Consider the following 72,089-nt stretch of genomic DNA (forward strand, 5'->3'; position numbering starts at 1 on the left):
GGTGGCGTAGCGGTTAGCGCGCTGGGCAACGAACGCGAGGACTCAAGTTTGAGTCCCGCTCAAGGCCAACATCAGTGACGATTATCTAAAGCAGTCTTGGGCTTCCCCTAGGTCGACTCAGCCTCAAACGAGTACCTAGTGCGGTGTGTTAATATCGCCACTAGGGAGACAAAGGCGGCCGGGCGTAGTGCTGGACAACTACCCCCTCGTGTGCCGTGACGGCCTTCATAGGTGCTAATCGCTAGCTGCACTTGACCCGAAAGTATGTGAAGGCTAGACGGGGAATCTTTGTCTTTGTGTGAGTTTCTATGGCGGTGCAATCGTTAAGTGCTGCGTGATCGTGAGAGATGAAATCTGGGTTCTATTCCCGGCAACGGTTAACATCAATGAGTGTGGTGTGTGTGCGTGTGATATGTAACATGTTTCTGGATCTCCCCTAGGTTGACTCAGCCTAATAGTAAATACCGGGTACGGTGTGTAAACCATCAGCACCTGTCTTCTTGTTTCTTTCGGTAAAGTCACGTAGAAGGGAAGTAATAAAATAATAAAAATAAAACATAATAAAACAATTCTCACGACGTTTCGGCTACAACGCAAGCAGCCGTCTTCAGGTGAAGAATGAGACACTACCAAACTAGGAGCTTATATATAAGCTGCATTGGGGGTTGAAGAGCGCCTTAACAAAAAGAATGTGCATGTGAAGAGGGATTTAGCATATTCATGGAAAATGCGTAGGCGTTGGGCGGGGGGGTGTCAAAGTCATATTATGCCCATGCATTATGCAGGATCAGCAGCAACCAAGGGGGGTGCAGGGATTAGCAGTAACAAAGGAAAGGAATGTTAATGATATGTAGCTGCAGTTACTCAACAACCACGTAGAAAACTAAAGTATAAACTACATAAAAAACTAAAGTATAAACTGCATCGCACCATCAGTATACTTACTATACTCTATAATAAGCTGAGTTACTAACAGCAAGTAATACATTACAATTTTACCTCGTAAAAATTCTATAATATGCTTCCATCTAAACCTTATTCTCTTACATCACACGAGCATATACCGTACTATATACTGCCATAGATAAACCCAACATTAAATTATATACTGTATTGCTGTAAACCAACCTATATCTTATACATTTATCAGCACCTGGTGAGACAAAGGCGGCCGGGCGTGGTGCTGACCTCCCACCAGAGGTCGCAACCGGGTACCCGTTACCCGTACCCTACCCGATACCCGGCTACCAGTACACGGCTGGGTACGGGTACAGGTAGCCGTTTGCGACCCTGGTGCAGCCGGGTACGGGTAGGCCGTGAGTCACTGGTGAATAGCCGTTTGTCACTCATTTCGGGTAGGGTACGGGTACGGGTAGGAACGGGTACCTGTACCCGGCCGGGTACGGGTACGGGTACCCGTTTGCGACCCTGGTGCGGCCGGGTACGGGTACGGTAAGGAATCAAAACCTGTTTGCGACCTCTGCCTCCCACCCCCCCCCCTCCCCTGTGTGCCGTGCCAGCCTTAAATAAGTGAAAGGATCAATTGGTTTAACCAGGTGATCATTATTCCATAGTTTTTCTGCTCTATATTTCGACGTGAAGAGTAATAAGCCCTTTGTTGAGCTATCATATGTGGCCAGGTCGCTTCTGAATAGGAAGCTAATAGCTTGGTTGACTTAACCTGGTATGATAAAAAAAAGTTTAGTAAGTATTTGTATATTTGTTTAACTTTTCCGTTATTTTGCAACTCCTACCGGGTTGGGTTTTTTTTACATTGTTTTCTTGTTGTAACGCTCTGACAGCTCCTGGGATTCCTCCAGCAATACATAATAATTCTGACTCGGATAACTCAAGACGCCAGGGCAGCCTTGCTCACAGCACTAACCCCAACAGCCTATTTCGTATATCGCTATACGGGGGCGGAAAAAAACCACTTTTGCTTGAAGCATAGTTAAACTTAGCTCCGTCGTCGGTATAATAACCATGGCATAGGCCCACACATTGCTATCGGTAATTTTAGCACTACGCGTTCCGACCTAGGGATATTTGCAGCCGGGCAGATTATTTTTAATGTTGGAAGCTCTTTCCACCACCGTCACTTGCACGCCTGTAGCGGCATCGCTGTGTTTGCTGCTGCTGCTGCTCAATAATTCGAAGGCTGAGTCGACCTACAGCCAGGGGGTTGTGGTGGTGCGGATGGGATTCTGAATCCGTGTAGTGTTTTGTTTGGAACTTCCCGCCGATGGACGATGAACACGATGGCTGTGGGGCGAGGTGATCCCCTACAGAGACGGCGGCGTTGGCGGTCGTGGCGGTGGTGCCTTGCCAACATGCACGCGAAGCCGTTCCGCGGGCAGTGTTACTCCAAACTCCGGCGGGAATGCCTCTCGGCGGGACGGCCTTTCGAAGACCCGCTCTTCCCGGCGTCCGACTCGTCCCTGTACCACACCAAGCCGCCTCCCGCGCACGTGGAGTGGAGGAGACCCACGGTGGGTTGGGATTGGGGTTGGGAGTTGCGCCTCTGTCTGTGCAAAGCGTGCGAACAACCGATGCAGCGGCGTTGCGTGGCACCGCGGCGATGAATCGCGGAACGTACGGAACCAGCGGCGGTTCCGATCGCGCGCCAACGTCGGAACAACGTTGGCACCAACGTTGCGTGGCACCGCCGCGATAAATCGTGGAACGTTGGAACCAACAACGCTTCCGATCGCATGCCAACGTCGGAACAACGTTGGCACCAACGTTGCGTGGCACTGCGCGATAAATCGTGGAAAGTTGGAACCGACAACGTCTCCGATCGCATGCCAACGTCGGAACAACGTTGGCACCAACGTTGCGTGGCACTGCGCGATAAATCGTGGAAAGTTGGAACCGACAACGCCTCCGATCGCATGCCAACGTCGGAACAACGTTGGCACCAACGTTGCGTGGCACTGCGCGATAAATCGTGGAACGTTGGAACCGACAATGATTATGATCACGTGCTAACGTCGGAGTAACGTGGGCAGCTTTACTGACGGTGATTTATGCCACCCAAACAATCTTATCAGTTTAACACGTAGGCTTTCGCGACCAATATTATTCATAATAAACGTTTTTGCCCGATGATGCTGGATGTAATTACCAGCGAAACGTCGTGCTCAAAAATTGTAAATGTTGTGGTTTCCCTCTTCGACACACCGGTGGGCTAAAGTAGTGAACTATTTAGTCTTTTGTCAACGTGACACTTTTTTGCTGATTGGCCGTGTCGGGTGGTGGAGGGTTACGACACATTTATAAATAACGCGATCGAACCCAAAAACGTTGATTATGAAACAATCTTATGTCGAGGGCAAGTTATTTTGGGGCACTCATTGAAGGCTGAGTTGACCTAGGGGAAACCCACGACTGGTTTCACACGTGACTTCATTGCTATGTTGCTTGGCCGTGAGTGAGAATTGAAATCGGCTCTTAAGGGGCATTGCATCACCGCTTGTCTCGAAAGCAAAGACTAAAACCGATCCCCGGTACAGCCTTCGCCAGACTGGTGGGGAAATACTCTTAGTTCTTTCGGTAAAGTCACGTAGGTAAAAAATAAAATTGAAATTAATAAAAAATAAAATAATGGGGAAAGCCCTCTCGGTGGGCATCTGTGAAGGGCGGCACGGCGCGCGAGTGGATGGTGGGTGACCACCACAGCACCCGGACACGCCTTTCGATCTCCCGTGCTGATCTTTTTAAATCCTTTATATTAAGTTCACTTGCTTGCTTGCTTGCGCGCTTACGACCGTGCAAATTTTTCGGTCGTTTTTTAACCCACTTGCCGTGATCCAATCGAGCTGACATTTTCCACACAGACTCGTTGTGCGTGACAATTTATTTTCGTGAACATTTTGTTCAAAATTTTTATACTTTTTAGGAAAAAAAAGTTATATTTAATTACCAATTGCTTAATGGTGCCAGGCAATCATCTGACCCATAGGTGGCAGCCATCTCAAGCAAGAAGACGAGAGGACTCTAGCCGCCACGCATATAAAGGATTTATAGTGAAAAACTTTGTTTTTACGGGTTAATTTAGATTTCTGTTGATATGATTGTGGTTATGGTTGTACTTTATTAATCCCTAATCTCTGCCATTACATACAATGAAACAAGAAAAGGTAAAAAAGTAAAAACAGAGCAATGTAATACAATACACTATTAGACATTATTGTTAAAAAGAAATAAAAAGTCCATCCCACGTGTTAGTGATTTATTTAATATTTTAGGCAGGAAATGGCAGGAAATTAGTTTTCAAATTTAGACTTTTCTGGGGGGGCGGGCGGGGGGGGGGACGACGACCCCTAGACCCCCTGGAAGATTTGGTCCCCCCCAATGTTGACTCCATGGCTATGGCCTTGCACTGCACGAGGTGGGGACTCATTTTAGGCTGACTGGACCTTGGGGAAGCCCAGGACCCATTCATAAATTCGGTCGCGAACGGGAATTGAACCCTGTTGACTGGGTTGGTTATGCTGTGCGCTAACCACTACATTGTACATACACAGACAAGCTGTAGTAATTGGGTTGAGTGATAACCACTACACTACTGCTCTCCGTGAAGGCAAATATCCTCCGTATAGTGCTGTTAGCGAGCTGAGAAACTACGAGCCGAAGTGTGTGTGGGGTGGTGTGTGTGTGGGGTGTGTGGTGTGTGTGGGGTGGTGTGTGTGGTGTGTGTGTGGTGTGTGTATGTGGTGTGTGTGGTGTGTGTGTGTTTGGTGTGTGTGTGTTGTGTGTGGGGTGTGTGTGGTGTGTGTGTGTTTGGTGTGTTTGGTGTGTGTGTGTTGTGTGTGGGGTGTGTGTGTGTGAGGTGTGTGTGGTGTGTGTGTGGTGTGTGTGTGTTTGGTGTGTTTGGTGTATGTGTGTTGTGTGTGGGGTGTGTGTGTGTGAGGTGTGTGTGGTGTGTGTGTTGTGTGTGTTGTTGTGTGTGTGGTGTGTGTGTGAATTGTGAGGGCCGAAACCCACCTCCCCGCGAGCGGCCTGGGCGCAACGTCCACCCCCTCCACTCCCCCCCTCGTCAGCCGCCTCTCGCCGGGCCCCCGCTGATGGGGTGATCGCCCCCCCCCCCTCTCTGAGGGACATCGCTGATTGGCTGGCTAACCACCGCCCGGGGTTATCCCGCACACGCCCACGTACACCACCACCACCACGCAAAGCGAACGCGGAGGCGTGCACGCGCGCGCCCCTGCAGGCGCGTATTTCGCGCAAAGGTCAGCGCTCAAGTTGGAGACAACTCCCCCAATTGTCCCGGGGCAGGCCTCTTTTATTCTCTAAACTTCAAAGGCCCGGGGGTGGGGGGTGGGTGGGGACGTCGTGCCGCGCAGCCATTCATGCGCCAACCTTTAGAGTTTCAACTGATGCTCCGCCCTCACCTGGAGCGTTATCTTCCGTTACGCCTCGACCCATTGTCTACGTGCCCGCCCTCGATCCCCTACCCCCGAGTGGGGGCGACCCCCGTTGCCCCTTCATCTGGAAGCGCTCCCGTGCTGTTTGCCGACTTCATGAGCCACCCTCTGCTAGGCGGCGGCTGTGGCCAACCATTGTCCCTTTGTTTCTTGTGTCCTTCCTGCGAAATGTCCCGTCCTCCATTCTCCCCTCCGAGTTGTACCTCATTGCGGTTGGCCCAGGGAATCTTTTTCTTCCTGCGCCCGTACAATTTTTAAGCCAATTTAGGGGCACCGCCAATCTCCTGGCACCGGGAAACCGTGGGACTCTCCATCTAGGGGCCCTCCGGATTAAACCCCGATGTGCCAGGCAACTCCCCATCAGGACACTACTCTGTGGGTGCGCTGAGTGCGGGGGCCGGGAGGGGATAGCGGCGCTTGTGGACTTGCTCCATGGTCGTGGCACCACAAGTGTGTTTGTTGGGTTTGTGGTGTGTGTGGTGCGTGTTGTGTGTGTTGTGGTGTGTGTGGTGTATATTGTGTGCGTTGTGGTGTGTGGTGTGTGTTGTGTGTGTGGGCGTGTGTATTGTGTGTGTGTTGTGTGTGGTGTGTTGTGGTGTGTCTGTGTGTGTTGTGTGTGTGTGTGGTGTATGTGGTGTATGTGGTGTGTGGGGTCGGGTGGCTAAAGCACAGCAAGTTGGCACAGTAGGGGGCACAGGTGGTGCATCAGCCAGTCATCTCGGTCGTCTCAGTCAGTCGCCCCGTGACCTCCTGCCAGCGGGCGTTCGACACTTCACGTGGCCTAAAGGTGCACATGGCCTAGCATAAGCGTCGTGGTGACGTCACCGCCACTTAGTGGCGAATGGCGGTTGTTGTGTGTGGGGAGTGTGTGTGTATTGTGTTCTCCCCCGCTCTGCAGCCCCCCCCCCCCATCCTGCACCCGTCCTCCTTGGCTCCTCCCACTCCTCTTACCCTCCTTGTCAATCACTTTCCTGGCTCCGCCCACACCCCAACCCCCCCTCCCCCATCATGCACCTGTCCTCCTTAGCTCCTCCCCCTTCACCTTCCTGGCTCCGCCCACACCCCCCCCCCCCCATTCTGTACCGGTCCCCCTTGGCTCCCCCCCTCCTCTGACCCTAAGTAACAATGTCTCATCACAAATAACTCTCGCTACAGTTATTTTGCTGTGCCTTTGTATTACACCTGATGAAGGAGGCTTGTGTTGCCTCCGAAACGTCGTGATTTAATTTAGTTGTTTTCGTTTACTTTATTTTATTAATTGTTTTACCTACGTGATTCTTAGGTTTTTTCGGTAAAGTCACATAGGTAAAAAATCAAAATTCATTAAAGTAAAATAAAAATAATATTTTACTTTTAGTAATTTTTATGTTTTACCTACGTGACTTTACCGAAACAACCTAAGAATATGAATACTTTCAGTCACGAAAGCTTCAAATCTAGAATTACCTACGTGACTTTACCGAAAAAACCGAAGAGTATAATGTGGGTGTGTTGGGCGTGTGTGTGTGTGTGGTGCGTGTATGGCGCGCGCGTGCGTGCGTGTGCGTGTGTGTGTGCTTAAGATCAGTTGCAATACGTTGAGGAATGCACAAGAAGCGTCACATGTGCATGTGGAAGGGATTGATACGTGCGCGACCTTCATCGTTCGCCGCAGCCACAGACACCAGAGCCGATGGGAAGCTGTAAAAGCCTTTCGCGTAAACGTGGCCCCTTTGACAAGGGCTGTACAAGTTGTGGCTGCTATTACCCTCCCCTTTTCATGCACGATATAAACAGGGACTTTTCGATTTAAAGCTTTCGTGACTGCAGGGATTCATCTTCTTGGTTCTTTCGGTAAAGTCACGTAGAAGGGAAGTAATAAAATAATAAAAATAAAACATAATAAAACAATTCTCACGACGTTTCGGCCACAACGCAAGCAGCCGTCCTCAGGTGAAAACCAGGTCCGTCGAGGCGACAGAGTCTGTGCTGTTTCATTCAGACTCTGTCGCCTCGACGGACCTGGTTTTCACCTGAGGACGGCTGCTTGCGTTGTGGCCGAAACGTCGTGAGAATTGTTTTATTATGTTTTATTTTTATTATTTTATTACTTCCCTTCTACGTGACTTTACCGAAAGAACCAAGAAGATGAAACAGGGACTTCTTTGTGGCGAGGAGGGAGGGTGGCGGTGGAGGGGGTGGGTCGTGGTGAGGCATGAGCAATACCTCCTCTTCACACTTTTACGACAACACAAAACGGCTTTTCGCAACGTGAAATCTCTGGAGAAAATGTGAACGAGTAGGGTAGAGCGTGACGGTGATTCATACCACAAATTTGAGATGATTATTTTAGTTTGGGAGGCTCCCAAGGGTTGACACACTTTAAAACATGTTTTATTTTCACTTGGTCGGATGAAGTTTGTATATTTGTGCATGACCCTATAACTCCCCATGGTGACGCATAACGAGTGCGAACTTCCTGGCACGAGGTGGTTCGTGATCCAGTAGTAGTGGAGTGGCGAATCGTCGATGTGATGATGCCTCTCCTTCATGTAGATCTCCGTGTGAGTCTATGGGTCTCTATGTGAGTTTATGGGGCTCTGTGTGGGTCTATGGGTCTCTATGTGAGTCTATGGGTCTCTACGTGAGGCTATGGGTCTATGTGTGAGTCTATGGGTCTCTGTGTGAGTCTATGGGTCTCTATGTGAGGCTATGGGGCTCTGTGTGGGTCTATGGGTCTCTATGTGAGTCTATGGGTCTCTACGTGAGGCTATGGGTCTATGTGTGAGTCTATGGGTCTCTGTGTGAGTCTATGGGTCTCTATGTGAGGCTATGGGTCTATGTGTGAGTCTATGGGTCTCTATGTGAGTCTATGGGTCTCTGTGTGAGTCTATGGGTCTCTGTGTGAGTCTATGGGTCTCTGTGTGAGTCTGTGGGTCTCTGTGTGAGTCTGTGGGTCTCTGTGTGAGTCTACGGGTCTCTGTGTGAGTCTATGGGTCTCTATGTGAGTCTATGGGTCTCTATGTGAGTCTATGGGGCTCTGTGTGAGTCTATGGGGCACTGTGAATCCATATATCTGCTTGAGGCTCTGAGTTTTGGACGTGAGTCTATGGGTCTCTTTGCCAATCTATAAATCTCTGTGTGAGTCTATGGGTCTCTATGTGACCCTATGGAGCTCTGAGTCTGCACCTCCGATTACAACGGTTAGCTACGTACGGTGCGAAAGAAGTTCAACATACGTACGACCGGAGAGAGTTTAATTTCTCAATGGGTGCATCACGATTATCACCATCATCAAAATCATCAAGTAGATGCGCAACTGCTGGTGCCATGCTTTGTGTGTGGACGAATGTGGTTCAGGGGTCGTGGGCGATGATCTTCAGGGTTGCAGACCCAAGGCAGAGGGGTCATCTGAGCCGTTTTGGTCTCTCGCCAGGAGGAGTTTGTTCGTGACCTCTTGACAACTCCAGGGTCAACGAAGCATCGTCGCACCGAACGAGCCCGACTCGTGTTCATAGAGGGCACCTGTCCAATATCGTTGTTGTGTACGTTGAACTTCTTTTACACCCTACCTAGCCAACCGTGCTAATTGGAGGTATGCGAAACACGACGATTCTAGATTTGAAGCTTTCGTGACTGCAAGGATTCATATTCTTAGGTTTTTTCGGTACAGTCACGTAGACAGAAGCTTGTGTTGCCTCCGAAACGTCGTGATTTTTATTTAATTTTTTATTTATTTTACTTTTATTAATTTTAATTTATTTTTTACCTACGTGGCTTTACCGAAAAAACCTAAGAATATGAAACACGACGATATTTTCTTAACGGGTCACAACCCCGGCTAATGGACGAATTTATTTATTTTGATAACTTTTCGTTGTTTGTTGTTCTTTGTGATTTTTTTTAGGTGCCATTTCTCCATTTGTTTAGTCATTCTGATTTTGCTTGGTAGTCGTAGTGGTGATGATTTTCATTTACTTGGTGCGCGTGTATGCTCGTGTGTGTGCGTGTGTGTATGCGTGCGTGTGTGTGCGTGTGTGTGCGTGTGTGTGTGCGTGTGTGTGTGCGTGTGTGTATGCGTGCGTGTGTGCCCGTGTGTGTGCGTGTGTGTGCGCGTGTTCGATTCCCGCTCACGGCCAACACCTGTGACGATTATCTGAACCGGTCCTGGACCTCCCCTAGGTCGACTCAGCCTGAAATGAGTACCTGGTGCGGTGTGTAAAAATCGCCACTGGGGAGACAAAGGCGGTCGGGCGTGGTGCTGGCCACCCACCCCCTCGTGTACCGTTCCGGCCTTCATAGGTGCTCGCTAACAGCACTTGCCCCTACAGTCTGTTAAGGCTATAGGGGGATCTTTATCTTTGTCTTTGTGTGCGCGTGTGTGTGCTGCGCCGTGCATATAGCAAACCGCGTATATGGGATTTGGTCCCTATACATAACTCATGGGCATCGTTGTTGGCATGAATGACGCCGCTATATGAGGTGTGCTGTAGTATTATAATCATGAGACTGAGCAATAGAATCCGGTCCACCCACTGACTCACTCACCCAGCCAACCACTCATTCGCCCATTGACCCACCTACTAGGGCCGTAGTATCCAATAGGCCACAGTAGGCACCTAGGGGCCTACTCACTCACCCACTCAACCAGCCACTCACTCATTCACTCATTCACCCAGCCACTCACTTACTCATTCACCCACCCACCCACTGACTCACTCGCCCAGCCACCCACTCACCCACTCATTCACCCACTCCCTCACCTACTCACTCATTCACCCACTGACTCACTCAGCCACCCACCAACTCACTCATTCACCCAGCCTCTCACTCACTCATTCACCCACCCTCCCACCCACTAACTCACTCGCCCAGACACCCATTCACTCACTCATTCACCCACTCACTCACCTACTCACTCATTCACCCACTCACTCACTCAGCCACCCACCAACTCACTCATTCACCCATCCTCTCACTCACTCATTCACCCACCCACCCACTGACTTACTCGCCCAGCCACCCACTCACCCACTCACTCACCTACTCACTCATTCACCCACTCACTCACTCAGCCACCCACCAACTCACTCATTGACTCAGCCTCTCACTCACTCATTCACCCACCCACTGAGTCACTCGCCCAGCCACCCACTCAATCACCCATTCACCCACTCACTCACCCAGCCACTCCTTCACTCACTCATTCACCCACTCACCCAGCCACTCACTCATTCACCCAGCGACTAACTCACTCATTCACCCACCCACTGAGTCACTCGCCCAGCCACCCACTCACTCACTCATTCACCCACTCACTCACCCAGCCACTCCTTCACTCACTCATTCACCCACTCACTCAGCCACTCACCCACTCACTCATCCACTCACCCAGCCACCAGGTCCGTATATCGAAGAGGCCATAGTAGTCACCATGCTTAGGGACTACAAGAACCTCAATCCGGGCCTGGTCTTGGGACTTCCAGGTTTCTTTTTGCCAAGGTGGTGGCCATTGCATGGCATTTTTTAGAACGTGTTTAAAGTTCGGGGTCAATACCTGATCTGCAGACATGTAGCGTCGAGGCATTGAAAAGTGGAAGCACATGGTGTGATTATATTCTGCTTTGTTGCAACAGATGTTTAACTTAATGAGATTTTTACAAAAATAAACAGTGCTTGGAGCCGTACGCTACGGCAATGCAAATTTAATTCTACTGATTTCAGTGGCTGATTGTGAATGTAAATATAATTTGGCGTGTTTAAATATCATAATAACAATAACATCGATGGCTCATAGTTTGCAAATCGAATAACGTCGTGTTGTGACTGAAACGGCTTTCATTAAAATTAATAGCGGCGATCGAGATCTTGTATCGTAGTTCACGCCACATCAATTCCGCGCGAGTGCTTCGCTCGGGGCCGAATGCCTCCACCGCTGGGACGCCGAGGCAATGTGAGAGTGTGCTGGCGAAAACTCGGGGGGGAGCGGTGGTGCAGCGGTTAGCGCGCTGCGCGACGAATTCCTCCACCGCTGGGACGCCGAGGCAATGTAAGAGTGTGCTGGTGAAAACTCGGGGGAGCGGTGGTGCAGCGGTTAGCGCGCTGCGCGACGAATTCCTCCACCGCTTGGACGCCGAGGCAATGTGAGAGTGTGCTGGCGAAAACTCGGGGGGGGGAGCGGTGGTGCAGCGGTTAGCGCGCTGCGCGACGAACCCGGCTGGGACCCGCGTACGATTAACCGGTGGCGATTATCCGAAAGGGTCCCGGGCCTCCTCCCCCTAGGTCGACTCAGACTCGAATGAGTACCTGGTGCGGTGTGTAAACATCGCCACTGGGGAGACAAAGGCGGGCGGGCGTGTGGCTGGCCACGCATATTTTGCTGTCTTTTCTTCGATGTTTTGTTTGCACATAGTCACTTTAAGATGTTTTCTTGTTCATGTTTTTGTTTCATGTTTTTGTTTGTTGCGGTTGCACCCGATTCAAGAGCCGAATGGCTCACAGTGCTATACCTAATCAATGAAACTGAAAAACTGAAAAACTGAAACGCACCCCCTCGTGTACTGTTCAGGCCTTCACATGTGCTCGCTAACAGCACTTGCCCCAACAGTCTGTTAAGGCTATACGCAGGGGGGGTCTTTGTATTTGTTAGGTTAAGCTGTTAAGTTTCGTGGGCAGGGGTCAAGAATATCACCTCGGGTTTGCTCTTCTACGAAGCTGCTCATGGTCCACCCTGAGCCGCATCCACTGCACAAACCAAGGCAGTGGATACCTGTTGATGCACAAATGGAGGATGCAAAAACAACTCTCCAGTAGCTCGCGTGTGACTGCGGTCATCCAGAACCGCCTGCATAACAGGTAACGACTAAATGCCCCGATCCACTAATACGATGGATACATAGTAGTAGGTTTTTACCCTTTCAACTGGTACAAAAACTGACACCTTTATACAAGGCATCATGTTTACAATAACCATAACACACGCAGTCAACTGGTGTAAAATGAAATTCAAAGTTTTAAGTATAGTAATAGTTTTTACCCTTTCAACTGGTACAAAAACTGACACCTTTATACAAGGCATCATGTTTGCAATAACCACAACACAAGCAGTCAAAATGCAAACAAACAGAAACAACTCTGATGATGATAATAATATGCACTGTCCTTGAAGTTGATTGGTCCACACCCGAGACAGCTTTTCTTAGAGCCTAGTCTCCATTGGTGTTGGACCAGATGCCAATCAACTTCAAGGACAGTGCATATAATTATCATCATCAGAGTTGTTTCTTTTTGTTTGCATTTTGACTGCTTGTGTTGTGGTTATTGCAAAAATGATGCCTTGTATAAAGGTGTCAGTTTTTGTACCAGTTGAAAGGGTAAAAACTATTACTATGTTTTGCCACTGGTAAAGGAGATGTCTCATAGCACGAAGGAGACGTCGCAGCGATGATGATGATGATGCACCACTCCGCTCTTCGCGACTCGGTTATCCGGGATTGATAACTTGATTGCGAGGTCGCGGTTGTCGTATCTCTGCATCTTCGTCGGCCGTAGGAGAGAAGATGGCATGGTCAAGGGCCAAGAGATCCGAGTTTAATCTCCAGCCACGGCTAACGTCGTTGGCAAGCGATGTCACCTCGGTAATGTTGCCCCAAGTTAGTGTGCCGATTGTGCTACTCAAGTTTTAATAGTTTTAATGTTGCGTTTAACAAGGCCAAGGGGCCAAGAATGAGTGAATGAGTGCGTGGGTGGGCAAGTGAATCGGTTAGTGAGTGCGTGAGCGAGGGGGAAAATGAGTGGGTGAGAGAGTCAAACGAGTGAGTGGGTGCGTAAATTGATGAGTGGGCGAGTGAGCACGTGCGTGAGTGAGTGAGCGAATGAGTGAGTGAGCGAATGAGTGAGTGAGCGAATGAGTGAGTGAGCGAATGAGTGAGTGAGCGAATGAGTGAGTGAGCGAATGAGTGAGTGAGTGAGCGAATGAGTGAGTGAGTGAGCGAATGAGTGAGTGAGTGAGCGAATGAGTGAGTGAGTGAGCGAAATGAGTGAGTGAGTGAGCGAATGAGTGAGTGAGTGAGCGAATGAGTGAGTGAGTGAGCGAATGAGTGAGTGAGTGAGCGAATGAGTGAGTGAGTGAGCGAATGAGTGAGTGAGTGAGCGAATGAGTGAGTGAGTGAGCGAATGAGTGAGTGAGTGAGCGAATGAGTGAGTGAGTGAGCGAATGAGTGAGTGAGTGAGCGAATGAGTGAGTGAGTGAGCGAATGAGTGAGTGAGTGAGCGAATGAGTGAGTGAGTGAGCGAATGAGTGAGTGAGTGAGCGATGAGTGAGGTGAGGAGCGAAATGAGTGAGTGAGTGAGCGAATGAGTGAGTGAGTGAGCGAATGAGTGAGTGAGTGAGCGAATGAGTGAGTGAGTTGAGCGAATGAGTGAGTGAGTGAGCGAATGAGTGAGTGAGTGAGCGAATGAGTGAGTGAGTGAGCGAATGAGTGAGTGAGTGAGCGAATGAGTGAGTGAGTGAGCGAATGAGTGAGTGAGTGAGCGAATGAGTGAGTGAGTGAGCGAATGAGTGAGTGAGTGAGCGAATGAGTGAGTGAGTGAGCGAATGAGTGAGTGAGTGAGCGAATGAGTGAGTGAGTGAGCGAGTGAGCGAGGGAGAAAATGAGTGGGTGAGTGGATGAGTGGGCGAGTCAATGAATTAGAGAGTGAGTGAGTGTGATTGTGGATGAGTGAATGGTTGAGTGGATGAAATAGTGAGTGAATGGCTAAATGATTGAGTAAATTAATGAGTGGGCGAGTGAGCACGTGCATGAGTGAGTGAGCGAATAAGTGAGTGAGTGAGCGAATGAGTGAGTGGGTGAGTAAATTAATAGGTGAGTGAGTGAGCGGGGGAGGGAATGAGTGAGTGAGTGGATGAGTGGGTGAGTCAATCACTTAGAGAGTGAGTGAGTGTGATTGTGGATGAGTGAATGATTGAGCGGATGAAATAGTGAGTGAGTGGCTAAATGATTGAGTGAATTGATGAGTGGGTGAACGTTCGGTCGTTTCGATTTAAAGCTTTCGTGACTGCAGGGATTCATCTTCTTGGTTCTTTCGTTAAAGTCACGTAGAAGGGAAATAATAAAATAATAAAAATAAAACATTATAAAATAATTCTCACGACGTTTCGGCCACAACGCAAGCAGCCGTCCTCAGGTGAAGACCAGGTTTGTCGGGGAGACAGCGTCTGACGCCGACACGTCGTGAGAATTATTTTATTAAGTTGAATTTTTATTATTTTATTATTTCCCTTCTACGTGACTTTACCGAAAGAACCAAGAAGAGGTTCGTTCATTTCTCAATCCGCTTGTCCTGGTGAGCAGAATGTTAAGGGCGGTCCACACCTCCCTACTCAACATGTGTGTGGAAGTTGAAAGTGTGAAAATTTAAAGTTTATTTTGTTTAGCCCGGCAATAGCACAAGACACCAGGACACAGTCTCATTTGTCAATGTGACCTGGGTAGCCAATACACTGAAAGTAAAACAAACGAAACAAAGTTACAGCAATGAAGCAGAGACAAATCGGAGCAAAAAATAACTGTGCTCCACAAGCAGTTGCTGAGACATATGGCCGTAACTTAGAAGCATTGCTGCATACCAGCCAAGTGATTAGATCACAAAAAAAATGAAAGAATTTTTCTTCATTCTGAAGAAAAAAAAAACAACTCTAGGGGGTGGGTGGATGGGGGGGTGGATGGGGGGTGGATGGGGGGGTGGATGGGTGGGTGGATGGGTGGGTGAGTGGGTGGGTGGGTGAGTGGATGGATGGGTGAGTGGGTGGGTGGATGGGTGAGTGTGTGGTTGGGTGAGTGGGTGGGTGGGTGAGTGGGTGGATGGGTGAGTGGGTGGATGGGTGAGTGGGTGGGTGGATGGGTGAGTGTGTGGGTGGGTGGGTCAGTGGGTGGGTGGGTAGGTGAGTGGGTGGGTGGGTGAGTGGGTGGGTGGATGGGTGAGTGTGTGGTTGGGTGAGTGGGTGGGTGAGTGGGTGGATGGGTGAGTGGGTGGATGGGTGAGTGGGTGGGTGGATGGGTGAGTGTGTGGGTGGGTGGGTGAGTGGGTGGGTGGGTAGGTGAGTGGGTGGGTGGGTGAGTGGGTGGGTGGATGGGGGGTGGATGGGTGGGTGGATGGATGGATGGATGGGTGGATGGGTGGGTGGGTGAGTGAGTGGGTGGGTGAGTGGGTGGGTGAGTGGGTGAGTGAATGGGTGAGTGGGTGAGTGGATGGGTGAGTGGGTGAGTGGGTGGATGGGTGGGTGGATGGGGGGTGGGTGGGAGGGTGGGTGGGTGGATGGATGGATGGGTGGGTGAGTGAGTTAGTGGGTGGGTGGATGGGTGAGTGGGTGGATGGGCGAGTGGGTGAGTGAGTGGGTGGGTGAGTGGGTGGGTGAGTGGGTGGGTGGATGGGTGAGTGGGTAGATGGGTGAGGTGGTGAAATCTGAGGTTGACATTCCACAAAGAGACCTCGGTCTGCATTTTCGCGAAGCCGCGTTTACCCCGGGGACTCTTTGAGGAGCGGGGTGCATTTGAGGCAGCAGAGGCTGGACCCCCTTCCGTTCACAAACACAGCACGCGTAAGCGGGCTCAGGTCGACATTTACACAAGTGGCTGGGGCGGAAATCTGTGGTTTACAAACTTATGAAATATTTGGTTTTTCCTCCATGATGCCTGCTTTTAAAATATTGAACACACACGCACGTATTTGTGTTTATACAGTATGTAAACGTGCACAAATATTTGTTTACTAAGCCAGCCAGCCAGCCAGCCGTTGAGATATAGTGTGGCACTGCGGTCTTGTGATGTCTGGGCCAGGCACGTTGGCAGGGCCAGTTGCGTGATCGAGGCTCAGAGAGATCTGCCCAAAAGGTGCTCGCGAGTGCCAGCGTTCACAACATCCGAGCCAAATCTGTCGAATGTCCACACCACCCCCCGCGGCCATCCAACGTTGGGTGCCCACCTAAGGTTGAGATAAAAGTTTTTTTTTACACATTTGGTGACGATGTTATTTCTCTCTCTCCTGCCGCCGTAGCTTGCGTTTTTGTGTGTGTGTGTGCGCGTGTGTGTGTGCGTGTGTGTGTGTGCGCGTGTGTGTGTGTGCGCGTGTGTGTGTGTGCGTACAGATATAATGGGAGGCTGATCGACGCCCGGGTGCGATCAAGGGATGGCTCCCTATTGGTCAACCACGTTATGTATGCCGATGATTTGGTAATAGCTGCTCATTCAGAAGAGGAGTTGGAGGCGCTGCTGCTGAGACTGGAGCGTGCCACTAAGAGGTGGGGCCTTACCATCAGCCCCACCAAAACCAAGCACCTGCCTGGGTATTTTGTACCATCGGACACTCCACCCCCACAACTCCCAATTGGTGATGGGGCAGTTGTGGAGAGAGTGGAGAGTTTCCCATACCTGGGCAGTGTGCTTATGACCGGCTCCAGTCTATCAGCAGAGGTCTCACTCCGAATCAGTCGAGCGGCAATATCTTTTCATCGGTTGCGTAACGCTGTGTGGAAGCTACCTGGTCTGTCGCTCCGCACGAAGCTTCAGGTCTTCTCGGCCACGGTCATTCCCTCCCTTCTCTACGCTTGCGAGACGTGGACCCCCCTGGTGGAGCATCTTCGCCGGTTGGAAACATTTAGGCTGGCCTGCCTACGATCCATCCTGGGTTTAACCAGGCTGGATTGTGTGAGGAGCTCACAAATCCTTGAAAGATCTGGGCAAAGTCCCATCAGTGAGCTCCTCCGGCAGGCAAGGCTGCGTTGGCTGGGTCATGTAGCCCGCATGCCCAGCCACCGCATGCCTAAACAGCTTTTGTTCGGCCGGATCGAGGGGGCTAGACGGGCGCGGCACGGGCTGGAGAAGAGATGGAGTGATGTGGTACAGGAGGACGTGGAGCTGAGTGGACTTGCCGATGACTGGTACCAGCGGTGTCAAGATCGGCCTCAGTGGAGGAGGCTCGTGAAGGACGCTACTGGGCAGTTGGAGGCAGTCGCCCTCCAACAACAACGGAGGGCGGAGGAGCGACGCTCACAACAACGAGCGGAGCGCCGGGTGGCTAAAGCACAGCAAGTTGGTACAGTAGGGGGCACAGGTGGTGCATCAGCCAGTCATCTCGGTCATCTCGGTCAGTCGACCAGTGGCACCTGGGTCTGCCCCGTGACCTCCTGCCAGCGGGCTTTCGACACTTCACGTGGCCTCAAGGTGCACTTGGCCTGGCACAAGCATCGTGGTGACGTCACCGCCACTTAGTGGCGAATGGCGGTTGTTGTTGTTGTTGTTGTTGTGTGTGCGTGTGTGTGTGTGTGTGTGCGCGTGTGTGTGTGTGCGCGTGTGTGTGTGCGCGTGTGTGTGTGTGCGCGTGTGTGTGTGTGCGCGTGTGTGTGTGTGCGTGTGTGTGTGTGTGCGTGTGTGTGTGTGCGCGCGTGTGTGTGTGCGTGTGTGTGTGTGTGTGCGTGTGTGTGTGTGCGCGTGTGTGTGTGTGCGCGTGTGTGTGTGTGCGCGCGTGTGTGTGCGTGTGTGTATATATATGGCCACCCACCCCCTCGTGTACCGTTGCGGCCTTCATAGGTGCTCGCTAACAGCACTTGCCCCTACAGTCTGTTAAGGCTATATGGGGGATCTTTGTATATCGATAGCGAGGGAGCGGTAGTGTAGCGGTTAGCGCGCTGCGCTACGAACCTGGCGACCCGGGTGACGATTATCTGAACCGGTCCTGGGCCTCCCCTAGGTCGGCCGCAAATGAGTACCTGGTACGATGTGTGAACATCGCCACTAGGGAGACAAAGGCGGCCGGGCGTGGTGTTGGCCACCCACCTCCTCGTGTGCCGTGCCGTCCTTTATAGGTGCTCGCTAACAGCACTTGCCCCTACAAATATGTTAAGCCTATACCGTGAATCTTTGTCTTTGTATCGATAGCACTGTGGCATTTAAAAGGATGCATATTTTAATAGGCGACGTTTCGGGCAATGACCATTTTTCAGAACACGTAAAATACAGAGGTCCAGAGAGATGGAGTGGGATTCTACGACTCTTGTTTTACAGACGAGGCTTTAACCCATGCTGAAAGTAATACACAAGGGGTTAAGATGTTCCAACACCAAACAAACTCGAAACTAAACTTTTTAAATCCTTTATATTAAGTTCGCTTGCTTGCTTACGACCGTGCAAATCTTTCGGTCGTTTTTTAACCCACTTTCCGTGATCCAATCGAGCTGACATTTTCCACACAGACTCGTTGTGCGTGACAATTAATGTTCGTGAAAATTTTTTCCGAAATTTTACACTTTTTAGGACAAAAATATTATATTTCATTACCAATTGCTTAATGGTGCAATGCAATCATCTGACCCATAGGTGGCAGCCATCTCAAGCCAGAGGACGAGAGGACTCTAGCCGCCACGCATATAAAGAATTTATAGTGAAAAACTTTGTTTTTACGGGTTATACTTATTTTAATTTGACCAGCTAAGGCCTAAGGCCCACTGAGCTATGTAGCTCTTTTTCATAAGCGACCTGGCCACAAATGATAGGTCTACAAATTGGCTTATCGTGTAGAAATGTATAGCAGTCGCCACATCCTCTTAACGCGTGATGTTGTGGAGGGAAAAGCCAGAAGACCCGGAGAAAAATCCACGCGACCACGGGGAGAGGGAGAGACACGCAAATTCCAAATATACATTCTAAGGCCACGGAATCATCGATAGAGAAATCCTGGAAGAAGAATAAGACATTTTATTGATTTTGTCTTTGACTAAAATAGTTCTAAAGCCGCATCACGCTCAGGTGTGCAGCAGATGACGACGCACATTCTGACTTGAACAAAGAAAATGGGTGATGGAATCAGATTTTGAGGACGTCTTTTTTAAATCCTTTATATTAAGTTCACTTGCTTGCTTGCTTGCGTGCTTGCGTGCTTGATTGCATGCTTACGACCGTGCAAATCTTTCGGTCGTTTTTTTAACCCACTTCCCGTGATCCAATAGATATTTAATTACCAATTGCTTAATGGTGGCAGACAATCATCTGACCCATATGTGGCAGCCATCTCAAGCCAGAGGATGAGAGGACTCTAGCCGCCCCGATGCCACGCATATAAAGGATTTATAGTGAAAAACTTTGTTTTACGGGTTAATTTTTTAAAAACAAAAACTTCCACATAAAAGTCTCGTTCCGAGTGTGCCCCCCCACTCTACCCCCCCCCCCCCACAACGCCGTGAGCGTTTGAAAGCGATGGGAAAGTGAGAGCAAGCGCCGCGATGGGAAGAGAGAAATAAATTAATAAAAACATTTACTAAAACATCCACTCCAGAGTATGATGGAGATGCTCGCCTAACCCTTGTTAAGAATGCGATAGATAAATAAGCAGAGGGGGGGGGGGTGCGGGGGGGGGCTAGGGTGGGGTGAAGAGGGGCAAACTGTTCGTGTTCGCATCCAAGTTCAAAATCGGAATATTGCATTGACACTGCAGGAAGAATCCGATGAGCAATAAAGATCTTTTGTCACAGATGGTCCAGGAGGGGGCACGGGGTAAGGACGTTGCCAACAACGAACTATTGAGGCGCAGAGCACAAGAAAGCTCAACAAATCACCCAACACACAGATGCATGTGCGACACTAAACCATCCCACATCCTACCAGGCAAAGCCCCACTGAAGTGTTCAATTTTTTTTTTCAGAAGCGGCTTGGCCACGAACGACAGCTCAGCAGAGTTCACATCTTGACAACAGAGCCACGGCACCCTCCGCTTTGGCTTCTTTGCCACGATGATTCGGAATGGATGGGGGAGGGGGCGAGTGGGGGAGGGGAGGGGTGCGCTAGAATGTTTCCAACAACAACAGCAACAACATTCGCCACTAAGTGGCGGCCACGTCACACACGGCGCCGGTGCCAGGCTAGGTGCACATCTGAGGCCAGCACGTGAAAGTGTCGAAGGCTCGCTGCTGGCAGGAGGGTCACGGGACAGATCCAGCTGGTGCTGTGGGGTGACTGCTGCTGTGCCAGGCTAGGTGCAGGAGGTCACGGGACAGACTCGGGCGCCGTGGATTGACTGCTGTGCCAGGCTACGTGCAGGAAGAGGTCACGGGACAGACCCGGGATGCCGTGGGTTGACTGCTGTGCCAGGCTAGGTGCAAGAGGAGGTCACGGGACAGACCCGGGAAGCCGTGGGTGGACTGCTGTGCCAGGCTAGGTGCAGGAGGTCACGGGACAGACCTGGGGTGTCATGGATTGACTGCTGTGCCAGGCTACGTGCAGGAGGAGGTCACAGGACAGACCCGGGGTACCGTGGGTTGACTGTTGTGCCAGGCTAGGTGCAGGAGGAGGTCACGGGACAGACGTGGGGTGCCATGGGTTGACTGCTGCTGTGCCAGGCTAGGTGCAGGAGGAGTTCACGGGACAGACCCAGCTGGTGCCGTGGCTCTCCCGACTGAGATGACTGACAGATGCACCATCCGTGCCCCCTACTGCGTACAAGTCAATCACACACCGTGCACAGGGGAAGTCTTCCAACCTCATGGACGAGCTCACTTCCTCTGTGTACCTTGCCGTGTTCACCAAGCAAAGCCTCGCATGAGCTCGGCGAATCTTCGTTTGTTTTTAAATCCTTTATATTAAGTTCACTTGCTTGCTTGCGCGTTTACGACCGTGCAAATCTTTCGGTCGTTTTTTAACCCACTTCCCGTGATCCAATCGAGCTGACATTTTGCACACAGACTCGTTGTGCGGGACAATTTATTTTCGTGAAAATTTTTTCCAAAATGTTACACTTTTTAGGAAAAAAAAATTATATTTAATTACCAATTGCTTAATGGTGGCAGACAATCATCTGACCTATAGGTGGCAGCCATCTCAAGCCAGAGGACGAGAGGACTCTAGCCGCCCGTTTCAAAAACTAATGTGGGCTGGGTTGTGGCTCATTGAACACGCATATAAAGGATTTATAGTGAAAACTTTGTTTTTAGGGGTTAATTTTTTCATCTTCCAGGAGGATCCTGGTCACGGGTTTCACACGTGGTCGGGATGGGGGGGCGATGCAATGGCTGGACCATGTTAGACATCCCAATCGAGTGGATATTGACATGCGGTGCAGCGAATGGGGTCCACCACCATCAACAGGGTCGATTGGCACAAACCCGTGCGGGTGGAGGTAAACCGCGACTAACTCCCACCTCTTTCTTTTTCGACGTTTGGACAGCCGCGTGGAAGAGTAGGCCAAAACACTCTTTTTTGGAGAGGTTGATGAGAGCGAGTCCTCGTTTAGCGCAATCGTAGATGTCGCGTTAAGAGAAAATATTTCCCCCAATAAATAATGTAATAGCAATAACTCACTAATTACTACCACTGCGCACACGCACAGGGAGATGGCACGGACAAAAAACCGAGGCTACGCCGCCACTGCGTTCCTGCATCGTTCCGCGTACCTGTATCACTCCGCTCAGGCGAGTGCAGCTCAAGAAAGTAGTTCGTCTTCTTGGTTCTTTCGGTAAAGTCACGTAGAAGGGAAATAATAAAATAATACAAATAAAACATAATAAAATAATTCTCACGCAAGCAGCCGTCCTCAGGTGAAGAACAGGTCTGTCTTTCCGACAGACCTGTTCTTCACCTGAGGACGGCTGCTTGCGTTGTGGCCGAAACGTCGTGAGAATTATTGTATTATGTTTTATTATTATTTTATTATTTCCCTTCTACGTGACTTTACCGAAAGAACCAAGAAGATGAATCCCTGCAGTCACGAAAGCTTCAAATCGAAATTTAAAGTAGTTCGTCGTCGACCGCTCAGAAGCCGCGTTATAACGTGGCACGTTTCGCGTTATAACGGGGCACGTTTCGCGTTATAACGGGGCGCAGTCCGCATTATAACGGGGCGAATTCCGCGTTGCAGCATGAACACCGCCACGCGATAAGCGAGGACTTGCCGGTAACAATGTAAGTTATTATTTGGATTTGCATTGCACCCGCAGGAGCTGTGCACTTTTCCCCGCATGGTGATCGGAGGCATCAGCGCTCACGACCTGAACCAAGGCACGCTGGGAAACTGCTGGTTCGTGGCCGCCTGCTCCTGCCTGGCCACTAGGCCGTCCGTCTGGAGCAAGGTGAGGGTCTAACGCAGTCGTGGTGGTTGTTCTTCTTCTTAACCCGGGGGTGCATCTTGACACAGGAGGAGGTCGAGGGACTGACCCGGGGTGCCGTGGGTTGAATGACTGCTGCGCGAGGCTAGGTGCAGGTCGCGGGACAGAACCGGGGTGCCGTGGGTTGACTGACTGCTGCGCGAGGCTAGGTGCAGGTCGCGGGACAGAACCGGGGTGCCGTGGGTTGACTGACTGCTGTGCCAGGCTAGGTGCAGGTCGCGGGACAGAACCGGGGTGCTGTGCGTTGACTGACTGCTGTGCCAGGCTAGGTGCAGGTCGCGGGACAGAACCGGGGTGCCGTGGGTTGACTGACTGCTGTGCCAGGCTAGGTGCAGGTCGCGGGACAGACCCGGGGTGCCGTGGGTTGACTGACTGCTGTGCCAGGCTAGGTGCAGGTCGCGGGACAGAACCGGGGTGCTGTGCGTTGACTGACTGCTGTGCCGGGCTAGGTGCAGGACGAGGGACAGAACCGGGGTGCCGTGGGTTGACTGACTGCTGTGCCAGGCTAGGTGCAGGTCGCGGGACAGAACCGGGGTGCTGTGCGTTGACTGACTGCTGTGCCAGGCTAGGTGCAGGTCGCGGGACAGAACCGGGGTGCCGTGGGTTGACTGACTGCTGTGCCAGGCTAGGTGCAGGTCGCGGGACAGACCCGGGGTGCCGTGGGTTGACTGACTGCTGTGCCAGGCTAGGTGCAGGTCGCGGGACAGAACCGGGGTGCTGTGCGTTGACTGACTGCTGTGCCAGGCTAGGTGCAGGACGAGGGACAGACCCGGGGTGCCGTGGGTTGACTGACTGCTGTGCCAGGCTAGGTGCAGGTCGTGGGACAGACCCGGGGTGCCGTGGGTTGACTGACTGCTGTGCCAGGCTAGGTGCAGGTCGCGGGACAGAACCGGGGTGCCGTGGGTTGACTGACTGCTGTGCCAGGCTAGGTGCAGGTCGTGGGACAGACCCGGGGTGCCGTGGGTTGACTGACTGCTGTGCCAGGCTAGGTGCAGGTCGCGGGACAGAACCTGGGTGCCGTGGGTTGACTGACTGCTGTGCCAGGCTAGGTGCAGGTCGCGGGACAGAACCGGGGTGCCGTGGGTTGACTGACTGCTGTGCCAGGCTAGGTGCAGGTCGTGGGACAGACCCGGGTGCCGTGGGTTGACTGACTGCTGTGCCAGGCTAGGTGCAGGTCGCGGGACAGACCCGGGGTGCCGTGGGTTGACTGACTGCTGTGCCAGGCTAGGTGCAGGTCGCGGGACAGAACCGGGGTGCCGTGGGTTGACTGACTGCTGTGCCAGGCTAGGTGCAGGTCGCGGGACAGAACCGGGGTGCTGTGGGTTGACTGACTGCTGTGCCAGGCTAGGTGCAGGTCGCGAGACAGACCCGGGGTACCGTGGGTTGACTGACTGCTGTGCCAGGCTAGGTGCAGGTCGCGGGACAGAACCTGGGTGCCGTGGGTTGACTGACTGCTGTGCCAGGCTAGGTGCAGGAGGGCTGCCAGATGCCATTTCTGGGGGTGCGGGACACGGCCAGACTATTTTTAGAAGGCAAATCATCAAAAAGACAAATTAAGCAATACTCTTAGGTTTTTTCGGTAAAGTCACGTAGGTAAGAAATAATAAAAATAAAATAATAATAATAAATGAAAATAACTCAATTAAATCACGACGTTTCGGAGGCAACACAAGTCTCCGTCTTCAGGTGGGACTGTCACAGCTAAATTTGCTGTATCAAGGTGCAGTCACGAAAGCTTCAAATCGAGAATAAATAAGTATAACCCGTAAAAACAAAGTTTTTCCTCTGGCTTGAGATGGCTGCCACCTATGGGTCAGATGATTGCATGGCACCATTAAGCAATTGGTAATTAAATATAATATTTTTGTCCTAAAACGTGTTAAATTTTAGAATTTTTTTTTCACGAACATTAATTGTCACGCACAACGAGTCTGTGTGGAAAATGTCAGCTCGATTGGATCACGGGAAGTGGGTTAAAAAACGACCGAAAGATTTGCACGGTCGTAAGCGTGCAAGCAAGCAAGCAAGTGAACTTAATATAAAGGATTTAAAAAAAACATGACGATTGAGAACCAAAGGGGTGCAAGGCCTGCAGTAAAGGTTAACATCCACTGGCATATACTATTCAACTACAGTAAAACCTTGGATTGCGAGTAACCTGGTCTGCGAGTGTTTTGCAAGACGAGCAAACATTTTAAATAAATATTAATTTGATAAACGAGCGAGGTCTTGCAATGCGAGTAGTACGTGTGTACGCTTTGTCTGTCGAGCGTCACGTGATCACAGCTGATATACGAGTGCTTTGGATTACAAGCACGTTTCCAGAACGAATTATGCTCGCAATCCAAGGTTTTACTGTATATTTTATTTTACAGGTAATAGTGCCCACCACTGAAGCGATGTAAGCGGTTGTCCCTGTGGCCGAAACAATTTTTAAATCCTTTATATTAAGTTCGCTTACTTGCTTAGGACAGTGCACATCTTTCGGTCGTTTTTTAACCCACTTCCCGTGATCCAATCGAGCTGACATTTTGCACACAGACTCGTTGTGCGAGACAATTAATGTTCGTGAAATTATTTTTTCCCAAATTTTACACTTTTTAGGACAAAAATATTATATTTAATTACCAATTGCTAAATGATGCAATGCAATCATCTGACCCATAGGTGGCAGCCATCTCAAGCCAGAGGAAGAGAGGACTCTAGCCGCCACGCATATAAAGGATTTATAGTGAAAAACTTTGTTTTTACGGGTTATACTTATTCCGGAATCTGTCGACAGACCTCGACACACCTGGCTGAAATCTCCCCCTCCCCTCCACCCCCCTCCTCCCACCCCCCTCCAGGTGATCCCAGACCCCTTCAGCCAGTGCTGGGGCAGCGGGGGGCCCAATCCGCACCCGGGGATCTTCCACTTCTGCTTCTGGCGCTTCGGCCAGTGGCTGGACGTGGTGGTTGACGACCGGCTGCCCACCTCCGACGGGAAGCTGCTCTACTGCAGCTCGAGCGAGCCTTCCGAGTTCTGGAGCGCCCTTCTGGAGAAGGCCTACGCCAAGTGCGTTGCGTCGGTGGCCAGACGCGGTGGCCGGGAGATGTTGACTGCCTCGCCTGGTAGATAGGTGGTCGTGGGTTCGATCCCGACCCTGACGATGCTTGTTGTTTATTTGGAGTCTGTCTCTCTCTCTCTCTCATCGTCATCACGGTGGCTAGATGTTGACTGCCTCGCCTGGTAGACAGGTGGTCGTGGGTTCGATCCCGACCCTGACGATGCTTGTTGTTTATTTGGAGTCTGTCTCTCTCTCTCTCTCATCGTCATCACGGTGGCTAGATGTTGACTGCCTCGCCTGGTAGACAGGTGGTCGTGGGTTCGATCCTGACCCTGACGATGCCTGTTGTTGCTTATTTGGAGTCTGCGTCTCTCTCTCTCATCATCATCACGGTGGCTAGATGTTAACTGCCTCGCCTGGTACGCAGGAGGTCGTGGGTTCGATCGCGACCCTGACGATGCTTGTTGTTGTTTATTTGGAGTCTGCGTCTCTCTCTCATCGTCATCACTGTGGCTAGATGTTAACTGCCTCGCCTGGTAGACAGGTGGTCGTGGATACGATCCCGACCCTGACGATGCCTGTTGTTGTTTATTTGGAGTCTGCGTCTCTCTCTCATCGTCGTCATCACGGTGGCTAGGAGATGTTAACTACCTCGTCTGGTATATAGGAGGTCGTGGGTTCGATCCCGTCCCCTGACACCTGCTGTATAATTGGAGTTTGCGTGTCTCTCTCTCTCTCTCCCGGTCCTCCAGTTGTTTCTCCCTCCACATCTAGAATCAACGTCACGCATTTAGAGTATTTGGCTGCTATAAATGTCCACGCGACGATAATCCACTTTGCCGAGCCGTCATTTGTGATATCCAGGTCGTTTCTGAAAAAGAGCTACAGTACATAACTCACTGGGCCTTACCTAGTAAAATAAATAAAATAGTTTAATTTGATTTGGCATCTCATCTCAATTCTCCCTACCTCTCTGTGCGAGCCGCATCCTTTCTCAGAGACGTCTTTGTCGATCATATCGCCTCCCTTAATACGAACTCTCCATGACCGATTTAAACAATTTTTTATTTATGTTACTCAGTAATAAGGCCCACTGAATTGGAAAATTATAGCAGCCAAATACTCTAAACACGTGATGTTGACTCTAAATGTGGAAGTAAAAACCGGTGGACCTGGCGAAAAATCCACGCGACCACGCGGAGAGAGAGAGATACACAAACTCCAAATATACAGCAGCAGGCGTCGTCAGGGTCGGGATCGAACCCACGACCTCCTGTATACCATACGAGGTAACATCTCCTAGCCACCGTGATGATGATGAGAGAGAGAGACATGCAAACTCCAAATATACAGCAGGCATCAGGGTCAGGATCGAACCCACAACCTCCTGTATACCAGGCAAGGTAGTTAACATCTCCTAGCAACTGCAATGATGATGATGAGAGAGAGACACGCAAACTCCAAATATACAGCAGCAGGTGTCAGGGTCGGGATTGAACCCAGGACCTCCTGTGTTCCAGGCGAGGTAGTTAACATCTCCTAGCCACCGTGATGATGATGATGATGAAAGAGACACGCAAACTCCAAATATACAGCAGCAGGCGTCGTGAGGGTCGGGATCGAACCCACGACCTCCTGTATACCAGGCGAGATAGTTAACATCTCCTAGCCACCACGGCGCGATTTGCACGCAGGGGCCTTCTATGATGCTGCTAATGATGATGCTGCGAATGATGATGATGTTGCTGATGATGCTTCTGCGAGTGATTACGATACTGCTGATGATGCTGCTGCTGCTGCTGATGGTAGACCAAGTGCCACTGCTCTCAGCTGCTGGCATCGCCCCTCTATAACTCAATGAGCGTGCGCCCACCGCGCATTTCATAACTATTATTATTTTACATTTTTGGCGTATCTAACGTGACAGCCTGGAAGATGAATAGGGCACCGTCGTTGTTTGTATATCCAGCACTGCGTGCCGGTGGCTTGGAATGTGAAAAGGACGACATCTGGGTCGTGTTGGATTAGCACGTGGGTCGGCATCCAAAGTAACAACGAGAGACATTTGACTTTCTAATTTCGGCACGAAACAAACTCCATAGGTCACGAGCCGCAATGCATTGTGGTGAATACGTGGACGTCGTGGGGGTCGTGAATGAATGACGTCACGAAGCAGTAGTCCCTGAAGAGCCGCGAGGTGTCAACCCCCTGGGTTTGTGTTGAGAGCTGTCTCATCATCATCATCCTCTTGTACCCCATACCCCCCCTCATCCTCCTCCTGTCCCCCCCATCCTCCTCGCCCTTCTCCTCCATCCTCTCCTCCTTCTCCCCCTTCTTTGCCCCCCCTCCACCTCCTCACCGTCCTCCCCCCCCTCCTCCTCCCACTCCCCCTCCCTCCTCCACCTTCTCTTCCCCTCTACCTCCTCTTGTCCTTCTCCTCCTCCACCCTCCTCCTCCCCCTTCTCTCCCTCCTCCTACTTCCCCCCCCTCCTCCTTCTCTCCACCCCCCTCCTCCTCCAACTTCTCTGCCCCCCTCCACCTTCTCACTATCCTCCTCCACCCCCCCCCTCCTCCCCCTTCCCCCCCTCCTCCTCCACCTTCTCTCCCCCTCCACCTCCTCTCCCCCTCCACCTCCTACTTCCCCCCCTCTCCACCCACCCTCACCGTCTCCCCCCCCCCCTCTTCCTCCCCCTTCTCTGCCCCCCCTCCTCCTCCTCCTTCTCTCCCCCTCCACCTCCTCCTTCCCCCCCTCCTCCACCCCCTTCTCTGCCCCCCCTCCTCCCCCCCTCGTCCCCCCTCCTCCTCCACCTTCTCTTCCCCCCCTCCACCTTCTTTCCCCTCCCCCCCACCGTCTCCAGGCTGTGCGGCTCGTACGAGGCGATGGACGGGGGCAGCACTGCGGCGGCGCTGGTGGACCTCTCGGGCGGGGTGTCGGAGCCCCTCGACCTCACCGACAGCGCTCTCGCCCGCGACGCCATCCGCAAGTTCCACCTCTTCGGCCGCCTGCTCAAGGCGCACTCGCGCGGGGGCCTCATCAGCTGCTCCATCCGCGTACGCTGCTGCTGCTGCTGCCCCACTCTGCCCACTGACACCCTCCCTCCCTCCCCCCTCCTCTCCCCGACCCCCAGCTCACCCATCAACTCCACCGGGAAATTAGTCAGGAATTTCAGCCGTAGATGGGAAGCGTTATGACGGCGGCTCCGTCTGTCTGTCCGTACGAACTTCTTGTCTGTCTGTCTGTCTGTTCGTCCGTCCGTCTTGTCCGTCTGTCCGTCCATACGTACGAATGAACGTCCGTCCGTCTGTCTGTTCGTCTGTCGTCCATCTGTCTGTCCATAGCGGGAAATCTCCAATTAGCAACAGTTGGCTACGAGCGGTGCGAAAGAAGTTCGACACACATGCACACACGTACACACGTACAGATACACACACATACGCACGCACACGTAAAAATACACTCGCACAGATACACAACTACACACTCACGTACACCCACACACGTACAGACACACATGTACAGATACATACACGTACGTACACACACAACAACAACCGCAATTCGCCACTAAGTGGCGGTGACGTCACCACGACGCTTGTGCCAGGCCAAGTGCACCTTGAGGCCACGTGAGGTGTCGAACGCCCGCTGGCAGGAGGTCACGGGGCAGACCCAGCAGGTGCCACGGGTCGACTGACCGAGATGACCGAGATGACTGGCTGATGAGACACGCACAGATACACACACATACGCACACACGTACACTCACGTACACATACACACGTACAGACACACACACGTACCCACGCGAGTTCACTTGCTCGCTACGACCCCACCCGCCGCCGTTCCCCCCCACCCCCACCATGCCCCCACCCACCATGCCCCCCCACCATGCCCACCCCCCCCACCATGCCCACCACCATGCCCCCCCACCATGCCCCCTCCCACCATGCCCACCCCCCCACCATGCCCACCACCATGCCCCCCACCATGCCCCCTCCCACCATAGCCACCCCCACCATGCCCCCCCACCATGCCCCCTCCCACCATGCCCCCCCCCCAACATGCCCACCCCCCCCACCATGCCCCCTCCCCCACCATGCCCCCCCCACCATGCCTCCCCCACCATGCCCCCCCCCCACCATGCCCCCCCACCATGCCCCCCCACCATGGCCCCCCCACCATGCCCCCCCCCACCATGCCCCCCCCACCATACCCCCCACCCACCATGCCCCCCCTCCACCATGCCCCCCCCTACCATGCCCCCCCCACCATACCCCCCACCCACCATGCCCCCCCTCCACCATGCCCCCCCCCCACCATGCCCCACCCCACCATGCCCCCCCCCACCATGCCCACCCCCACCATGCCCCCCCACCATGCCCCCCTCACCATGCCCCCCACCATGCCCACCCCCACCATGCCCCACCATGCCTTCCCCACCATGCCCCCCCCCCACCATGCCCCCCCCACCATGCCCCCCCACTATGCCCCCCCACCATGCCCCCCCCCACCATGCCCCCCCCACCATACCCCCCACCCACCATGCCCCCCCTCCACCATGCCCCCCCCACCATACCCCCCACCCACCATGCCCCCCCTCCACCATGCCCCCCCCCACCATGCCCCACCCCACCATGCCCCCCCACCATGCCCCCCCCCACCATGCCCACCCCCACCATGCCCCCCCACCATGCCCCCCTCACCATGCCCCCCACCATGCCCACCCCCACCATGCCCCCCCCATGCCCCCTCCCACCATGCCCACCCCCCCCACCATGCCCACCACCATGCCCCCCCTCCCACCATGCCCACCCTCACCATGCCCCCTCCCACCATGCCCCCCCCCCTGCCCCCCCCGGCAGGCCACCGCGGAGGAGCTGAATCGGCGGCTGGCGAGCGGCCTGGTGCAGGGCCACTCCTACTCCGTGACGTCAGTGCGCAAGGTGCAGCTGGCGCCGCGGGACGGCGGCGACGGCAGCCACAAGCAGTACCTGCTGCGCATGCGCAACCCGTGGGGCCACCGCGAGTGGAACGGGTCGTGGAGCGACACGTGAGCGTCGTCGTCGATGGGGGCGGGCGCGTGCGGCCACGTGCGGGATGATTAATGGCAGCTGGCACGATGATGACAGGCGATTGGAGTGAGCTTGGTGCAGAGGTCGCAAACGGGTTTTGATTCCTTACCCGTACCCGGCCGCACCAGGGTCGCAAACGGGTACCCGTACCCGGCCGTACCTGTACCCTACCCGTACCCGGCCGGGTATCGGGTACCTGATTGCGACCTCTGGGATGAAGCCATGTTGCAGGCGCGGGTGGGTTGATTCTAGGAACTTGAATTGTGAGAAGAGACAAGACGTTGGGAAATGAGTGACAAACGGTGACTCACCAGTGACACACGGTCTACCCGTACCCGGCCGCACCAGGGTCGCAAACGGGTACCCGTACCCGTACCCGGCCGGGTATGGGTAGCCGGGTATCAGGTTCCCGGTTGCGACCTCTGGCTTGGTGTCAAGGAAGGCCGTGTGATCGCCACCGATATCTCTGCGCAGAGAGGACGCGGCTCGCACGGAGTGCGGTGGGGGGGGGGGATGGAGGGATGGAGGGAGGATGAAGATGAGGTGGGAAATAAAGGACGCTCCGAGTCGTCGGGACAGTTCCATGGGGGCCCTGTGTTACAAATTGCGCCGCGGCGTCTAGGAGATGTTAACTACCTCGCCTGGTATACAGGAGGTCGTGGGTTTGATCCCGACCCTGACGACACCTGCTGTGTATATTTGGAGTCTGCGTCTCTCTCGCTCATCATCATCATCACGGTGGCTAGGAGATGTTAACTATCTCGCCTGGTATACAGGAGGTACCTGGGTTCGGTGTCTCTTGTCTGTCTGTTTCCCCCGTGGTCGCGTGGATTTTTCCCCGCGTCCTCCCGTTTTTTCCCTCCACGTCTAGAATCAACGTCACGCGTTGAGAGTATTTGGCACGGATGAGCGACCACCAGTGCATACCAGGTGCATATCAGGTATTACGGCCAGAGGGCTGTATACCAGGTGTTATGGGCAGAGGGCTGCATACCAGGTGTTACGGGCAGAGGGCTGCAATCTGCTTGTCGTTAGTTTGCAATGCAAGAGCGGGTGGTGGCCCACAGATTTGTTCTACTGACAGCATTGAGTCTGTGGATTGAATCTAGGTGGCTATTTGAACGTCACACATACGCACGGCCAAGAGCGTGGATTCTTCGTGTCGCGTATGGCGATCTCCTCGCCAAACACGTTTTTGTTCGCACGCCCGCGGTATATACATATCCACGGTTTTCCTTCGGCACACCATCGGCAGTTTTTTGCCAAACCGCGGCGGTTTTCAGGAACGTAACCCCCCCCCCCCCGCGGTTGGCGTGGGATCAATGGATAAACCCTGGCCGATAACACGTTAATAAGTATAGGATCGCAGAGCTTGGGCAATGATTGGTAGTGCCGGCTCACCGCCTGACCGCTGCCTCTCAGCTTGTCTGTGGGTCCCCCAAGCAATTGCGATTTGCACGAACGTCAGCACCTCCGATGAAGCACGGTTAAGCTACATATGGTGTGAAAGAATATTCTTGGTTCTTTCGGTAAAGTCACGTAGGATGGAAATAATATAATAATAAAAATAAAACATAATTAAATAATTCTCACGACGTTTCGGCCACAACGCAAGCAGCCGTTTTATTTCCCTTCTACGTGACTTTACCGAAAGAACCAAGAAGATGAATTCCTGCAGTCACGGAAGCTTTAAATCGGTGTGAAAGAAGATCAACATGCACACACCGAAATCTGAAATGTTCACAGTGAGCAGAAGACAATGATTATGATTAGAGTAAAACGTAAACTCTTGCCGTCCCGCAGGTCCGAGGAGTGGAAAATGGTCAGTGGGAGCGAGCGCCAACGGATGGGAATTACGGTGCGGAACGACGGGGAGTTCTGGTGAGTGACGGCCGGCTGCGTGCTCGCGGTGGCGGAGCTGCCGAGTGTGTGGGGAGGGTCGCAATCGCACTGGGGTCCCACCAGAGGTCGCAACCGGGTACCCGATATCCGTACCCTACCCGATACCCGGCTACCAGTACCCGGCCGGGTACGGGTACCCGTTTGCGACCCTGGTGCGGCCGGGTACGGGTACGGGTAGACCGTGAGTCACTGGTGAGTAACTGTTTGTCACTCATTTCCCAACGTCTTGTCTCTTCTCACAATTCAAGTTCCTAGAATCAACCCACCCGCGCCTGCAACATGGCTTCATCCCAGAGGTTGCAATCAGGTACCCGATACCCTAATTCTAGATTTGAAGCTTTCGTGACTGCAAGGATTCATACTCTTAGGTTTTTTCGGTAAAGTCACGTAGGTAAAACATTAAAATTAATAAAAGTAAAATAAAATAAAAATCACGACGTTTCGAAGGCAACACATAACTACACTTATTTGGCCAATCTTATTTGACAGACAACTATTACAGGTTTACCATGTTCAGTTGTTTTCACAGGTTGAGTCACAAACCGTACCTCTCCATAACAAAGGCTCACCCTCTTAAGCCTCACCTTGCCATATGAATAAAAAGTGTGCTGTACTTGCCCAGTCCCCCCCCCCTCTCCAACCATTATATAAACGGAGTGGTAGCTCCTGCAATCTCTCATTTACTTGATACAGCTGTCGTGGCTGTGACGGTTCCACCTGAAGACGGAAGCTTGTGTTACCCGATACCCGTACCCTACCCGTACCCGGCCGGGTACGGGTACGGGTACCCGTTTGCGACCCTGGTGCGGCCGGGTACGGGTACGGGTAAGGAATCAAAACCCGTTTGCGACCTCTGGGTTCCACGGACCCGGCAGGGGGCCCCTGGTGGCACTGCACCAACGTCACCAACCACGGCAACGTCACCAAGCACAGGCTCTAAAGACTTGGCTCTAAAGAAAGCTGTCTCTTGTGTGGGCCAATCAGTTGCAAAGACAGTGCATCGTATACTACCAGAGCACGTTTTTTGTTGGCATGTTCGCCACATGTATATGTGGTTAACGCAGACATGGTTCCTTACAAAAGGTTTCTGTTTCGTCTTTTAATATCTTAACACATTTCAATTTAAAGCTTTCGTGACTGCAGGGATTTATCTTCTTGGTTCTTTCGGAAAAAGTCGCGTAGAAGGGAAATAATAAAAAAATAAAAATAAAAGTTAATAAAATAAAAATTCTTACGACGTTTCGGCCACAATACCAGCAGCTGTCCTCACACGAGACAATGTGAACGGCTGCTTTAGGATGGCTGCTTGTGTTGTGGCCGAAACGTGAGAATTTTTATTTCATTAAGTTTTATTATTTTATTATTTCCCTTCTACGTGCCTTTACCGAAAGAACAAATACGATCTTAACACAACTGTTTTATTTCCAGAAATGGTAACACCTATTCTTGTCTTCTTGTTTCTTTCGGTAAAGTCACGTAGAAGGGAAGTAATAAAATAATAAAAATAAAACATAATAAAACAATTCTCACGACGTTTCGGCTACAACGCAAGCAGCCGTCTTCAGGTGAAGAATGAGACACTACCAAACTAGGAGCTTATATATAAGCTGCATTGGGGGTTGAAGAGCGCCTTAACAAAAAGAATGTGCATGTGAAGAGGGATTTAGCATATTCATGGAAAATGCGTAGGCGTTGGGCGGGGGGGTGTCAAAGTCATATTATGCCCATGCATTATGCAGGATCAGCAGCAACCAAGGGGGGTGCAGGGATTAGCAGTAACAAAGGAAAGGAATGTTAATGATATGTAGCTGCAGTTACTCAACAACCACGTAGAAAACTAAAGTATAAACTACATAAAAAACTAAAGTATAAACTGCATCGCACCATCAGTATACTTACTATACTCTATAATAAGCTGAGTTACTAACAGCAAGTAATACATTACAATTTTACCTCGTAAAAATTCTATAATATGCTTCCATCTAAACCTTATTCTCTTACATCACACGAGCATATACCGTACTATATACTGCCATAGATAAACCCAACATTAAATTATATACTGTATTGCTGTAAACCAACCTATATCTTATACATTTAATATCACACTATGTATTATTCTACACACCCTAATGTGTATCGAAATGGTTTATTACGTCCTTCCAATGATTGCTGAGCCAGAATCCATCTTCTCGGTTAAAGTTGTCTCTGTGTTTGTATATGTGGATCGCCTCATGAACGAATCTCTCATGATAGCCAGATGGCTTGCAGAGAACCTCTGTCTTGGAGAAGTCAATATCATGTGAGCCCACTGAGTTGTAACAGTGATCTGCCACGGCTGAGGTGTTAGTCCTACCGTGTTTCAGGTCAGCTTTATGTTCACGGATGCGGTCCGAGACATGTCGTTTGGTTTCCCCAATGTAACTGCTACCACAGAGGCAACTTAGTTTGTAGACGCCAGGGTACTGTATGTCTGGAACCACATCTTTTACAGACGGTACCAGATCACGGATTTTATGTACTGTGTTGAATCGGACCTGGATCTTGTGTTTAATCAGGATTTTGGAGATCTTTTTTGTGACCCCAGCAATGTAGGGTAAGGTGATGGTCTTGAAAGGCTCCTCAACATAATGGCTCTCTCCCTTGTCTGTCAAAGGAGACTCACTTTCACGATCCTTGGAATCTCGCGTTTCCACATTGTCTCGCTTGCTTGCTACTTGTGTTTAGGGTTGTTCTTTCCCCCGCACCTCTAAAGAGCACTGTTCACTGCGTACGGCGCAAAAATAAGTTCAGCATACATACGTACCGAATATATATCAGAATCCTCATCTCCGTCATCACCGCTGATGTATGTCAGTAAGTTGAATTTATTTTGCACCGTACGCAACCAACCGTGCTAATGTATGTACAGGGACTTCTGTAATTACAAACGAGTTATGTTCCAAAGGGCTGTTCGTAAGTCGATGTATTCGTAAGTCCAACTTTACTCCTACCAATTCCAAACATGTTGTACAGCGTGTACACTAAACACAGGGAATGGCTTTAAAAGTTGTATCATTCCCTGTAGATGTAGATGCCACTGGTTAAATTTCGATTTAAAGCTTTCGTGACTGCAGGGATTCATCTTCTTGGTTCTTTCGGTAAAGTCACGTAGAAGGGAAATAATAAAATAATAAAAATAAAACATAATTAAAAAAAAGATTTTATTATGTTTTTTTAAATTTTATTATTTTATTACTTCCCTTCTACGTTACTTTGCCGAAAGAACCAAGAAGATGCCACTGGTTCTTCACGTTCTACAGATATAGATGCCACCGGTTCTTTATGTTTTGCAGATGTAGATACGACTACCGCCATCTATTGCATGGTGGCTGAATTTACGCCTCTCGGTTCGAACAGATAACTGTACATGCGGATAGGTTTGTTCATATCTCTGTAAGTTCGTAAGTCGAATGTATATGTAGCAAACTGTGCTAATCGGAGGTACGGGATGATGACGATAGTGTGTATGTAGGGGTGTTACGGGAGGAAAACGGACGGTTACACAGGGGTGTCCACATCCACGTCCGCAAACGGTTACCACCCTGGGGGGGCTGTGGGGGGATGCTGTGATCCCACACAGCCCCGCCCCTCGGTGGCAAGTTGGTATAAAAGGCGGAGAGAGCCAGAGAGCTCGAGGCAGACGTTGGAACGGGTCAAGATGAAGAACTAGTGAAGATCGAAAGCCAGCTCGCTAGTCCCTGGAACTCCTCTGGTCGCTGTTCTTCTAAGGGCCGGCCAGAGCAAGCCAGCGGTGCGACTAGCCAGAGCTGCCAAGGTCGACGTCCTTCTGAGGGCCGACTTTGTCTGGCTGGTAGTCGGGATCTGTGCCTAGCCAGGGCCAGATCAGGTCGTCTCCTTGAGAGGACGGGTGGGAGTTAGCCTGGGGAGTGTTTACTGTTCATAAACGGGTGAAGAGGCCGCTACCTCTTCAGTTATACGTTGTACCTACGTAAGAGTTAATAAACGGGTGTTGCCTCTGGTTCGACCGTCCCTGTCGTCACTACACATACAGTAATTCCTCGCCACTTCGCGGTTCAAGTTTCGCGGCCTCAGTGCATCGCGGATTTTTCGAACTGATTTAAAGGCCTCATTATACCTGTGCAGTAACACCATCATCATCATTCATCATCACATTCATCGAACTGCACAGGTCTGTCATCGTCGTCATTGTCATCGTCATTGTCATCGTCGTCCTCGTCATTACTGGAGTCAAGTCTCAAGATACTATTGTCATTGGTGAGTGTAGGAACACAATAATACGTATCGTATGAGAGAGAGAGAGTGAATGTATAATATTAAGGTTTTATAATTAAATAGATTTAAGTAATATATAAAGTATAAATATACATATTTAAGCATTCTGGTACCCACACACACATATACGGAAATTCCTAGGGGGCCAATCCTACTTCGCGGATTTTCACCTATCGCGAGGGGTTCCGGTCCCCATTAACCGCGATAAACGAGGGATCACTGTATGTTGAATTTCTTTAGCACCGTACGTAGCCACCCGTGCTAACGGGAGGTGCGGATGGGTGCCACCCCCCCCCCCTACCCCCCGCAGGATGTCGCTGACCGACTGGTGTAATAACTTTACGGATGCGGTGGTGTGTCGCCTGGTGAACACGGCGCTGCTGAGCGTGCGCAAGACGTGGGAGGAGGTGCGCTCGTTCGGAGAGTGGGTGCCGTCGCCCGATCCACGGCGCAACCGCGCCGGGGGCTGCAGCAACTACGACACCTACTTGCAGAACCCGCAGGTCGCTGGCACTCACACACTCACACATGCACAACAACAACAACTGCCATTGGCATACCTGTCAACCCCTTATCAGTGCCCTACCTTGTTACTCACCAAATGTGACCTTATTGAATTTCGATTTAAAGCTTTCGTGACTGCAGGGATTCATCTTCTTGGTTCTTTCGGTAAAGTCACGTAGAAGGGAAGTAATAAAATAATAAAAATAAAACATAATAAAATAAAATAATTATTTTATTTTATTATGTTTTTATACGAAAGAACCAAGAAGATGAGACCTTATTGGTCACCCCGTGCCTCTTATAAATCTCAAAGTTCATCTTACAAAGTCCGATCACAAGGGAGAAACACAAACAAATAGACAAAACATTGTTTTTGCCCATATTGAAATGGTTGTATGCCGCATGGACCTGAAAACAAAAAATTCCTCTACAAGAATATGGAGTAAACCGTATGGGTTGACACGGTATGCATTCGCCACCAGGTGGCAGTGACGTGACTACAGCGCTTGTGCCAGGCCACGTGAAGTGTCAAATGCCAGCTGGCAGGAAGTCACGGGACAGACCCAGGTGCCGTAACCCCCTGCTTCCCTCACGCGTGTGTCCTCTCTCTCTCTCTCACAGTACATGTTCCAAGTCCAGAAGGACAAAGACGAGATACTCATCTCCTTGCAGCAGCAGGACCGGGACCCCAGTCAAGCCTTGACTAGGCCCAGAAAAGTTTCCATCGGGTTCCTCATCTACAAGGTGCAGACTGCGTCGACACCCCCCCCTCCCACCCCGGGTCAACATAAAACCCAAAAATATTATCTTAAATCTGATTGGTTGTTCATGGCAGGTTTGCATTGGTTGCTGTTGCTATTGTTGAAGAAGCCACATCGGGGTGCACGTGTTTAGTCCGACTTCCTGGATAGTGACACTCAGTTCCTGGATCTTGTCCTGTTGCCTCCCGCTGCTGACCAGAGGTCGCAAACGGGTTTTGATTCCTTACCCGTACCCGGCCGCACCAGGGTCGCAAACGGGTACCCGTACCCTACCCAATACCCGGCCGGGTACGGGTAGCCGGGTATCGGGTAAGGTACGGGTATCGGGAACCCGATTGCGACCTCTGGGATGAAGCCATGTTGCAGGCACGGGTGGGTTGATTCTAGGAACTTGAATTGTGAGAAGAGACAAGACGTTGGGAAATGAGTGAGAAACGGTTACTCACCAGTGAATCACGGCCTTCTCACTCATTGGTTGGGGTGAGTCACGTGCAGCTACCCGTACCTGTACCCGGCCGCACCAGGGTCGCAAACGGGTATCGGGTACCCGATTGCGACCTCTGCCGCTGACCCCCGGCCGCTGACCCCTGCTGGCGTGCAGGTGGAGGAGAACCGAAGGTACCGCTTGCACAGAGCCCCCGAACGTGTCGCCGTCTCCAAGTACATCAACGCGCTCAATGTCTTCCTGCGGCTGGAGCTGGCGTGTGGCCGCTACGTCATCATCCCCTCCACGTACCGCCCAGGCATCCCCAGGCGCTTCCTGCTGAGGCTCTACTCCGACGTGGCATCGAATTTCCGGTCCGTGCTGCTCCCACGTGTTCGCGTAGCCTAACACCGTCTGACGCCTTACCGCAGCAGCTAACCAGAAACCACACTCCACACCTAACCCTAACCCCTAACCACACCAGCCAACCAGACCCACACTCCACACCTAACCCTCACCCCTCGCGACACCAGCCAACCAGACCCACACTCCACACCTAACCCTCACCCCTAACCACACCAGCCAACCAGACCCACACTCCAAACCTGTCTAACCCCTAACCACACCAGCCAACCAGACCCACACTCCACACCTAGCCCTCACCCCTAACCAGACCAGCCAACCAGACCCACGCTCCACACCTAACCCTCACCGATAACCACACCAGCCAACCAGACCCACGCTCCACACCTAACCCTCACCCCTAACCACAACAGCCAACCAGACCCACACTCCACACCTAACCCTCACCCCGAGCCACACCAGCCAACCAGACCCACCCTCCACACCTAACCCTCACTCCTTTCCACACCAGCCAACCAGACCCACACTCCACACCTAACCCTCACCTCTAACCACACCAGCCAACCAGACCCACACTCCACACCTAACCCTCACCCCGAGCCACACCAGCCAACCAGACCCACCCTCCACACCTAACCCTCACTCCTTTCCACACCAGCCAACCAGACCCACACTCCGCACCTAACCCTCACCCCTAACCTCACCAGCCAACCAGACCCACACTCCGCACCTAACACTCACCCCTAACTACACCAGCCAACCAGACCCACCCTCCAAACCTAACCCTCACCCCTAACCTCACCAGCCAACCAGACCCACGTTCCACACCTAACCCTCACCCCGAGCCACACCAGCCAACCAGACCCACGTTCCACACCTAACCCTCACCCCGAGCCACACCAGCCAACCAGACCCACGTTCCACACCTAACCCTCCCCCTAACCACACCAGCCAACCAGACCCACCCTCCACACCTAACCCTCACCCCTAACCTCACCAGCCAACCAGACCCACACTCCACACCTAACCCTCACCCCTTTCCACACCAGCCAACCAGACCCACGCTCCACACCTAACCCTCACCCCTAACCACACCAGCCAACCAGACCCACGCTCTACACCTAGCCCTCAACCCCTAACCACACCAGCCAACCAGACCCACACTCCACACCTAACCCTCACCCCTAACCACACCAGCCAACCAGACCCACGCTCTACACCTAACCCTCAACCCCTAACCACACCATCCAACCAGACCCACACTCCACACCTAACCCTCACCCCTAACCACAGCAGCCAACCAGACCCACACTCCACACCTAACCCTCACCCCTAACCACACCAGCCAACCAGACCCACACTCCACACCTAACCCTCACTCCTTTCCACACCAGCCAACCAGACCCACCCTCCACACCTAACCCCCACCCCTAACCACACCAGCCAACCAGACCCACACTCCACACCTAACCCTCAACCCTAACCACACCAGCCAACCAGACCCACACTCCACACCTAACCCTCACCCCTAACCACACCAGCCAACCAGACCCACCCTCCACACCTAACCCTCACCCCTAACCACGCCAGCCAACCAGACCCACGCTCCACACCTAACCCTCACCCCTAACCACACCAGCCAACCAGACCCACCCTCCACACCTAACCCTCACTCCTTTCCACACCAGCTAACCAGACCCACGCTCCACACCTAGCCCTCACCCCTAACCACACCAGCTAACCAGACCCACGCTCCACACCTAGCCCTCACCCCTAACCACACCAGCCAACCAGACCCACGCTCCACACCTAACCCTCACTCCTTTCCACACCAGCTAACCAGACCCACGCTCCACACCTAGCCCTCACCCCTAACCACACCAGCCAACCAGACCCACGCTCCACACCTAGCCCTCACCCCTAACTACACCAGCCAACCAGACCCACGCTCCACACCTAGCCCTCACCCCTAACCACACCAGCCAACCAGACCCACCCTCCACACCTAACCCTCACCTCTAGCCACACCAGCCAACCAGACCCACGCTCCACACCTAGCCCTCACCCCTAACCACACCAGCCAACCAGACCCACCCTCCACACCTAACCCTCACCTCTAGCCACACCAGCCAACCAGACCCACGCTCCACACCTAACCCTAACCCTTAACCACGCCAGCCAACCAGACCCACACTCTCTCTCTTTACGTGGTTGTCACAGCATTGATTGTTCTCCGGGTTCCTCCGGTTTCCCTCCCCCCCCTTCCACGTTTAGAAACAACACACGCTTAGATTATTTGGCTGGTCCTATGAATTTTCACACGTGATGATGATGACGTCGACGGCGATGATGATGATGATCAGCCACTTTCATGAGCTATCACGTCTGAAACAAGAGCTCAAAGCTCGGTGGGTTTTAGCCGATAAATAAAATAGTTTAGTTTAAACACCGTCCGCTTAGCTGTGAGCGGAGACGGGCCGTGATCACGGGGAACCGTTGACGGTGGAGATTGACTTGGTAGCCGGGGTGGTTGGATGAGTAGATCGTTGCTGCTGCTGTAATTGTTGTTGCTGGTGGTGGTGGTTGTGGTGGTGGCTGCAGTAGCACCAGTTGACCCGCGGCTTGCTGTGAGTGGAATCACGGCCACTGAGAGCCGGGCCGTTGTCGGTGGAGGTTGACCTGGTAGCCGAGGTTGTTGGATGAGCAGCTGTTGGCAGAGTAGATCATTGCTGTTGCTGCTGTTGTTGTTGTTGCTGGCGGCGGTGGTGGTGGTCATCGCGGTTGTTTGTAGCAGCACCGGTTCGCCTGCGGATCGCTGCGAGCATCCGCACGTACGTAGAACTTTTTTGCCGCCGTACGTAAGCCAGCCGCGCTAAATCGGAGGCGCGGCCGCCGCTGCTGCTGCTGCTGAGAGAGCCGTGCCGGGTTTTTTGTCGCCGTCGGTGGCGGTGCAGGGAGCTGACCAAGGACAGTCCGCTCGAGTCGTGCTGGGTCATGTTCCATCGACCCCCGGTGAGGGTGGTCACCGTTCACCTTCGCGCTGCCAAGGTCCCCGGCAAGACAGGTGTTGTCTCTCCCCCCACCTACCCACCCACCCTCCCTATGGCCCCCATCACACCGCGTGGCACTCGCCGCGTCGCGGAAAGAACCACACTCAACTGTCTTCTTGGTTCTTTCGGTAAAGTCACGTAGAAGGGAAATAATAAAATAATAAAAAATATAATAATAAAATAATTGCATTTCGATTTAAAGCTTTCGTGACTGCAGGGATTCATCTTCTTGGTTCTTTCGGTAAAGTCACGTAGAAGGGAAATAATAAAATTTAAAAAATTAAAATTATGAAATAATTAAATTTCGATTTAAAGCTTTCGTGACTGCAGGGATTCATCTTCTTGGTTCTTTCGGTAAAGTCACGTAGAATGGAAATAATAAAATAATAAAAATTAAACATAATAAAATAATTCTCACGACGTTTCGGCCACAACGCAAGCAGCCGTCGAGAGGACAGACCTGTTCTCAGACCTGTTCTCCACCTAAGGACGGCTGCATGCGTTGTGGCCGAAACGTCGTGAGAATTATTTTATTATGTTAAATTTTTTATTATTTTATTATTTCCATTCTACGTGACTTTACCGAAAGAACCAAGAAGATGAATCCCTGCAGTCACGAAAGCTTTAAATCCACACTCAACTGCCTCGTCGCTCCGCTTGGCTCCGCCACGTGGCCTAACAGAATCAGAACACGTTCCTTCGGAGTGGGCAGGTAGGAACTTGGTTGGACAGCGCATTCGTGCACGACAGACAAATATGCACGACAGACAGACACATAATGCCTGGTGGGCAGTGTGGAACCTGTTGTTCCTACCTGTAATATTGTATTTATACTGGCAGCAGGAATCCGATGATCCATGAAGCTCTTTTGTCACAGATGTCCATAGATTTATTTTGGTGATTTCGAAAAGTGTATTGGTTTAGCCATGTTTGTTTGTTGTAGTACAGAGTTAGACTGATGGCCTTAATCTAAGTTGTCTTGTGGTTGTTGTTGTTTGACTTGCATCCCACTGGGATTTTTGCACACAGCGTTGGTGTACGGTTTTTTTCTGCAATATTTTGCTGTCTTTTCTTGGATTTTCTGTTTGCACTTAGTCACATATTCACTTTAAGATGTTTTTTGTTCATGTTTTTTTTTGTTGCGGTTGCACCCGATTCAAGAGCCGAATGGCTCACAGGGCTATACCAAATAAGTGAACTTGAAACTTGAAACAGTATGGGCACGGGGTCAGAACGTTACAATAACAAACGGTACAAAAGCACGATAGCAGTGCAAAGTTCAAGAAAGGTAAAAAAAATCACCCAAACACACAAATACAACATTAAACCATCCCCATCCTTCCAGACAAAGGCCACCCAGGTATTTACTTATTTTTCAGAAGCGACCTGGCCACAAATGATAGCTCAACAAAGCGGCCCATTAATAATTATCTCAATGCGGTTACACATTTGAGGACTAGTAATGATTCGTAAATGATTGGCGGTTGTATGTCCGCCTTGCCTTAAGACGGGTGCCTTCAAAGAAATAAAGTTCGGTTTTTATAGTCACGGTTTTTTTTGGGTTAGGCCGCGTGCTTTGGGTTAGGGGCGCCACGGTGGCTAGGAGATGTTAACTACCTCGCCTGGTATACAGGAGGTCGTGGGTTCGATCCCGACCCTGACGCCTGCTCCTGTATATTTGGAGTCTGCGTCTCTCTCTCTCATCATCATCACGGTGGCTAGGAGATGTTAACTACCTCGCCTGGTATACAGGAGGTCGTGGGTTCGATCCCGACCCTGACGCCTGCTGTATGTTTGGAGTTTGCGTGTCTCTCTCTCATCATCATCATCACGGTGGCTAGGAGATGTTAACTACCTCGCCTGGTATACAGAAGGTCGTGGGTTCACTCCCGACCCTGACGCCTGCTGCTGTATGTTTGCAGTTTGCGTGTCTCTCTCTCTCTCCCCGTGGTCTCGTGGATTTTCCTCCGGGTCTTCCGGGTTTCCCCCTCCACATTTAGAATCGACATCACGCGTTTCGAGTATTTGGCTGCTATAATTTTCCAATTCAGTGGGCCTTATTACCAAGTAATATGAATACAACATATTTTAAATAGGTCATGAAGTGAGCTGGTATCAAGGGACGCCATATGATCGACACGGACGTCTCTGAGAGAGAATGCGGCTCGCACAGAGAGGGAGGGGGGAGGATTGAGATGAGATGCCAAGTTAAACGAAACTATTTCATTTATTTTATTAGGTAAGGCCCAGTGAGTTATGTACTGTAGCTATTTTTCAGAAACGACCTGGCTTTAACAGATGACGGCTCAACAAAGTGGCTTATCGTTACGTGATAATGTATCGTAGCCAAATACTCTAAATGCGTGACATTGATTCTAAATGTGGGGGGAGATAAGTAATATTTAAAAATACTTTTTTTTAAACACGCTTTTATGAAATGTACTAGTAATGGAAGAACTCCACGTCTCCAGGAAGTGGCCCCGAAGCTTGCCATAGCGTAAGGGAGCGTGGTGATTTACAGCCAACGTCAGTTGAGCGTGGACAATTAGACCCAAGCCGAAACATAACATATAAAAAAGATCGTTTAAAAAAATAATGTTTTTATTTTCAATGATATAATATAGTATTGTCATCAGGATGACATACGTATAACAAGTTTGCAGTCGATACCACATTGGGAAGTGGGTTAAAATTGAGTTACAAGATTTGAGGATACGTCAACAGACAGAGTTGATTATAGAACAGACAGAGCGAGTTATATAAAAGCGTGAAAATAAGTATAACCAGTAAAAACAAAGTTTTTCACTTTAAATCCTTTATATGCGTGGCGGCGAGAGTCCTCTCGTCCTCTGGCTTGAGATGGCTTCCACCTATGGGTCAGATGATTGCATTGCACCATTAAGCAATTGGTAATTAAATATAATATTTTTGTCCAAAAAAGTGTAAAATTTTTGAATTTTTTTTTTTCACGAACATTAATTGTCACGCACAACGAGTCTGTGTGGAAACTGTCAGCTCGATTGGATCACGGGAAGTGGATTTAAAAAACGACCGAAAGATTTGCACGGTCCTAAGCAAGCAAGCGAACTTAATATAAAGGATTTTCAAAAGAACTGCTGAGGCAGGAGTTAGCTCTTCTTCTTCCAAAGTTGTAATAGGCAAGATCGCAACGTGTTTCTCGAACTGAACAGGGTTCTCACAATTACATGTGTGTGTGTGTGTTGAACTTCTTTCGCACCGTACGTAGCCAACCGCGCTCATCGGAGGCGCGGCCTTTTGCCACTGATCCTCTTATTGCAGCTGGGGGGAACGGGACGGTGATGGCAGGAGGGAGTTGCAACGTCAAGCGGTGCCCGCAAAGACGCAGCCGATGGTAACGGCGATGACGCACAGCTGCGTTGTTGATCCCTGGAGCCAGCGGTGGAAATTCCACATTCCCATGACAGGGACAAACATTTTCCTATATGCTGCCAGCTTGGTGCTTTGACCTCTGAGCGCATGGCACCAAAGCACCTCCCGGTTCCACCAGAAGTTAAGAGCGCGACGTCTTGCCCAGGCATCAGCCCGTATGGAGTGATCATCTGCGAGGTCGTGCAGCCGGCGGTGGAAATTCCACATTCCCATGGCAGGGACCAAATGTTTTTAAATCCTTTATATTAAGTTCACTTGCTTGCTTGTGCGCTTACGACCGTGCAAATCTTTCGCTCGTTTTTTAACCCACTTCCCGTGATCCAATCGAGCTGACATTTTGCACACAGACTCGTTGTGCGTGACAATTTATTTTCCAAAATTTTACACTTTTAGGAATTTTTTTTAAAAATGTATTTACCAATTGCTTAATGGTGGCAGGCAATCATCTGACCCATAGGTGGCAGCCATCTCAAGCCAGAGGACGAGAGGACTCTAGCCGCCACGCATATAAAGGATTTATAGTGAAAAACTTAGTTTTTACGAGTTAATTTTTTTCCTAACGTAGCCGCCTCGGTACTCTGACCTCTGACCTCCCTGTCCCACGGAAGTTAAGAGCGCGCGACGTCTTGCCCAGGCATCAGCCCGTACGGAGTGATCATCTGCGAGGACGTGCGGGTGAAGTCCGACGTCTTCAAGGGCACGCAGGAGGCGGCCTTCAACACGAGGGCCATCTTCTACCAGCGAAGGCCAGACAAGCCCATTGTCATCCAGGTGATTTGTACTTGCATTATTTCATTGTCATTTTCTGTATTCTATTGGAACCTCATTTGCCAGTAAAAATATGATAATTGCTTTTTTACCCTTCTATCTGGCAACAAAACTGACATCTTTTTTACAAGGAGTCATGTTTGCATAGACCACAATACCTGCAGTCATAATGCAAACAAAAAACACAACTCTGATAATGTATGCACTGTCCTTCAAGTTGATTGGTCCACACCCGAGACAGCTTTCCTTAGAGCCTAGTCTCACATGGGTTGGACCAGATGACGCCAAAAGGCACATTTTGGCGTCATCTGGTCCAACCCGACCAATCAACTTCAAGGACAGTGCACATTATCAGAGTTATGTTTTTTGTTTGCATTATGACTGCAGGTATTGTGGTCTATGTAAACATGACTCCTTGTAAAAAAGGTGTCAGTTTTGTTGCCAGATAGAAGGGTAAAAAACCAATTATCATTATCTGTATTATTCCATTGTCATCCAGGTGACTTGTGTCTGTATCATTCAATTTTGCAAGGCACCAAATGCACCAAGTACTTGCAAAACAAACACGCTCGGATAATACCGTATATGCTTTGTCTTTGAAACGAGACAATGCATAGGTCCCATAGTTATTTAAGTCTCATCTTGAAAACTCACCTTTTTTTATTTCACGCTTTTTATTTAACTCACTCTGTCTGTTGTTGTTGTTGTATCCTCAAATCTTGTAGCTCAATTTTAACCCACTTCCCAATGTGGTATCGACTGCAAACTTGGTATACTTATGTCATACTAATGACAATACTATATTCTATCAAAAGAAATAAAAAAGTATTTTTAAAATTCATTTTTATATGTTATGTTTCGGCTTGGGTCTAATTGTCCACGCTCAACTGACGTTGGCTGTAAATCACCACGGGCCACTTCCTGGAGTCGTGGAGTTCTGCCATTACTCGTACGGTACATTTAAATAAAGCATGTTTAAAAAAAAGTATGTTTTAATATTACTTATTTACCCTGGCCTCTACATCCTGATGGTGGTGACCCATTGGAATCTACGGATGTAATACACCACTCACTTGGCAATTGTAAAGGATTACTATTTGTTAAAAGCCTCACTCGAGTTTCGTGACTACTTGTTCAACAGTGTCCCGCCAAGTTTGGCGTGATGCGGTGGCGAGATATGATCTCCCTCGCTTGATATGCAGGAGGTCGTGGGTTCGATCCAGACCCCCAACGCCTGTATATTTGGAGTTTGCGCGTGTCTCTCTCTCCCCGTGGTTGCATGGATTTGTCTCCGTGTCCTCTGGTTTTTCCCTCGACTTTTTATAAACATGCATATTTGCCTGCTATAAATGTCCACGCGATGATGATAACCCACTTCGTTGAGCTATCATTTGTGTAACCATGTCGCTTCTGAACAAAATAGTTGCATAGCTCAGTGGGCCTTACCTGGTAAAATAAAAATTGTTGATAGTTTTTTGTTATTAACAGTTTTATATCGCGCTGGCAATGAGATTCTTGTCCTGGTCACTTCGAGTTCTCACCAGAGGTCGCAACCGGGTACCCGATACCCGTACCCTACCCGATACCCGGCTACCCGTACCCGGCCGGGTACGGGTAGCCGTTTGCGACCCTGGTGCGGCCGGGTACGGGTACGGGTAGACCGTGAGTCACTGGTGAGTAACCGTTTGTCACTCATTTCGGGTAGGGTACGGGTACGGGTAGAGTACCCATTTTCGACCCTGGTGCGGCCGGGTACGGGTAAGGAATCAAAACCCGTTTGCGACCTCCGGTTCTCACCCCCGTTAGAGGTGGGGTGGGTGGCGGGGGGGCTACCGCGGTGAATCGATGTTTTATTATTCCGCAAGCCTCTAAAGGTGGCCCTGACTGCCGGACCCGCTCGTCGTTTCCTCCGGCCAGGTGTGGTCAAGCCACTGGCTCAAGGACGAGCTCCTTGGCGAGGTGGGGCTGCCGGAACTGAACCAGGCCGAAGACGAGCACACGCTGCAGCTGGAGACGCGGGAGGGCGGCGGTGGCAGCGGTGGCGGCACCGTCATTGTCCACGTGCGGTGCAGCGACGACATCACGGCGCTCTGAGCCCGGGACCACGAACTCACGAACCCACGAACCCCCTTCTCCCCTCCCCTCCCACCTCAACTCCACACCTCCACGCACCGCCAACCCCCGAGAGATCTTCCGAATTTGCTCATGAGCAAGGAGCAGGACGGATAAGAGGGAGTCGCGCAGCAATTGGATCTGTGGGTAATTGGGATGGCGTGGACATTGAGGCTGTACCGTCACTTGTGACGAGCAAGGCGTCCATTGGCCAAGATTGGCTTATTGCGCCCCCTGATGGCCACTTTCGGAAAAGGCAGTCTGCAAGTATGGCTGTGGGTCAGTGTTGAGACTGTGTGTCAGTGTTGAGGCTGTCAGTGTTGAGACTGTGGTTCAGTGTTGAGACTGTGTGTCAGTGTTGAGTCTCTGTGTGTCAGTGTTGAGGCTGTGGGTCAGTGTTGACACTGTGTCAGTGTTGATACTGTGTGTCAGTGTTGAGTCTCTGTCAGTGTTGAGGCTGTGGGTCAGTGTTGAGACTGTGTGTGTCAGTGTTGAGTCTCTGTGTGTCAGTGTTGAGACTGTGTGTCAGTGTTGAGACTGTGTGTCAGTGTTGAGTCTCTGTGTGTCAGTGTTGAGTCTCTGTGTGTCAGTGTTGAAACTGCGTTAATCAGTATCGCCATCGAGTGTGTAGGCGGTGCAACTGCACCACGATGGGTTCCGGACGCTGGGCTACGAAGGACAGTGGTGGAGCGTGGTGGCTGAACATCTGTGCCAAAGAGCTTCATAGCTCATCGGATTCGTCCAGTATTGAAATAAAGACGATGAGTGGGTTCGTGCTGAGGCTGATCAAATTCCTCGCTTTGCATCTGTCAAGTCAAAGTATGAAAAACAAGAATATGTTTGACCATTTCTGGCAATAAAAGTACCCGTTCGCCTTTTGGCGTTCTCTGGTCTGACTCTGGTGAGACGGGGTCAATCAGTTTCAAAGACAATGCCATATGTTATCGGAGCATGTTTGTGTTTGCATGTTTACCACAGGTACGTGTGGTTAATGCAAACTTGATTCCCGGCAAAATGAATCTATTTGGTGTTTTAACATCTTAACACCTCCTGTTTTATTGCCAGAAAGGGTAAAATACATTCTTATTTTTCATACTTTGATACTGGCAAAAAAGGTATTCCATGATATAAGTCAAGTTTATTTTGTGTGACTGGGTGAGAAATAAAGATACCCTAATGAGTTTCAGTTGCAAGGGTGACCTAGGGATCAAAAATATGACCAACCATGAAACAAGTTGAACACGGTAGAGCGATGTAGTAAATAGGAATCAATGCAAAAACAACAACTCGGTCACGTGGTGAAATCAACACCATTTCACAAAGGTACAAGATCGGTGTTTATGGAATCGGCTTGGGCAGATACATATCTCAGACCGACCGTAGCGCGATCACCGAATGAAGGCACAGAAATGTTGAACAGAAATCGGTGTGCGTCTCGTGTGCGTGGCAAGGATACACGTCATCTGTGTGGCGTGGCGTGAGCATGTGAACATATGAAAATAACACTGGCCAACACACTTTTTCTGGCATGAGGTATTCCAACGGGTTTAAGTTAATTTTGGGGTGCTTATTCCAAATCTGGCATCAGTTTTTGTCTTATCACATCAGGTTTTTGAGATATCAAATATTGCATTTTCAATAAAAACTGCAGAAGAAAAATATTAAATGTGGATATCTACATAAACTGATATTATAAACACACTATCCTAAAACTACAGCACCATATTTGAACACTAAAGCAGTCACTGACTCGCAACAACTTGTAATCATAAGTGACAGAGTTAATTTCGGGTAAAATCAATGAAAATGGGGTATGCCGATAGCATAAAATGAGATGTGACAGAGCAAATCTGAGATCAGATTTGGAATCAGCACCCTGAAATTAGTCTAGAACAGCTGCAAAATTCCAGGCCAGAATTTTTTTTTTTTTTTTTGACCAGTGTAATAATAGGTGCTTGTCCTCTCTCTGGCAATCAAACACGATGTTCAAAAGCCAAATAGAAACATTTTGCTAGGAATGAAGTCTGCATTAACCACACGTACATGCGGTGAACATGCAAACAACACGTTCCGATAATTAGAAATGCGTTGTCTTTGAAACTGATTGGCCTACACCATAGACAGCCTTCGTCGATTTCAAAAAGGCAATGCATGTATTATACTCTTTGGTTCTTTCGGTAAAGTCACGTAGGTGAAAATAAAAATGAGAATAAAAATTAAAGAATAAAATAGAAATAACGAAATCTATTTTATTCTTTCTTTTTATTCTTATTTTTTATTTTATTTTTTCACCTACCCGACTTAACCGAGTATGGGTCCTTGCAGTCACGAAAACCCCAAATCTAGAATTAATTAATGTATTATCAGAACATGTTTGTTTGCATGTTAACCACAATTACGCCTGGTCAATGCAGTCCTTAATTCCTCGCAAAAAGGTTTCTATTTGGTGTTTAAACATCTTTCACCTTCTGAACGTGTTGGGAGGCTGAGTGGAGTTCTTTAGGACAACATCACTACAAACCCCTTTGCACTTACCCCATCCGTAATACTGTACCGATGTTATATACATAAAGCTGCGTGGTGTCACTAAATCGTTACTTTCGCTTTAATATATAAATACATATATTTTTTTACACGCTAAGAATGCTTCAAGCTTACGTTGGGCAGCCTGCAATACACGGCTTGGGTGTTTTAAGTAAAAAATAAAAATGTTACGTCTGATTATTTGTTGATGTATTGAGTTGCTTTTCCTTTCGACTGGCTTCGATGTCTCGATTTTAAAAAGTGCCGGTCACGCGACCACGCCACGGTGGCGAGATGTTAACTCCCTCGCCTGGTATACAGGTGGTTGTGGGTTCGATCCCGACCCTGACGCCTGCTGTATATTTGGAGTTTGCATGTGGTGAGATGTTAACAACCTCGCCTGGTATACAGGTGGTCGTGGGTTCGATCCCGACCCTGACGCCTGCTGTATATTTGGAGTTTGCATGTGGTGAGATGTTAACAACCTCGCCTGGTATACAGGTGGTCGTGGGTTCGATCCCGACCCTGACGCCTGCTGTATATTTGGAGTTTGCATGTGGTGAGATGTTAACAACCTCGCCTGGTATACAGATGGTCGTGGGTTCGATCCCGACCCTTGACGCCTGCTGTGTATCTGGAGTTTGCGTGTCTCTCTCTCTGCCCGTGGCCGTGTGGATTTTTCTCCCGACCCCTCCGATTTCCCCTCCACATTTAGAATCAACGTCACGCGTTTAGATTGTTTGGTTGCTATACATTTCCACGTGATAAGCCAATTCCTTGAGCTATCATTTATGGCCAGATTGCTTCAGCTACAGAGCTCAGAGGGGCCTTATTTGGTCAAATAAATTCGTGAAAATAAAATGTGGAGTTCGCCTGCTCCAATGTGGGGCAAGAGCTTTACAATTCCACTGGGAGACAGCGAGTGGTGAAATGAACCCAAGCATATTTGCAAATGTTACGTATGTATGTTTAACTTATTTTTCACCGAATGTAGCCAACCGTGATAATCAGAGGTGCTGGGGGAGTCGATAGGTCTCTGTCTATGGGTCTCTTCGTGAGTTTATGGCTCTCTGTGTGAGTCTATGGCTCTCTGTGTGAGTCTATGGGTCTCTGTGTGAGTCTATGGGTCTCTTCGTGAGTCTATGGCTCTGTGTGTGGGTCTATGGGTCTCTGTGTGAGTCTGTGGGTCTCTGTGTTAGTCTATGGGTCTCTGTGCTAGTCTATGGGTCTCTTCGTGAGTCTATGGGTCTCTGTGTAAGTCTATGGCTCTCTGTGTGCGTCTATTGGTCTCTGTGTGAGTTTATGGGTCTCTGTGTAAGTCTATGGTTCTCTTTGTGAGTCTATGGGTCTCTGTGTGAGTCTATGGGTCTCTTCGTGAGTCTATGGCTCTCTGTGTGGGTCTATGGGTCTCTGTGTGAGTCTGTGGGTCTCTGTGTTAGTCTATGGGTCTCTGTGCTAGTCTATGGGTCTCTTCGTGAGTCTATGGGTCTCTGTGTAAGTCTATGGCTCTCTGTGTGCGTCTATTGGTCTCTGTGTGAGTTTATGGGTCTCTGTGTAAGTCTATGGTTCTCTTTGTGAGTCTATGGGTCTCTGTGTGAGTCTATGGGTCTCTGTGTAAGTCTATGGCTCTCTGTGTGCGTCTATTGGTCTCTGTGTGAGTCTATGGGTCTCTGTGTGAGTACATGGGTCTCTTTGTGAGTCTATGGCTCTCTGTGTGACTCTATGGGTCTCTGTGTGAGTCTATGGGTCTCTTCGTGAGTCTATGGCTCTCTGTGTGAGTCTATGGGTTTCTGTGTGAGTCAATGGCTCTCTGTGTGAGTATATGGCTCTCTGTGTGACTCTATGGGTCTCTGTGTGAGTCTATGAATGTGTAATGACGAGTTGACACGCTTCTCTCGAGACGGCACTATTGAAGACACGTTGACACCTGACATCAGGCGGAGACCCCCACTGCAACAGCCCCGAGTCTCCCGTCCATCTCCCCCTTTTATACCGACACGAGGCCACGCCCCCCTTCTCGATCGTTCTCGCTGACTCTGGAAGCTCCCTCCACCGGCAGACTCCACCTTCCTCTTCCGTCACCTGACCACGCCCCCATTCTCGATCATTCCCGTATCCACGAGTCCCTTCGCACTCACAACTGATACCCCCGTCATTAGCTCACATAGCCACCAGTCCCTTCACACTCACAACTGATACCCCCGTCATTAGCTCACGTAGCCACCAGTCCCTTCACACTCACAACTGATACCCCTGTCATTAGCTCACGTAGCCACCAGTCCCTTCACACTCACAACTGATACCCCTGTCATTAGCTGACGTAGCCACCAGTCCCTTCGCACTCACAACTGATTCCCCTGTCATTAGCTGACGTAGCCACCAGTCCCTTCGCACTCACAACTGATACCCCTGTCATTAGCTCACGTAGCCACCAGTCCCTTCGCACTCACAACTGATACCCCTGTCATTAGCTCACGTAGCCACCAGTCCCTTCGCACTCACAACCGATACCCTTGTCATTACCTCCCGTAGCCACCAGTCCCTTCACACTCACAACTGATACCCCCGTCATTAGCTCACGTGGCCACGAGTCCCCTCACACCGCATGCAGGCTCTACTGTCATTACACATGTTGAACTTCTTTTGCACCGTACGTAGCATACCGTACTAATCGGAGGCGTGGGGGAAAGACAACAAACTTAACATAAAACATCAGTTCCAAAAATATGAGGTTATTTTTAAAAAATCTAGATTTAAAAGTGCATAATCTCCAGTGGCATACTCAACTGAAACCGGGATCCTAAATAAGCCTGCAGTACTCTTTGCTTTTTTAGGTAAAGTCACGTAGATAGAAAATTAACAGATCACGACGTTTCGATCGCAACACAAGCAACCGTCATCAGGTGAGACACACACAGCAGGAGAACTGCAGTTCGCCTTTTTAATTTTCTATCCACGTGACTTTACCGAAAGAACCAAAGAGTATGGATTCCTGCAGTCACGAAAGCTTCAAATCAAGATAAAGTGTGCAGTGTTCTTTTAACACCGTTGTAGAAAACAAATCTCACCGTGGTTTCCGTAGCTTCGGCCACCAGGGGGTGAGGGCAATCCACGCATTGCCTGTCCCACGCGTCACCGCCTTCTCCCACAATGTTGGCATGATGCGCATCTACGTCATAATACTACGTACGTCATAATGTCACGTCATAATACTACCGGATCGAAACAATACACACTTATACGATAATTCACACTTTTTCTATATTTGAAGCTTTCGTGACTGCAAGGAATCTTAGGTTTTTCGGTAAAGTCACGTAAGTAAAACATTAAAATTAATAAAGGTAAAATAAAATAAAAATCACGACGTTTCGGAGGCAACACAAGCTTCCGTCTTCAGGTGGAACCGTCACAGCCACGACAGTTGTATCAAGTAATAATTCACACGCCTGTCCACCCATATGGATTACTCCGTATTATTGTACAGGGAAACGTCCATTCGGCGTATAGCCGTTTCAATACGGGGACAAAAAAATGTGGTCTATGAGTTTGTGTTTCTCCCTTGTGATGGGACTTTGGGGCCGTCCATAAATGACGTCACGCACCTGGGGGGGGGGGGGTCAGACATTTGTGACGATGTGTGACGAAGAGGGGGGGGGGTGAGAAATGTGACGTCACATCAAAATGAGCAACTTTAAATAAATATAGACAACACGTTCTACTTAATTAAATATACTTTTTAATACATGTTTTATCTTACAACATCAGAGTGCAGCGCCACATTAAATACGCACTACAATGACAATAAAGCGATTTGAAGCATGTTTTTTTTTTTTGGGGGGGGGGGGGCAGAGCTTTGTAACGTCATAGTTGAGGGGGGGGGTCTGATTTTTCGTGACGCCGTGTGACGAGGGGTGGGGGGTCAAAAATCGTCCAAAACCGCGTGACGTCATTTATGGACGGACCCTAAGATAGGGAAGCATTGACGTCATGCACGTTCAGACAAAGGTTCTTTCCACACCGTGTAGCCTTAACAGACTGTTGGGGCAAGTGGCTGTCAGCGAGCAGCACCTATAAAGGTGACACCGCGGCATACGAAAGGGTTGGGTGACCAGCACCACGCCCGGCCGCCTTTGTCTCCCCAGTGGCGATGTTTCGTTTCTACCGCACCAGATACTCATTTGAGGCCGAGTCGACCTAGGGGAATGGTCCCACGACCGTTGCAGACAATCGTCACCGGTGTTGGTGGCCGTGGGGCGTGAATCGAAATCGGGTGGCCAGGTTCGTAGCGACAGCGCCGCGAATCGCTGCAACAAACCAAAGACAAAGGTCCCCCCGTGTAGCCTAAGTGCCCTTAGCGAGTGTGCCAGCGCCACGCGCGGCCGCCTTTGTCTCTCCCAAGTGGCGACGTTTACCACGCTACGGCTACCAAAGAGACGCACGTGGCGCGTCACCGGGCGTGCGTGTGTCACGCCCGGCCAGAGCAAGGTTCGCAGAGCCATAATCGTAGGTGGGGACACGGCACAGTGCCGCAACGACTCCCCTAATCTCATCCACGCTGGGTGTCAGGGTGTGAGTCAAATCGCACCCGTGTGTGCGTGTGTGTGTGTCTATATACAGCGGTTAGCGCAACGCTGCGCTATGAAACCCGGCGACACGGGTTCGATTCTCGCTCACGGTCGACACCAGTGACGATTATCTGAACCGGTCCTGGGCCTCCTCTAGGTCGACTCAGCCTCAAATGAGTACCTGGTGCGGTGTGTAAACATCGCCACTTGGGAGGCAAAGGCGGTCGGGCGTGGTGCTGGCCACCCACCCCTCGTGTGCCGTTCCGGCCTTCATAGGTGCTCGCTAACAGCACTTGCCCCTACAGTCTGTTAAGGCTATACGGGGGGTCTTTGTACAAGTTGCTCTGCGTGTGATGCGGCTCTGGAACTATTTTGGTCAAAGACAAAACTAAACACATTCCTGCGGAGGGAGCTGGTAGGAACGTTGGGTTGCTCGGTCAATGGCCTGCAGGGTCAACGGCGGCGTGGTGTATTCCGCAAATATGCCCGACTGTGAGGGCGGGCACAAGCCGGCGTGAGTAGGTTACACGTTGAGTTTTATAAGGGCACCACGGGGTGACCAGCCCCTCCCCACCCAGCCCCAGCCTCCCCACCCAGCCCCACCCTCCCCTCTCCACCCAGCCCCTCCCCACCCTCCCCACCCAGCCCCTCCCTTCACGACGGACGGACGGACACAATAATCCCCTGTGGGCTGGTGGAACCAGGAGGTTCCAACCAGTATCAGGTAGCTCTTTTTCATACTATTCAGTTCTTTCGGTAAAGTCTCGTAGATATAAAATTAATAGATCACGACGTTTCGATCGCAAGCAACCGTCACCAGGTGAGACAAACACAGCAGGAGAACTGCTGAGGCAGGAGCTAGCTCTTCCTCTGCATCTTCTGGGTCGTCGTCTTCTGCTTCTTCCTTAAAAGGTTGCCGAGCCCTGTGCGAGACGGGTCCTCGCCCATAAACATCCGCTGATGGAACCTCAGGCTGTTGACATGAAAATTGTTTTGTACCCTTCTATCTGGCAACAAAACTGACACCTTTTTACAAGGAGTCATGTTTGTATAGACCGCAATACCTGCAGTCATAATACAAACAAAAGACATAACTCTGATAATGTGCACTGTCCTTGAAGTTGATTGGTCCACACCCGAGACAGCTTTCCTTAGAGCCTAGTCTCACATGGGGTTGGTCCAGATGACGCCAAAAGGCGCACAACTCAAGGACAATGCACCATCAGAGTATGAGAGCTCGGGGCAAGCATCTACACTATGGGAACCTCATTTGCCAGTGAAAATATGATAATTGGTTTTTTACCCTTCTATCTGGTATTGCGGTCTATACAAACATGACTCCTTGTAAAAAGGTGTCATTTTTGTTGCCAGATAGAAGGGTAAAAAAACAATTATCATATTTTTACTGGCAAATGAGGTTCCCATAGTGTTGACATGAAGTCTGCGGTCCGCGTGCGCTGAGTTCCAAGCACGAACTCCTGCACCGTGACTGATTTTTCGCTCGTGCAGATCTGTTGATTCCAGCGGCGTTTCAAAGTTGGCCCCAGTTCGATATTTTATGGAACATTGACCACCACCACCACCCACCCCCCATCCCCGAGACAGGATGAGGATCGCTGGTTAGATTTTATAGAAGAAAAATAAATATATGTATTTTTAATCCTTGTTCTTAATCGTGTATTTGTTATTTCGTTTTTAATTGTGGGGTTTTAAAATATATATATATATAAATGGTGTGTTTGTTTTAGCGATAAGGCAATAAATATCTAAATCGATGCTTTCGGCCACGGCCTTGCCCAAAGCCCTCCCAGCCTGGCTCAACAACTGAATAACTCACCACAAGTGTACTGGTAAGTGGAGCTGATGGGCAATGTTAGTCTATGGGCAATGCTAGTCTATGGGCAATGTTAGTCTATGGGCAATGTTAGTCTATGGGCAATGTTAGTCTATGGGCAATGTTAGTCTATGGGCAATGCTAGTCTATGGGCAATGTTAGTCTATGGACAATGTTAGTCTGTGGAAAACATTAGTCTATGGGCAATGTTAGTCTATGGACAATGTTAGTCTGTGGAAAACATTAGTCTATGGGCAATGTTAGTCTATGGGCAGTGTTAGTCTATGGGAAACATTAGTATATGGGCAATGTTTGTCTATGAGCAAATGAAGTCTACGGGCAGTGTAAGTCTATAGGCAATTACACCATTGGAACCTCATTTGCCAGTAAAAATATGATAATTGGTTTTTTACCCTTCTATCTGGCAACAAAACGGATATACACCGTGGAGATGATCCACACCACGGACTTGATGCACACAGCACCGAGGCGCTATTGTGGTTTGTTGCCAGATGTAAATTGCAGGTGAGGGAGCGGTGGTGCAGCGGTTAGCGCTACAAAAGCGCTACGAACCCGGCGACCCGAATTCGATTCCCGCTCACGGCCAACACCGGTGACGATTATATTTATCTGAACCGGTCCTGGGCCTTCCCTAGGTCGACTCAGCCTCAAATGAGTACTGAGGAGACAGAGGCGGCCGGGCGTCGTTGCTGGCTACCCACCCCCTCGTGTGCCGTGCCGGCCTTCACAGGTGCTCGCTCACAGCACTTGCCCCGACAGTCTGTTCAGGCTACACGAGGGGATCTTTGTCTTTGGCGTCGTGTAGTTTACAATTTTGTATTTCCTCCTCAACGCGTCAACGTTTTTTTTTTGTCCGGGCTCCTCACTGATTACAGATGCCGGACTACGACCCTCCACCCCCCAGCGTGCGTGCCTGTGGGTTACCCTCATGGGTCAAATGTGAACGGCTTTGAGACTGGTGGTGGGTGAGTAGGGGAGTTGGGGGCAATAGAAGGCAGAAGCAGCAGAAGCAGCGGCAGCAGTAGCAGCAGCAGCAAGATCGCAGTTAAATTTCGATTTAAAGCTTTCGTGACTGCAGGGATTCATCTTCTTGGTTCTTTCGGTAAAGTCACGTAGAAGGGAAGTAATAAAATAATAAAAATAAAACATAATAAAATAATTCTCACGACGTTTCGGCCTGAGGACGGCTGCTTGCGTTGTGGCCGAAACGTCGTGAGAATTATTTTATTATGTTTTATTTTTATTATTTTATTACTTCCCTTCCACGTGACTTTACCGAAAGAACCAAGAAGAAGAAAAATCGCAGTTCTACGCCTCTCACAGAACCGACTCCTCCGATGGCAAAGCCGCTCCGGCCCGGTTAGGGTCCTGTCGGATAATTTGTGGTCATTTGGTGAGATTACTCACGAATCCAGACTTTGCCCCCCCCCCCCACCAGCAACACCCACCCACACCGCACCCATCCACGGCATCAGGTCCAAGTGGTGCCTGGGCTGAGTGAGACACGCGCACGCCACGTGGAGGCAGAGCCAGCGAACTCTAATTTCTCTCTCTTTTTTTTTTCAATATCAACCAAACTTGGCTTTTAATTTAAGAACACAGCACTTAGTAGTACATTTTGTACAAGGTACTCGTATGTAAATGATTACAATATCTTACAATCGTATGAACATTTCACACACTCTCCGTCTCTTTTTTTTACGATCAGTGGAAACAAGAAGATGCTCGGTGTATTCGGCACTTTGCTTTCGTAATTTTTTATTTATTAACATTTTTAAACTTTGCTTTATGTTAAACCCCACCTCTCGCTCACTCTCTCGCTCACTCTCTCTCCGTCTCTCAGTCCGTTGCCGAGGGACCGTTTCAATCCGCGCCGAGGATTATCACATCCGCGACGGGCTTCCGCTGCTGCTGCTGCTGTTATTGTTGCGGGCAAAGGTGACCCATCTCTCCCAGCTCGCGTGCCCGCCACGGCTTCTCGTTAACGTCGTGAAAGAGGTGATCCCCCCCCCCTACCATCCCACACACCTCACCGGCATCCCCCTCGTCGGTACGTCCTCTTGCGAGAGCTCTCGCGTCGAAGGGTTGTCGTGGATGACGCCGCGTGCACATTGGCAGAGTGTCGTGCTGGGAACGTTGGTCTCGGATGGAAACTCACTTCTTAAGAAACTGGTTGTTGTGTTGAGTGTTGTTGTGTTTACCCCCCTACGGTTAGCACGGTTGGCTGCGTACGGTACAAAAAAAGTTCAACGTACATTCCCCGATTAGCACGGTAGGATATGTGCGCTGCGAAAAAAGTTCAACATACATACCATCAATTAGCACATTTGTCTACGTACGGTGCGAAAGAAGCCCAGCACACATACCTTCAATTAGCACGGATAGCAACGTACGGTGAAGGTAGGTAGGGTGCGAAAGAAGTTCAACACATATACCATCGATTAGCACGGTTGGCTACGTACGGTGCGAAGGAAGTTCAAACGACATTCCAGAATCAGAATCTTTATTTGTTTAGAGTGCGAATCTTTATACTGGTAGGAACGAAGTGGACCAGACCACCAATAGATTAATGTGTCCGTCCGTCCGTCCGTCCGTCCGTGGGAGGGGTGGTGTTGAGGGTGGTGTTGGAAATGAAAGACTACGAGTCTTTAAATCTCACAGCGTTTCTTGTCAAAACAAACACTTTTAATTAACGTTACACTAGAATACAGTAATTTTTTTCTTTAACTCCTCTATACCCGGTCGATATCTCTGTACCGGTACTAAGTATTATTCCTACCAGCCCACCCCGCAGGGTCCTGTTTTCGGCTGGAGGAATTCCATGAGCTGCGACGGCTCCACTTTCACAGGTGCCCAACCCTCAGGCACGATGTCCCTGCATGGGTTGTGGAGCGTTGAGTCGTCGACCCAGCCAGCTAAGGTCGAGGTCTTCTCCCGGTCAGTATCGGTGACGATGATCTCAACCAGACATTGAGTGAGTACTACAATATAAATTTCGATTTAAAGCTTTCGTGACTGCAGGGATTCATCTTCTTGGTTCTTTCGGTAAAGTCACGTAAAACATAAAAATAAAACATAATAAAATAATTCTCACGACGTTTCGGCCACAACGCAAGCAGCCGTCCTCAGGTGGAGAACAGGTCTGTCGAGGAGACAGAGTCTGAATGTCGTGAGAATTATTTTATTATGTTTTATTAAAATGTTTTACTTTAATTTTTTATTATTTTATTATTTCCATTCTACGTGACTTTACCGAAAGAACCAAGAAGATACTACAATATCGTGATTGTTTTGGGGTTAGATCACGTCAAGGCTGTAGCCATGGAGTCAACATTCGGGGGGACCAAATCTTCCAGGCGGTCTGGTGGTCCCTCCACCCAGAACAAAATCGAAATTTGAAAACGAATTTCCTGCATAAAATATTAAAAAATTCACTAACACGTAGGATGGACTTTTTTTTTTTTACAATAATGTCTAATAGTGTATTGTAATAAATTGCTCTGTTTTTTCTTTTTTTACCTTTTCTTGTTTCATTGTATGTAATGGCAGAGATTCGGGATTAATACAGTACACCATAACCACAATCATATAAACTATTGGGGGGGGGGGGCATTTGGAGCATATTTGAATATTATAATTACGGCCTTGGATCACGTAAATATAAACGTGTCGCTAAACCCGCCACCACCCGACACAGCTAATCTGCAAGCTTTGCCACGCAAACAGAACGTGCCAATTCGTCACTAGTACAGCACTAACCGGTGAGTTGGAGAGTCAATCTACAACATTTACAATCTGAGTACGACGTTTCGCCAGTAATTACAACCAGCTTCAACTAGCTTTACCAGTTCTAGATTTGAAGCTTTCGTGACTGCAAGGATTCATACTCTTAGGTTTTTTCGGTAAAGTCACGTAGGAAAAAAATAATAATAAAATAAAATAATAATAAATGACACGCAGACACACAGACACACAGACACATTGACACCCGGACACATTGACACGCAGACACACAGACACACAGACACATTGACACGCGGACACATTGACACGCAGACACACAGACACACAGACACATTGACACGCAGACACACAGACACACAGACACATTAAATCACGACGTTTCGGAAGACAGAGACTTGTGTTGCCTCCGATACGTTGTGATTTAATAGAGTTATTTTCATTTATTATTATTTTATTTTAATATATTTTTTTACCGACGCGACTTTACCGAAAAAACCTACGAGTATACAGTAGCTTTCTGAGGCCTGATGAAGCTAGGTGTAATTACTGGAAAAACGTCGTACTCAGATTGCAAATGTTGTGGATTGGCTCTCCAACACACCGGTGTGCTGTACTAGTATACTACACTATACACTACACACTACATTACTATACACTATACACTACACTATACACTACACTATACTATACACACTATACACTACACTATACACTACTATACACTACACTATACACTACACTATACACTACACTATACACTACACAACACAATGCACTACACTATACACTACACTATACACTACACTATACACTACACGACACAATGCACTACACTATACACTACACACTACACTATACACTAGTGCTGCACTAGTGACGAATTGGCCACGTTCTGTTTACGTGACAACCCTTACTAGTTGGCTGTGTCGGGTGGTGGCGGGTTTAACGACACACTTACATATTTACGCGGCTAACCCCCCAAAAACCCTCTACTTTGAATGATATTCGTCGCGAAAGCCGACTACGTGTTAAACTGAGCGAGTACTGCACTCTGTGTGAAGCGTACATGTAGCATGTAAAAGGTCAACTACAGAACGTCTTCGGTGACAGAACATAAATCAACATACAAACTGCATTGTTTAAGACTGACTAAGTGGGATATGAACTCAAATGGTACGCCGAGCGTGGTGCTGGCCACCCACCCCCTCGCGTGCTGCCACTCGCCACCAACGAGCACTTGCCCCGACACTCGGCACTGCCTGGGGAACATTTGTCTTTGTGCGCATCAGGCTTCACAAAATGATATTCTTAGGTTTTTTCGGTAAAGTCACGTAGGTAAAATTTTTAAATGAATGAAAGTAAAATAAAAATTTAATAAAAATCACGACGTTTCGGAGGCAACACAAGCTTCCGTCTTCAGGTGGAACCGTCACAGCACGACTGCTGTATCAAGTGAGAGAAATTCCAAGAAAACAGTCCTTGTATATATACTGGTTGAGGGTGGGAGGAGCCAAGGTAGGCCCTGAATATTATTTTTGTGAGGTTCGGTGCGGCTGAAGCACGCTGTTAGGAATGAGCCTTTGTTGTGTAAACTAGGTGCGGCTGACTCCTCCCACCCTCAACCAGTATATATACAAGGCCTGTTTTCTTGGAATTTCTCTCACTTGATACAGCAATCGTGCTGTGACGGATCCACCTGAAGACGGAAGCTTGTGTTGCCTCCGAAACGTCGTGATTTTTATTTTATTTTTATTTTACTTTAATTAATTTTAATTTTTTTACCTACGTGACTTAACCGAAAAAAACCTAAGAACATGAATCCTTGCAGTCACGAAAGCTTCAAATCTAGAATTCACAAAATGATGTCGTCTTTCGACGCGATCGCTCCACTGCTGGATGAATGTCCCTTTCACTGAATCCTTCTACCAGTCCCCATGCCCCCCCCCCCTACCAACCCCCCCCCCCCCCCCCCTTTGTCAGCGGCACTTCGTTTTTGCTCCGAAGTTTATTTATTAGGGGGGGGCTTGAGTCACCTAATGCACATGAGACGGGACCCCCCCACCCCCAAATCGAGGTGGAAAATCAGACGCCCCCCCCCCACCACCCCCGTCCTTCCATCGGGCAGTAGATCGATCCACTCTGTAACACGATTTTTGTTAATGGGTAGTAAGTGTTATTTTTAATTGCGTATGCCTCAAAAGTACAGAAAGTGGCTATTATATACACCAAAAACACTTTGCTTTTGTGACCAGGACTTTACGTGAAGGAATTACACAAATGCACACCACGTTCTCTCATTGACAGTAGGTACATTTTATAACATCAATGTTCTGGTCAAAAAAGCAAAGTTTATGGGAAATAACAGCCACTTTCTGTAGTTTAGATACATAAGCAATTAGGAAATAACATTTACTACCCAGGAACAAAAAAACTAATTTGTTACACAGTTTCGATTTAAAGCTTTCGTGACTGCAGGGATTCATCTTCTTGGTTCTTTCGGTAAAGTCACGTAGAAGGGAAATAATAAAATTATATTTAATTATGTTATTATGTTAAAATTTTATTATATTATTATTTCCCTTCTACGTGACTTCACCGAAAGAACCAAGAAGATTGTTACACAGTGTTATTAATGGAGGGCATGATTAACTTTGCTTCTGTGTCCTGGTAACAAAAGCAAAGTTTGCGGGGAATAATAATCGGCACTTTCAGTACGTTTGAGAAATACGCAATTAGACAATAACACTTACTACCCAGGAACAAAACATAAATACATTTTTCGATTTAAAGCTTTCGTGACTGCAGGGATTCATCTTCTTGGTTCTTTCGGTAAAGTCACGTAAAAGGAAAATAACTTTATTTTATTATTTTCCTTCTACGTGACTTTACCGAAAGAACCAAGAAAATATGTACATTTGTGTTACACAGATCATCGCTGATGATGTCCGTGCACCCCGCGTCTCTGTCTTTAGCTCAAGTGATACGCCGCTACAGATGCACTCGACGCTGTCATGGAAATGTAGAGTTTGCGCGTCAGATTCGCGTTTTTGTTGTTGTACGGATTCCTGTGCCTTGTCAAGTTTGTTCATCACGGTGTCCGCGTGTCAGTGTGTCTGCGTGTCAATGTGTCTGCGTGTCAATGTGTCTGCGTGTCAATGTGTCCGCGTGTCAATGTGTCTGTGTGTCAATGTGTCTGTGTGTCAATGTGTCTGTGTGTCAATGTGTCTGTGTGTCAATGTGTCTGCGTGTCAATGTGTCTGTGTGTCAATGTGTCTGTGTGTCAATATGTCTGTGTGTCAATGTGTCTGTGTGTCAATGTGTCCGCGTGTTAATGTGTCTGTGTGTCACTGTGTCTGTGTGTCAATGTGTCCGCGTGTCAATGTGTCTGTGTGTTTATGTGTCTGTGTGTCAATGTGTCTGTGTTTATGTGTCTGTGTGTCAATGTGTCTGTGTGTTAATGTGTCTGTGTGTCTGTGTGTCTGTGTGTCAATGTGTCCGAGTGTCAATATGTCTGCGTGTCAATGTGTCTGTGTGTCAATGTGTCTGTGTGTTAATGTGTCTGTGTGTCAATGTGTCTGTGTGTCAATGTGTCCGCGTGTCAATGTGTCTGTGTGTCAATGTGTCTGTGTGTCAATGTGTCTGTGTGTCAATGTGTCTGCATGTCTGTGATGTTCCCAGCGTTTCATTGCCCGTGTTTCCAGTGATAAATTTAAAGAGACCGCGACACACCTGGGCGGTGAGACCGCGCCGCTGTACAGGACGACGCGACCTGACTGCCATACCCACGAGTAATCCCACCGACTCACTCGACGTACGTACGCATGTGGAACTTCTTTCGCACCGTACATGGCCACCCGTGCTAATCGGAGATACGAGATGATGATGAATGTTGGACTTCTTTCACACCGTACGTAGCCAACCGTGCTAATCGGAGGTACGGGATGATGATGATGATGTACGTTGAACTTCATTCGTATCATACGTGGCAAGCCGTGCTAATTGTAGGTGCGTGATGATGTATGTTTGCATTGTCTGTTGTTGTCGCGTTCTGACCCCGTGCCCCTACGGGACATCTGTGAAAAGGAGCTTCACACCTCATCGGATTCCTCCAGTATAATTACAGATTCTGATTCTGATGTTGAACTCTTTTCGCACCGTGATTAATCCGGAGAATCACGGGTCGGGTTGGGTAATTCAGAAACAGAATCTTTATGTATCCTGGATGTGCAATCGAATGAGCTAGAAAACTATTTTTTTCACAAATTGTCCAGTAGGGGGCCACGGGGTCACGAGGTTACACCAACAAACACAATACAGCAACCACGATAGCAGTGCACAGTATAGGCAAAGATAACAAATCACCACAAAATACATGTACAAATAAAACTAACTTATATTTTGTCATCTTGTCATGTAAAGCCCACTGAGCTGTTAGCTACTTTTTCAGGGGCGGCCTGGCCACAAATTATAGCTCAACAAAATGGGCTTAACCATCACGTGGGTATTTAGAGCAGCCCATAATGACTCTTAAAAACGTCACAGTTTTCCTCATTAACATCCCCGTTCCCCAGTCTCCATCCCCCGCGCTCTCTCAGTTCCCGCGATCATTAACGCGCAGATCCACCTCCAAAGGTCCCGCTCGGGTTTTTATTTAACTTTACAATTTTCTCCGCCATAAACCACCGCACGGCGTTTTGCCCACATCGGTGAAACATTACCACCAGCGCCACCAGCAACCACCACGACCACCATCGGCACAACGAAAACGAATTGGCGGTGACCCGACGATTTTCTCACGAGGCACGGGGGCTCCGAGCCAAAGCCGTTTTCTTTGCGAGGACGCATGAACGAAAACCGACAAATAATAACAATCGTCATCATCATCATCGCAAGCCGATCGGAGTCATCTTTCGGCCAACGCCGTTAACAACAATACCAACCAACCAAACGCTGTCAAACGATTTGTAAATCTCTGCCTCTGCCCGCTGTTGGATCTGGGAGTTCTCTTCATACCCCTCTACCCCCCACCTGATGAGAACAAAATGCTTTGTCGACGTTCAGGTGCCGGTGGAGGCAGTCGATCAGGAGGCGACATGGTCATCCTTCGGCAGGTGAGTGCACGTTTAGAATCAGCAGCAACATCATTATTTGGCTGCTGCTGCTGCAATAAATTTCCACGTGGTGATGATGATAAGCCCACTTCGTTGGGCTATTACTTGTGTGTGGGCCAGGGTACACTTCTGATAGAGAGCGATGTTATTGATTAGTGGGTCTCTACTTGAGTTGGGCTATTATTTGTGTGTGGGTCAGGTACTGCTTCTGAAAGAGAGCGATGGTATTGATTAGTCGGTCTCTACTTAGTTGGGTTATCACTTGTGTGTGGGTCAGGTACTGCTTCTGAAATAGAGCGATTATCGATTAGTCGGTCTCTACTTCGTTGGGTTATCACTTGTGTGTGGGTCAGGTACTGTGTCTTGGAAAAGAAGAGCTATGTTATTACTCAACGGTTGCCATACCCGGTAAAATAAACAAAAAGTGTTTTTAGTTGAGTTTAATTAAATGTGTGCGGTTTCTCTGCTCATATCTTTGCACTGTTCGAGCAAAGTCCACCGTCTCGTTGTTTAGCCGACTATAGTCGTAGTAGGAATGATAATCAGGATAATTACGAACAAAGTTGGTATAAAAAAAGTACGTAAATGTACTACGGATCTTTTTGTGCGGAGTTGCATGCAGCCTCTTTAAGGTGCCGTGGCTTCGTGGCAGTTATTGATTGGTTGTTAATTTTGGTTGCCCAAACCCTCTGCTGGCGGTCGGGCCTGGCGGTTATTGGGGTCGTGCCTGACGGTTGTTGTTGGGTCGTGCCTGGAAATTGTTTGGTCGGAAGTGGCGGTTTTTTGCGGTCAGACCTGGTGGTTATTGGGGTTGGGCCTGGCGGTTGTTGGGGTCGAGCCTGGCGGGTTGTTGGGGTCGAGCCTGGCGGTTGTTGAGGTCACGCCTGGCGGTTGTTGGGGTCGCGCCTGGCGGTTGTTGGGGTCGAGTCTGGCGGTTGTTGAGGTCACGCCTGGCGGTTGTTGGGGTCGAGCCTGGCGGTTGTTGAGGTCACGCCTGGTGGTTGTTGGGGTTGAACCTGGCGGTTGTTGGGGTCGAGCCTGGCGGTTGTTGAGGTCACGCCTGGCGATTGTTGGGGTCGCGCCTGGCGATTGTTGGGGTCGAGCCTGGCGGTTGTTGAGGTCACGCCTGGCGATTGTTGGGGTCGCGCCTGGCGATTGTTGGGGTCGCGCCTGGCGGTTGTTGGGGTCGAGCCTGGCGGTTGTTGGGGTCGCGCCTGGCGGTTGTTGGGGTCGCGCCTGGCGATTGTTGGGGTCGCGCCTGCCGGTTGTTGGGGTCGAACCTGGCAGTTGTTGGGGTCGAGCCTGGCGGTTGTTGGGGTCAAGCTTGGCGGTTGTTGGGGTCGAACCTGGCGGTTGTTGGGGTCAAGCCTGGCGGTTGTTGGGGTCGACCTGGCGGTTGTTGGGGTCGTGCCTGGCGGTTGTTGGGGTCGTGCCTGGCGGTTGTTGGGGTCGAGCCTGGCGGTTGTTGGGGTCGAGCCTGGCGGTTGTTGGGGTCGAGCCTGGCGGTTGTTGGGGTCGCGCCTGGCGGTTGTTGGGGTCGCGCCTGGCGGTTGTTGGGGTCGAGCCTGGCGGTTGTTGGGGTCGCGCCTGGCGGTTGTTGGGGTCGAGCCTGGTGGTTGTTGGGGTCGAGCCTGGCGGTTGTTGGGGTCGCGCCTGGCAGTTGTTGAGGTCGCGCCTGGCGGTTGTTGGGGTCGCGCCTGGCGGTTGTTGAGGTCACGCCTGGCGGTTGTTTTCCAAGTGCTGCGCTTGTGAAGTGTGCAGTGATCCCAGTGGGCAATTCAGATGTCACACGCCACTGACAAAGGCATAGATCCACCTCCATATAGCTTGTAACAGGTTGATGGGGGCAAGTACTATTAGCAAGTAGCAGCACCTATGAAGGTCGGCAAGGTACACGAGAGGGTGGGTGGCTCAACATTACGCCTGGCCATCTCTGTATCCCCCAGTGGCAATATTTATACACCGCACCAGGTCCTCATTTGAGGCCGAGTCGACCTAGGGGTGGCCCATGACCGGTTAAAATAATTGTCACCCATGTTGTTCGGTCGTGAGCGGGAATCGAACTCGGGTTCGCCGGGTTCACAGCGCAGCGCGCTAACCGCAACACCAACGTTCCTCCTATCCTCCTCCACACGTGTCCCACCCATCACTACCTCTTGTTCCCGCCTGAAATGTTCTTACCCTATCCTACTCCTCCACCCTGCACACCACATGTCCCACCCATCACTACCTCCTTCTCCTATTCCCAACCAGGACGTGTTCAGATATCCCTCGTCACTGACATTAGCCACTGCCCCGAATCAAACTCAGGTAGTCGCCGGTTCAGAGTGCAGTGCGATAACCACCGCTCCTCCCGAAACTGTTATCACCATGAAATAAATCACCTCGCATTTCTTATCTCCTGATGGAAATAAAATAATGATTCATATTCTTAGGTTTTTTCGGTAAAGTCACGTAGGTAAAAATTAAATTAATAAAAGTAAAATAAAAATTAAATAAAAATCACGACGTTTCGGAGGCAACACAAGCTTCCGGCTTCAGGTGGAACCGTCTCAACACGACTGCTGCTTCAAGTAAGAGATGCAGCAGTCGTGCTAAGACGGTTCCACCTGAAGATGGAAGCTTGTGTTGCCTCCGAAACGTCGTGATTTTTATTTTATTTTTATTTTACTTTCATTAATTTTAATCAACAAATTTGTTTTTTCACATACGTGACTTTACCGAAAAAACCTAAGAATATGAATCCTTGCAGTCACGAAAGCTTCAAATCTAGAAAAAATAATGATTCATTATTTCTGCCTGGTGGGGCTTGCATGCTGATTTTTTACCGGCAACGTTTGTTTAAACTCCCAAACTACGGACTGGGTTTTTGCCATTCTGCCGCTCATCAGCAGTCTCTGACTGATAAATAAACACAGCTGCTTGCCAACAAAAGTTATCGCTAAGTTCCCTCTCGCTAGACCACGGGCATTCGACAATATCTGGTAAACAAGGAACGAACTGGACACATCCAGTGCTGTCCCGTGGAGTATTTGTCCAACTCACATGTCTGCTGATGATGCCAACAAGGGTGAAACCAAGCAATTACAATAAGTCTCATCATCACCATTGTCATCATTCGAGTTTCACTTCAGCCGTGTCCGCTATACATATCCACGCGATAAGCCACTTCGTTGAGCTGTCATCTGTGGCCCAGGTCGGTTCTGAACAAAGAAGCTACATGGCTCAGTGGGCTTTACCTGGGATTTAACAAAATATATAGTTTTGTTTTATTTGTATTTCTATATTGTTAAGGGATTTGATTACCTCTCCTGTACTTTGCACTCCTATCGTATTTTTGTATTGGTTGTTGTTGTTGTGACCTTCTCACCCCGTGACATCTGTGAACAAAATAGCTTCATAGCTCATCGGATTCCTCCAGCAGTATAAAGACATATTCTGACATTTCCTCACCCGGCACACCACATCCAGTATCCCCATCTCACGCTGGGGGTTCTCCAAGTCACGTTTATCTTTTTTTTCGTGTAACCAGGAGATAAACTCGATAGAGAGAGAGAGAGAGAGAAAGACAGCGGTCAGGGGTTAAAATAATCACCAGGCTCACAGAAATGTGCAAAAAAGCCAACATTTATGCAACTGAAATGCAGCGAATTTGAAATCGGTGAAAAAACAGCAACAGCTGCTGTTGCTGCTGCGTCATCGTTGTCGTCACAGCGTGAACCCGATGGCTGTTACCATGAGTCACGTGCCTGCCACAGTCTGCCAGAGACCTCGAAAACATATTCGGTTGGCAAATGAATCCTTGAATGTCGTCGTCGTTGTCGTCGCCATCACCGTCGTCACGTCTCCGACGATGAAACTATTCAGTGACAAATGAATGCTTGATTGTCGTAACTATCATCATCATCAACAACTTAATGTCTCCGACAATCAAAATATTTAGTGGCAAATTGAACCATGATTTTCGTCATCATGATCATCAACAACGTCATGTCTTCGACAATGAAAATATTCAGTGGCAAATTAATCCATGATTTTCGTCATCATGATCATCAATAGCGTCATGTCTCCGACAATCAAAATATTTAGTGGCAAATTAATCCACGATTTTCGTCATCATCAACCGCACGTCTCCGACAATGAAGGGGTCACAAGACGGACGGAAGGAGGAAGTCGGGGGAGAGGGGGGGTGAGCGCAGGCGAGGATGGATCGATTTAACCACCCGCACAGCCGTTACGCAAATTGGCAGTTCCACCGCAGGACGGCAAACACGACTTTTGTGGGCAGCCGGCTATTGTGACCGCTGCCAACTCCACGGTAACCACGAGACGGAGGCAAGAATCTGGTTGACGAACCTTTGTACCCAGCTGGCTTTTGACCAACTGGGCTCCTTGTCAGACTCAGAATATTGATTTGCACTGGAGAAATCCGAAGCGCTATGAAGCTTTTTTGCACAGATGTCCCGGTAGTTTCACAGATCTCTCAGTAGTTTCACAGATGTTCCAGTAGTGTCACATATGTCCCAGTAGTTTCACAGACGTCCCAGTAGTTTCACAGATGTCCCAGTAGTTTTACAGATGTCCCAGTAATTTCACAGATGTCCAGTAGTTTCACAGATGTCCTCGTAGTTTCACAGATGTCCCAGTAGTTTCACAGATGTTCCAGTAGTTTCACAGATGTCCCGGTAGTTTCACAGATGTCCCAGTAGTTTCACAGACGTCCCAGGAGTTTCATAAATGTCCCAGTAGTTTCACAGATGTCCCAGTAGTTTCACAGATGTCCCGGCAGTTTCACAAATGTCCAGTAGTTTCACAGATGTCCCAGGAGTTTCATAAATGTCCCAGTAGTTTCACAGATGTTCCAGTAGTTTCACAGATGTCCCAGTAGTTTCACAGATGTTCCAGTAGTTTCACATATGTCCCAGGAGTTTCATAAATGTCCCAGTAGTTTCACAGATGTCCCAGTAGTTTCACAGATGTCCCGGCAGTTTCACAAATGTCCAGTAGTTTCACAGATGTCCAGTAGTTTCACAGATGTCCTAGTAGTTTTACAGATCTCTCAGTAGTTTCATAGATGTCTCAGTAGTTTTACAGATGTCCAGTAGTTTCACAGATGTCCCAGTAGTTTCACAGACGTCTCAGTAGTTTCACAGATGTCCCAGTAGTTTTACAGATGTCCCAGTAGTTTTACAGATGTCCCAGTAATTTTACAGATGTCTCAGTAGTTTCACAGATGTCGTCCTGTCACACGCCGTGCCCTTTCACCCCACGTTCAAGATCCTCGCTTGCCCCGATTGGCTCTGCCGCGTGGCTTAACGCTCAGAAGTTACTCATTTGAGGATTCGTAATGATTCCTAAATGATTGGTGATTGTATTTACGACTGCATGGGCTTAAGACGAGCGCTTTCAAAGAAATAAAGGTCGGTTTTTTTTATTTTTAGGTACGGCCACGATGTTTTGAGTTAGGTGTACCACGGTGGCTGTAAGATGTTAACTACCTCGCCTGGTATGCAGGAGGTAGTGGGTTCGATCCTGACCCTGACGCCTGCTGCTGTATATTTGGAGTTTGCGTGTCTCTCTCTCCGTGGGCGCGTAGATTTTTCTCCGGGCGTGGAATTGCAACGCATATCTCAATTGCCTTTTGTTACTTAAAGGTGATAAATAGGACTCCTGATCAGGAATGTAAAGAAAAAGTCATCTTTGACCCTTCCGCCTCTGACTCCGTGACATGTCGTAAATACTTGGGGGGGTAGGGCAGTGGTTGTGGGGCACGTAAATCTATCGCACTATGAACCCGGAGTTGGCCTGAGCTCGAACTCCGGTCCTGGCTTACGACAAACTTGAGCAATTGTCTGAGCCGGTGGTCCCAGCGAGCGAAGCTTTAGATTGAGTAAACCCTGACCCTTAACGAACACCTCATGAATGAAACCTAAAAAAAAAACCTTCACTGATTTGACACACAAATAAAACAACCTTAACTGATAAAACCCTTGACAGATATAATTGAATATAATCCTGAACAGACACAT

At 49.7% G+C, this 72,089-nt stretch overlaps 2 protein-coding genes across 3 annotated transcripts in view; both read left to right on the forward strand.

Moving 5' to 3' along the window:
* The first annotated feature begins 2,157 nt into the window (after positions 1–2,157).
* On the forward strand, positions 2,158–49,756 carry LOC133357491 (calpain-5-like). Of its 2 annotated transcripts, XM_061575452.1 has the most exons (13): positions 2,158–2,489; positions 22,387–22,518; positions 25,401–25,609; positions 28,460–28,652; positions 30,462–30,649; positions 32,475–32,552; positions 37,180–37,372; positions 37,995–38,117; positions 38,736–38,932; positions 41,876–41,985; positions 45,528–45,559; positions 46,049–46,153; positions 48,068–49,756. In XM_061575452.1, exons 1-13 carry the CDS (start codon positions 2,250–2,252, stop codon positions 48,242–48,244), a joined length of 1,977 nt encoding a protein of 658 aa, XP_061431436.1. In that variant the 5' UTR covers positions 2,158–2,249; the 3' UTR covers positions 48,245–49,756. The 2 variants fall into 2 exon arrangements, with proteins under 2 accessions (XP_061431436.1, XP_061431437.1); XM_061575453.1 differs by lacking the exon at positions 45,528–45,559 and having other exon boundaries at positions 46,017–46,153.
* Positions 49,757–65,581: 15,825 nt separating this feature from the next.
* Positions 65,582–72,089, forward strand: part of LOC133357529 (unconventional myosin-VIIa-like) — a 91,645-nt gene continuing 85,137 nt past the window's right edge. The window contains 1 exon segment of the mRNA XM_061575500.1: positions 65,582–66,060. Within this exon segment, the coding sequence (XP_061431484.1) occupies positions 65,992–66,060 (69 nt within the window). The 5' untranslated portion in view covers positions 65,582–65,991.

The sequence above is a fragment of the Lethenteron reissneri genome, chromosome 58 (assembly GCF_015708825.2).
Source record: "Lethenteron reissneri isolate LAM-NWPU_2019-01 chromosome 58, ASM1570882v1, whole genome shotgun sequence".
Lineage (NCBI taxonomy): Eukaryota > Metazoa > Chordata > Hyperoartia > Petromyzontiformes > Petromyzontidae > Lethenteron > Lethenteron reissneri.

What these genes read in the sequence shown, in the direction of transcription:
- LOC133357491 (XM_061575452.1), top strand. Translation starts at nt 2,250, where the DNA reads ATGAACACGATGGCTGTGGGGCGAGGTGATCCCCTACAGAGACGGCGG. An exon ending in GGCCGTCCGTCTGGAGCAAG is followed by an intron (nt 22,519 to 25,400) that starts GTGAGGGTCTAA and finishes ACCCCCCTCCAG; the next exon opens with GTGATCCCAGACCCCTTCAG. An exon ending in AACGGGTCGTGGAGCGACAC is followed by an intron (nt 30,650 to 32,474) that starts GTGAGCGTCGTC and finishes GCCGTCCCGCAG; the next exon opens with GTCCGAGGAGTGGAAAATGG.